General features: G+C 33.9%; 1 long non-coding RNA gene across 1 annotated transcript; it reads left to right on the forward strand.

Moving 5' to 3' along the window:
* The first annotated feature begins 25560 nt into the window (after window positions 1-25560).
* LOC138338101 (uncharacterized) lies at window positions 25561-47931 on the forward strand. Its single transcript, XR_011211416.1, has 3 exons — window positions 25561-25698; window positions 43545-43603; window positions 47739-47931. It is a non-coding gene; the product is annotated as an uncharacterized lncRNA (long non-coding RNA).
* Window positions 47932-72089: the final 24158 nt, after the last annotated feature.

A 72089-nucleotide genomic window follows, 5' to 3' on the forward strand; every position in this document is an offset into this window, starting at 1 on the left:
CCAAGACAAGAGTGGTCAAGTTCAAGCAAGTGGTTCAAGTGATGATCCAAAAAAGAACTGCTTATGTTCTCTCCGCTTAATGGGTGAGAAAGAGACTTCTCCCAACGTGGTAAACAGTATGTTGAAAGTCTTCTCTATTGATGTATATGCCTAACTTAATCCCAGAGCTACTTTATCATTTGTTGCACCTCTAGTAGCCAAATAGTTTGACATTTTGCCCAATATTTCGCATGAAACTTTTATTGTGTCTACTCTGGTGGGTGAGTCGATTGTTGCAAAAATGGTGTATAGAAAGTTTCCACTAATATTGCCTAATTGATTTTCTAATGTTGATCTTGTAGAACTAGATATGCTTGATTTCAATATCCTTTTGGGTATTGACTGGTTACATTCTTGTTTTGCCACTATCGATTGTAGAACAAGGGTGGTGAGATTTGATTTTCCAAATGAACCCGTGGTTGAGTGGAAGGGGGGAAGATCTATTCGTAGGGTTCATATCTTTTCTTTTCTAAATGCATTTAAAACAATCTCAAAAGGTTTTCTTTATCACATAGTTAGAGTCAAAGAATTAGACTCCGAAATTCCTCCCATTGTGTAAGGTCCCCATAGTGAGTGAATTTTTTTCAGAGGTCTTTCCTAATGATATTCCCGGTAGTCCTCCCGAACGAGTAATAGATTTTGGTACGGATTTTCTACCACATACAAATCCAATTTCAGTTCCTCCTTATCGGATGGCTCCTTCCGAATTAAAGAGTGTAAGGCTCAACTAAAAAATTTACTAGACAAAGCATTCATAAGACGTAATATTTCTCCATGGGGTGCTGAAGTCTTCTTTGTGAAGTAGAAAGATTGGTCTTCCAGAATGTTTATCGATTATCATGAACTCAATAAGGTCACTATTAAGAATAAGTATCCTCTCCCTTGGATTGAGGACTTGATCGATCAAATCTAAGGGGCAAACTACTATTGTTAGATTGATTTGAGGTCGGGATATCACTAACTTAGGGTGAGAGGTAAAGACATACCAAAGATGGCATTTCGGACTAGATATTGTCATTATGAGAGCCTAGTAGTGTCCTTTGGTCTTAATAATGCTCCGATGATATTTATGGACTTAATGAATTGGGTGTTTCGAAGTTACATAGATTAAATTGTCATTGTCTTCATTGACGACATCGTGGTATATTCAAAAAATGAGAGTGGTCACATGGGTCATTTGAGGGTGGTATTGCAAACATTTAAAGAACATTAATTATTTACCAAGTATTTCAAATGTGAGTTTATGTTGAGGTCGTTAATATTTTTTAATCACATCATCTATAGTGAAAGAGTTGAGGTAGACCCATGGAAAAAGGAAACGGTGAAAAGTTGGCCTAGACCATTGACTCCAAATGACATTAAGATTTTCTTTGGTCTAAAATATTACTATTAGAGTTTTGTTGATGGTTTTGCATTCATTGCATCTCCCTTGACTATTTGACACAAAAGAGTAAGAAGCATTGATTGGTCGGAGGCATGTGAAGAGAGCTTCCTAACCTTGAAAGATAGGTTTACCTCCACTCTGGTGGCGACCTTACAGGAGGGTTCAAAAGGTTTTGTTTTGTATAGTTATGTATCCGTAGTGGGTTTGGGGTGTGTGCTTATGCAACATCAAAAGGTGACAGCGTACACTTCTAGGAAACTTCAGGTGCATGAGAGAAACTATCCAACTCATGACCTTGAGTTAGCGTCCGTGGTGTTTGCCTTGAAAATATGGAGGTATTTCTTATATGGTGTCCATGTCGATGTCTTCACCGACCATAAGAGACTCCAATATGTGTTTACCCAAAGAAAGTTAAATCTCTGACAATGAAAGTGGTTGGAATTGTTGAAAGATTACAACATGAGTGTCCTCTATCACTCAGGAAAGGCCAATGTGGTTGCGGATGCTCTAAGTCGTAAAACTATAGGTACTGTGTCTCACATAGATAAAGTGCAGAAAGACCTAGTGAAAGATGTTCATAGGTTCGATTCGTTGGTTGTGAGGTTGGAAGATTCTCTACATGGTGGGTTCATAGTCCATCATAACTCCAAGTCATCTTTGGTGGTTGAGGTGAAGTCCAAACAATACCTTTATCAACCATTAATGGAGTTCAAATAGTCGGTCCTTGGTAAGCTAAATTAATCATTATACTTGGGGTATGGTGTTTTGTGGTACAAAGGGAGATTGTGTGTTTCCAAGGCAGATGGTTTTTGGATCGGATCCTTGAGAAAGCCAGTGGGTCCTGCTACTCCATTCATCTGGCAGCCACTAAGATGTACCATGACATTAGAGAAACTTATTGGTGGGAAGGTTTAAAGAAGGACATAGCTCAGCTCGTTGCTAAGTTTAAAATTTCAAAAACATTAAGGTAGAGCATCTAAGGCCTGGTGGCTTACTACAAGAAATCCAAATTCATACTTGGAAGTGGGAGACATCATTATGGATTTTGTGGTAGGTTTGCCTAAGACATCATTATTTCCGTAAAGTCTACTTTTTTGACGGAAGATTATGCAAAGATCTTCTTAGATGAAATTGTGTGTCTCATGTTAAATAGTTATCCATCATATCGAATAGATGTGCACAGTTCATATCTAGGTTTTGGAGGTCATTTCAATAAGGGTTAGGTACTAAGAAAAGTTTACTACCGCTTTTCATCCCCAAACGGATTTCCAAGCGGAGCGTACGATTTAACCCCTTGAAGATATGCTTAGAACTTGTGTCATTTATTTCAAGGGAAGTTGGGATAAGCACTTGGCTTTTGTAGAGTTTGCTTATAATAATAGTTTTCACTCATCCATTTCCATGGCTCCATATGTAGCCTTGTATGGTACGAGGTGTAGTCTCCTATTGCGTGGTTTAAACTTGGTAAGTCTTCAATTCCTAGTCTCCATTTGATTTATAAGAATTTGGAGAAACTTCATATTATAAAAAATCGGTTCCAGATGGCATATACTAGGCAGAAGTCTTGTATCGATCATAGGAGAAGAGATTTTGAGTTTCAAGAAGGCGATAAAGTGTATTTAAAAAATTTCACGTATGAAAGGGGTTGTTAGGTTAGACAAGAGAGGGACTCTAAGTTTTCGTTATGTGGGTCCCTATAGAATCTTCCAAAGAGTCCGTAAGGTTACCTATAGTTGAGGTTACCTAGTTAATTGGCTTTGGTTCATCCAGTTTTCTATGTTTGTATGCTAAAAAAGTGTGTTGGTGATCCCGAGTCCATTCTTCATATTTAGTGCCTTGGTGTCAAGGATAATCTCTCTTTTGAGGAAGTCCTGGTTAAAATTATTGATAAGCAAGTTATGAAATTGAGGAATAAAGAGGTGGTTTCCGTAAAAGTGTTATGAAAAAATTATTTAGTTGACGGTGCAACATGGGAGGCTGAGGCCGACATGAAGTCCCGCTACCCTCATATTTTTGATAATTAGGGTTAGTTATTCATTTTAATAATATAAATATGACTAGAAATTGATGTTTCATGATTTTTAGTTAAGCCTTGCAAAAATATGCATTTTTGAGTTGAATTACAGTGATTTACAATGAGTTGGTGCTTAAAACTTGAAATTTTCGCCTTTTGGTTTTTTTGAGTTATGTTATGCATTTTGACATGGTGAGTCTTAGTTAAAATTTAGGAGACGTATTGATAATTTGAACTTTATGCTAATTGACTCTTATAATGTATGTTGAGCTCCTGTGTGTTGTGAGAAGGAAAATACCTCACGATGCAATGTTTGAGCCTTATGGTGGTAAATAATGTTTTGAAATTTTCTGATTGAAATGATATGACTTATGTTGCTTTGATATTGTTTATTGGTTGGGCTGCTAGTCTTGAGTCTATCCTCCCTTCAAAACAGTTTTACTGTCATTCGGGGATGAATGTTCCTAAGGTAGGGATAATGTAACATATCGAAAAAACCAAGATGTGCCGTAAAGATTAAAATAGGTGACATGATGTCTAGAAACTAATTTTAGGTCCATGTTAATTAATATAAGTCATTTAGTAAGTTTAGAAACCAAAACATCCATGATGTCTGGAAGTTGATCCAAAGAAGTACAAGCATGCCTTAGCCTATTTGACTAGCTTTTAGGAGTCGTAAAAGTATGAAATTTTGTAGAAGGGTGTATAACATATGTTAAAGTCGATTCATGGTCAAAATTTCCGGGTAAGACTCCCCAATGATCAACCAAGGTGGTTAAGGAGGACGTTAGCACGTAGGAGGAAACACTGCTTGGGCAGTATGAAACCACGGAAGGCAAATGATTGCTCGTGTGTGGATGGGGCATCGACGCCAAACTTCGTCCAACATTCAGACAAAATGGGGAAGATCTCACATGCACAAGTCTCTAGACTAAATGACTAGTGTCCAAGACGGAGGGGTGGGAAGTCGTAGACTCATAGATGGCCCATCGATAGGATTCTCATCTCTGAGGGTCAATTTCCCTTCACTTTTTGTAGTAAGTTCATTCAATTAGTTAAATGGATAGGTCGATAATTAGAGATTTAAGGGATTCTAATTAGGTTAATTAACCCTCATATAAAGACCCCCACCCTCATTAGTCTAAACAAAACTCACAAAATAAAGTATCTTCCTTATCTCTTCTTTCTCTCTCTATTAGAGGACACCATTGAACACGAACTAGGGGAGGTTTTAGGGGATGGAAAGGGACGAGTTCACCATCAAATATTAAGTTATGAGTTCTACTAACCTTTGAGACCTCTTTCCTTAAAGGGTTCATTCATAATATTTCCAAAAGTTGAGTTTTCAAGTGGGTTTCATCTAATCTCAAAATTGAAGTTATGAATTGAGTTTTTTTCATTAGGTTATATTGAATATATTAACAAGTATATAAATTTTATTATGATAATTCTTTATGATTTGGTCTAAATTAAAGAACATGATCCTCAACCCCTAAGCCTAGCTTCTGATCTTTACATATATTGTGTAATTTTCATTGAATTGACTTGGTTATGGGTTGAATTACTACTATTATGCTGGTGTTATGCTATTTATGAACGAATTAGAATTATGTGTAGTATTTTATGCTAATCCTTGTGAAGTGGTCTAGGATATGATGATTGACTCAATCTTAAGTTTTGATCTTGAATTGAATTGTGATGTAGTGATTCGTTCTAAGCCTTGTGATCATGCTGGTTATTGATTAATGATGAATTGATGATCTAATTGAGTTGAACTAAGGGTTAATGGTAAGACCTTGATGATGAGTTATGAAGGAAACTTGGTAAGTCTTATGAACCCTATTCGTTACATCAATTATGGTTATTTGTGATTAAGTCATGATGTTATGCTGAAGTATTCCTTGCTTAGGTTTTATAGGGTTGTATTATGTTTAATTGAAATGTCTTGATTATGGTTGTGAGATTGATTAAGATGTAAAGTTATAAGGGTGATGGTGATTACCAATGTGCCTTGTTATGAAACAATATATTGTCTGTTAACCTCACTTATGTGAAGTGTAATTAAAGCACTACACTCATACAATTCTTATTTAATTTTGCTGATGATATTTATACAAGGGCTAGACCCTATGACCTAAACAAATCTATGATTGTCATAAAGACATAAGGACATTTAAATAAGGGACTCTAGCTTAGCACCGAGTGATGTTGTAGGAGAAGGGGTTACACTTTCCCACATAGGGATGGAAGGGTTTACTACGGTCCTCACGGGGTGGATAGAGTCATGACCCAAATAGGGTGTAGAGTGATGTTTCCAAGATAGATGCAAGTTCCTTAACTATGTTGCCACCATAGGAATACTAGCTAGTGGATCTACCTAGATGCTATGTTGTACGTAAGGTTCTATCTTTGCTGGTAGACCACCTTCCATCGGTGTAAGGTTTTACAACATCGGATTTCACACTTAGTTCATGTGGTCTATCTCGGTTTCAGCAAGTGTTCCCTAGATTAAAATGAAGTAATAAAATATAAACTAACTACGGTGACTTAAGAGGTTTGACTTAGCCTAGGTAGGGGTACGGGACTCTATCTATGCCTTGCTCTAATTTGCCTTGAGGCGAGGATTTAGGAATTTGATATTATGTATGTATATACTAATTATGTAAATGATTATAGTATGTTGAGTTTACAAGTAAATGATATCATGTGGTGAAGGTTCCGCTTACAAACATGTATTTGGTCTATACAGTTAAGGTATGATGTTATGTATTATTTATGGTCATATTATGTAAAGTTGGGAATTGTTTATGGATTGTTGTTGGGTTACTTGAATAAGTGAGGTTATGGGGCTTTGCTTAGTTATTCCACTTGTTGACTTGATAGGGACTCTTAAGTACTTGTCTTGTTTATTATGCCATGATAGACTCTTATTCATGATTGTGATGTCATTCCATTATGATAGGGTTTTACTAGATGATTGGTTATGGTATGACGGTATGCATATTACTGACTTTGAAAAAATGAATATGTCATTGTTGCTTGGTATGGCTTGTTTTATTATGCATAAGACATTCAATGTATAAAATGGCATGATTTAACTAAATGTCCTTTTTGTATGATTTGACATTATATGTGCATATGGTCTCATACTTATTACAATTGCTTACTAAACCCATTTTCTTCCTTTTACCAAACATTTAAGGTTGCTATCATTGCGATCATTTTCTTCCTTTTACCAAACCTGGTTTACTTCTAAAGACTTATATGTTCTTTCTATTCTCAGTTGAGCACGATTTGTATAATCCTATACGTGGCTATTTACATTGATGTAGGGCTATACACAATTTGTTATGATCATGTTAGATTGTTATGAGATGAGACTTTCTTTAAGACAATGTTGTATCATGTATATATATATATATTATATATATATATATGTGTGTGTGTGTGTGTGTGTGTGCGAGCGCGTGTATGTGTGTGTAATAAAAGTAGATTTCAATATAACCTTCCTATATGAAGAGTCTATGTATACTCAATATGGATATATATATTATGTGTGTGTATCTTTTTAAACCTCCAATTTGATATAATCAAAAAGTTTTAATTTCTTTTGTATTTTTGACTTATGAATGCAATGATGTAAACTGTTAGGCTAGTCTTAGTCCTCAGAGAGGATGATGACACCTATTACATCTCAGTGGTAAACCCGGATGTGACAAGTGAAGTTGGTATATAAGCATAACGATTAAAGTTCAACGTAATTCCTTAATAGTCTTGACTTAAATGTATCTATGATGTATTATACTTCTATAATGGATGTTATGATTATGTAGGATGTTGTATGATTCCTTGTGGCCTTAAGGTGATGCATTGCACCAACTATCACTAAAGGGTTACTTGGGAGGTTATGATATTAAGAAATGAATCTTACTATAAATAGAAACGAGTTCACTATAAAGAAATAAAAGTGCTTATTGTAATTTGATTAACATTGAATATGCCGATATGAAGTATATGAATTGTATAAATGTTATTGTATCAAAGTTTTATGAATATTTTAGAAAAAAGGGCATGAAGCATGGTTTTTCAAGTAAAATGTCCCTTTTAAATGCATGGTTTTGCATTGTTACCATAATTAGTGCATTCTTGTTTTAACTTCATTCTTCTCTACCTTTATACACAAAGTGTAGGTTATGGATGCTTAAAGGATGTCATTAAAAGATGGGGAGCTTGATATTTGATTCCCAATCTCAATGAAAGAAATCGTTAAGTCCAAGGATTTCCTAACTTATTGTTTACTGTAAAGTCTCTTCATATTGTATTTATGATTTATGTTGTAAGGGGCGTGTCCCTAAAGTATTCTAATGATGTTGATTCTTGAATGACAAAAGAAACGAGTCTTTACTATGTATTATGATATTTCTTGTATAATTGAATTGATGGTTCTAGCATATGATGTGATATGAAAAGTTTTAAATTTTCCGCCAAATTTACCTATGACAATGTGATGAATGATAACTATGCGCTTGTATAAGACCTCTGAGAGGTAATGTACGCCATGTTACTTCTAGGGGTTCTCCTCGTATGTGACAAAAATGGTATGAGAGCATGAGGTTTATAATATTTGTTTTACGCTCCAAGAGTCTCATATTGTCGCGTCTTGTAGAGTCTCATTCATTGGTGGTGAGTCATAACACATCTATAGGTGAGAGGCTGTAGGACGACAAAGTTTTCCTTCTTCATCATTCTAATGTTCTGCCATCAAAATTAAATGTATAAGATCTCTCTCTTATGTTTTCTCATCCGGTATTCATTTAAATGTGATTTCTTTGATGAGATAGTATCTCTATACTTTTGGGAGAAAAGGTGAGTTTTGATGTTTATCTTTGTTTTATGGTTTCATGAGTATGTGTGAAGATGAATTTTAGAATGTTATTTTGATATTATGCCCTTTATGGATATTTATGAGATCTATGTGAAGTGGCATGCTATGTTTAAAAATGTATGTCATGATATGGTTAAAGCATGTTAGAAGTTCTTGTACCTTAATTGAGTTTGTTTTTGGAATAAGTGGCCTTATGATTATGCATAATGTAGTCTTATAATATGCTTTATACTTGAATTGCTTTAGGAATTCGTTAAATGGTAAAGATGCATATTGCCTATATATGTATATTTAAATGTTCACTGTTGCTTGATATGTGTGTAATGGTTCATATATTGCCCTTTTGTACATGTGTGGTTCTTCATAGTTGCCTTTTATGAATTGGAATCCTTATATAGACTTGATCCAGGAAGTGAGGGTAGCATGATTACCTTTGTATAGTGATGATGTGGTTGTCACATCCCGAAACCACACACTAGAAGTTAGGGTGCAATCTTGGATTGCGACCGACAGATTCGACTTCTCAGAGGTATCATACAAGAGTCTCATATCATTCATTGCATATACATAATGCAAACTAGTGCGGAATTAAAACTTTTCATAAAAACTGTATAATAGTCTTAAACTCTTTCATATATGTAGAAATAGGAAAACACTAAGTCCTGATTCATAATCTTATGACACGAAGATACTTGGGACACGACCCATCTAGATAAAAAAATATACTAACATACAGTCTATTACAAAACTTCATTAAGGAAACATAAAATGATTTATATGTCCTCGAGTCAAGTGAAGACATACTTCAACTCTTATTGAATGATCTCATTGTCCAAGTCTTCTTCCAAAAGCTCTTCACCTACCTATAACTATAGATACAAAATAAAGCATGGAATTAATACAACCAGATTTACTAAGTATAACATTATGCATAAAAATCGTGAAAACAGACATTATTAGAAATATGAATCTTTTTATTTAAAACATCATAAATCCATTATAATAATAACATTTAGAAAATTAGAATCTCATAAGAAACCATTAAACAAATTATCACAATTTAAGACTCGCATTATAGTGACTTCACTTCACTATACAATGAAGTGTAAGTCCTCTCTTTTGAACACCATCTACCATGTAGTCTTAATACAAATGGCATCCTAACATTCACATAACTCAAACAAAGAGAGACTGCTCATACACCCTCTCTTGATGTGCCTAAACGATCCTCAAGATTTCTCATAATGAGACACATACACACAAAATATGCAAACATATATGACATATAAAATATGACTATCTCCCCTACCAAGGCTATCAAAAGACATACTCAAGTACTCCTAGAAGAGAACCCCCATACATTCACTTCAAGGCTATCTAAATAATACCTAAGACTTCCTAGGTTTAGATTATATGAAATATCTCAAGCAACATACCTAACTAGAGTCATTCTCAAGACTTCCAATGATAAGACATGAAGAGATCATTCTTTATGCCCTCTCACACTTTAACTAAGCGATCCTTAAGTCACTTTAGAATAGGTACTTATTCATTTACATGATAATTATCATTAATTCATTAGTTAATTAGTTTATTTAGAATACATATATCACATGAAGGACATTAAAATAATGGTCTTCGACAAGACCTAGGGACTTTAATTAACATGTACAAAGCCTATTGTGCAATGTATAAGTTGCATCCCATACCACAACCTAAACTTCATATAACTTCTCTAATGCTAATAGGTATCTCATATGATGAGAATAGGAGATAACCGACATAGACCATTGTAGGAAAGCATGGAATCCGAAGTTCTATCTTACCTTAATGAGGTGTTCTTCTTGCCAATGGTAGAACATAAAGATCCCATATAGGCACATGGTTAAGGAATATGAAGGGCTTTTTTTGTATTCTAGTCTCATACTTAAATAGAATTACTTACCTTAACAATACTCACTCGATGCTAGGCTTAGTTCTCATAGATCAATTTACATTAAGGTTCATACAAATGGGTCCTATATCAAGTTCATGACCCAATTAAATTTAACCTACCAAATCAAGGTCCATTATGGCTATCTCACTATGGTGACAAGAAGCTCACCGCGATAATCCTAAGGTATGATATGATGTCGTTCCAGCAAATCAACCTTAAGTCCATCACTCATTATATGAATGATACCATTACAGTTAACTACTTCATGATTCATGACCTTACCACTTTGTTCAAGGTTCCATATAATTGAAAATTTTATCATTATTCAAGGTCTCACCTATATTCATTTATTCATGATTAATACCCTTTAGGATCCTTAGTCAATAAATCACATATACATAAGCATCAAGTAAAGGAAACAAGTCTACCTAAACAAGACACAACATACTTCCATTTAGCTCATATAGAGTATCTTTCTTTGTACAATTAGGATGGACCTTTAACCATATTAAGTCAACCTATTCATTACGTAAAAATTATAAATTTATCCATTTTAGACTTATCTAACAAATTTAGGAACAACCATGTATCAACTCTAAGAGTACACACTCAATACATAGCCATAACATAACATGATTACCTAGGTAGTATCAATAGTCTAACACATACTTCCACATATAGGTAGATATTATCATATATCATCAAATAAACTACAAAAATAGTCATATGAGTTCATGTAGTGCTGACAAGGCCATGATCATCAATGTACTAAAAATAACGCCGACAAGGCTACATTAATTCACATAGCACCGCCACCAAAGGTGGAACAAACCAATCATAACATAATTGAAGTATAATTAGCGTTGTATAAGAAAAAATAGGGCAGCGTACCACCACTTCATCTTAGATACTTCAAGCCAATACCAAATCAGCTTATTAAACATCATAAGGCCCTTAACCATGGCCATGAACACAAATTCATTACACAATTATAGAAATCAATGAAATCTAACCAATTCAATATAGATTCAACAATCTAAGATCAATTCTACAACAATGGAAACAATTCTTATATCAATAGAAAGCCCATAAGAAACTACACATGAATTCTTTAACATTGAGCCAATATCAAGTAACCCATAATTTAGTAAAAAACATAGGTATATAAACTTCATAGGTTCGTAGGTAATTTAGGTAAATATAATCAATACAACATAAATCTAATCCATAATATTCGTATGAAAACCATTGATGCAAGAACCATGGTAGAATAATGAAAGGTCAATTTATCTTTTGAAAACTTTGAAAACATCATTGAAAGTTGAGCTCCTTGATGCGATTTTCAAGGATAAAAATCCACACCTTAATGATGCTAATTCTTATCTTTGATGAATAATCTCCACTCAAAACGTCACACCAAACTCTTCCTTCATTTTGGACGTCAATGGAGTCTTAGGGAATTTCTAAAGTATTTTGGAGTTTTCATTTTGAAGAATGAAATCTTGTAAGTGTTAAAGCCTTATAAACACTTGTAAAATACCCAAATAACCGTTAGGGAACCTTCAAACCATCAATTTAGAAGTGAATTAACTGTGACTGCACGCAGAGACAATTGGCACCATCGACAGGACAGTCGAAGGGCCGTAGGTCCACCGACGTACCATCATGTCCCTCTGTCGTTTGGCTCAAAGGCTGGAGGTGGTTCCTCAACCTTTCCTAGACTAAGTACCAAACTACGGAAACACCTATGGACTGTCCCTTGACCTACGGACCATCCTTTGGTCTGTAGTCTTGGGATAGGTCTCACATCAATGGACAATCCATCGATGGAATGTACATCCACTTAGAGGAGGTGCTTTCCTCCATTGATGGGTTTAGTGGCTTGGTACAGGTAAATTAGCCACCTAGGCTAAGTAAATAACCAATTCCCCTCACGCACGGACCATCTTCCAGCCTACAGGTCGTCGATTGGCTTCCATAGGTACGGCTGCATTGGGCAGTCTTGGACTCCAACATAGGTCCTTCCTCAAGGACCTTTGGTTTGTCCTTGGGGATGTTTGCCCGTACGTTTCTAATCCAAACATGCCCTTTTAAGAGATTAGGACATCTCAAATGAATTTTACTTAAAATGAACACTTAAAACTCGATGAAACAGAGCTAGACACACAAGGTCATTTCTAGGCACAACCTTTGAACGTCATGGACGTTCTTAAGCGTATGAACTCCCAACATCACAAAACATTAAAAATTGACTATTAAAAAAATATAAAAACATTTAATAACAACATAAACCTATGCATTACCCAAAATTACATAGAACCACATACAAGGCATTTAGGTGACTTAGTCGCCGAACGTCTTTGTTGACCCTTGACTTCCAATACACCTAATACTTTAGCTACTGCCTCAACATAGCATTATATACACTTTATGGACCTTATAAAACCATTAAAAACATGATAGTCTCTAGATAACCTAAGTTATTTTCGAGGGATTACATTTTCCCCAACTTGGACAACATTCGTCCTCGAATGACACTTGCCACTCTCCGAGCACTTCCAAGAGTAGAGAACCAACTTAATAGAACATAACCAAAACATATAACTCACAATCAATGAGAAAAACATCAGAACACAACAATAACCAGAATACAATTATATAACTCATTATGCTACAAAACTCACATGCTTCATTCCAAATAAAAAAAAGGCATTTTATATTCATTAATAAACTTATACACATCAGCTATAACCACATAAATATAATTTTAGAACAACGAATCAATTAGTCACTTTTTAAGAAAAATAATAGTGAATCAGTGAACAATGATTTTTGGCAAATTTATCAAAAATAAAATCCTAGGCAATTCATGATATAGACATGCTAATATGAAATATAACATCATATAAACACCTTTTTTAACATTCTCATAACTCAATAAAAACACTATGCAAAGAAGTTAATGAAATTCAATTTCAACCAAACTCCTAAACATCATGCACATGAAACAATTCTAGCTCAAATTCAAACCATACTCCCTTACATAGAAGGAAATCATACTATAATAAGAGAAACAAGTACTTACAAATATCATTATCACTCTCATCCGGCTTCTCACCTCTAGCACGGAGTGCATAGAAACACCTCTTAGTAGGAGCATCTTCCTTTGGAACACTAGGCTCAACCTTCTACCCTCCTTCCTAGAAGCAATGTTTGAACAATATCTCACCTTGTGCCTATATTTTCAACATCCATAGCAACTTGAGGTACCCAATAGACACTCCCCAAAATGCTTCTTACCACATGTGGCACATGTACGCTTGCCATTGTGATAACCACCTCCGCCTTCTCCCTAGATATAAACCCCATAGCACTAAAAACTTTGTACACTCCATTAATGAATTCTTGGGGATCTTCATTCACCTTAGATCCAAGAAAGATTGCAGGATTCAACCTCAGAGAGTCTCTCAACCGATATGACATAATGCTCTACATAGCATTAACCCTAGACACCATGTTCAAGTTAGCTTGAGACGTTATGGCTCTGGCTAAAGCAAGCAAACCCTCTCCAATCACCCTATTAGAAAACTCCGGCAACTCATCACCTCCTCCCACATTAGGGGAATGTTAACCTTTAGGAGACACTTGAGCACCTTGGACCCCTTGCCCATGTTAAAAAACATGCTTTACTTGAGGAGGAGCTTCCTCATTAACCCTTCCCTATTCCATCCTTCTAGCAGCCATACTTCTAGTATTAATCTCCTAGAAGCACAAGGAAACACATTAAGAAGTATACTCATAACATAAGTCTACCGCACGAAATAGGAGAAGAAATGAAAGGAAACACTATTATCCTATAACCTCTCCCTCATAGATGTGTCAGGACTCATATCGCAAGTCAATAATCTACTAGATGTGACCTTTTGAGTCTTCTTAATACCCATGACTACATTCATTAACCTATTCTACAATAACAATATTTTCAAATCCCAAATCGACACCGTAGAAGTAAGGGTGAAATTTTTTAAGGAGACCGACATATTCGACCTCTTGGGGGGCTCATACAATCCTCTCATATCATTCATGTAATATACATAATCAAAAGTAGTACATAACTAAAACTATTCATAAAAATAATATATAAATCTTAAACTCTTTCATATATGTCGAAGTAGGAAAACACTAAGTCTCTATTAATCATCATAAGACATGGCAATACTTGAGATACGACCCATATGAATTCAAAACATACTACTATATAGTCTATCACAAAACATCATTAAGGAAATATAAAATTACATATATTCCCTCGAGTCAAGTGAGGACATACTTCAACTCTTCCTGAATGATATCTTTGTCCAAGTATTCTACCCAAAGCACTTAACCTACCAAGAACTATAGATAGAAAATAAAGCATGGAATTAGTACAACCACATGTACTAAGTATGACATTATGCATAAAAATCATGAAAATGGAATTTATTGGAAATATGCATCTTTTTCTTGAAAACATCATAAATTCATCATAAGAATAACATTTATATACTTCGCATCACATAATAAAACGTCAAAAGAACCATCACAATTTAAGACTCACAGTACAGTGATTTCACTTCACTATACAGTGAAGTCCCTTCACTGTTACAGTGATGTCCCTTCTTTGTTACAGTGAAGTCTAAGTCCTCTCTTTTAAACACCTTCAAGCATGTAGTCTTCTTATAAAAGTCATCCTAAGATTCACTTAAGTCAAACAAAGAGAGACTGCTCATACACCCTCTCTTGATGTGCCTAAACGATCCTGAAGATTACTCATAATGAGACACATATACATAGAATACGCCAACATATATAACATATAAAATATGACTTTCTCCCCTACCAATGCTATCAAAAGACTTACTCAAGTAATCCTAGAAGAGAACCCCCCCATACATTTACTTCAAGGCTACCTAAATAATCCTCAAGACTTCTTAGGAACTTTAACTACACTCATTCTCAAGACTTCAAAAGATAAGACATGAAGAAATCATCTTTTATGTTCTCTCACACTTTAACTAAGGAATCCATAAGTCAGTTTAGATTAGGTACTTATTTGTTTACATGTTCATTAACATTAATTCTTTAGTTCATTAGCTCATTAAGATTACATACATCACATAAAGGATATTCAAATAATGTTCTTTGACAAGACCTAGGGACTCTTATTTACATCTTTAAAGCCTATTGGGAAATATCTAAGTAGCATACCATACCATCACCTAAATTGCATATAACTTCTCTAATGCTAATTGGCCATAACCGACATAGACGATGTTATCAAAGCATAGAATCCAAAATTCTTTCCTACTTCAATGAGGTATTCTACTTGCCAATGGTTATCCATAAAGATCTCATGTAGGCACACCGTTACGGAATATAAAGGGCGTGCTTTGTATTCTACTCTCATAAATAACTAGAACTACTTACCTTAAGCATACTCACTCGGTGCTAGCCTTAGTACTCATAGATCAATTTACATTAAGGTTCATACAAATGGGTCCCACATCATGTTCATGACCCAATTACATTTACCCTACCAAAGCAAGGTCAATTCGGTCTATCTCACTATGGAGAAAAAAAGATCATCTCGACAATATTAAGGTATGATATGATGTCGTTCCAGCAAATCAACCTTAAGTCTATCACTCATTATATGAATGATACCATTACGGTTAACTACTTCATGATTCATAACCTTACCACTTTTTTCAAGGTTCCATATAACTGACCCTTTTATTATTATTCAAGGTTTCACCTATATTCATTTATTCATGACTAATACCCTTTAGGATCCTAAGTCAAGATATCACATATACATAAGAATCAAGTAAGGGAAACAAGTCTACCCAATCAAGACACAACATACTTCTACTTAGCACATATAGAGTATATTTATTTGGACAATTAGGATGGACCTTTAACCTTATTAACTCAACCTATTCATTACCATAACATTATAAATTTAACCATTTTAGACTGATCTAAAATATTTAGGAACAACCATGTATCAACTGTAAGACTACACACTCAATACATAACCATAACATAACATGATTACCTAGGTAGTATCAATAGTCTAACACATACTTCCACATATAGGTAGATATGATCATATATCATCAAATCAACTACACAAATATCTTTATAAGTTCAAGTAGTGCTGACAAGGCCATGATCATCAATGTACTAAAAATAACGCCGACAAGGCCGCATCAATTCATATAGCACCGCCACCAAAGGTGGAACAAACCAATCATAACATAATTGAAGTATAATTAACATTGAATAAGAATAAATAGGGAAGTGAACCATCACTTAATCATCAACACACCATCAACACTTCGAGCCAATACCAAATCAGCCTATTCAACATCATAAGGCCCTTAACCATGGCCATGAACACCAATTCATTACACAATTATAGAAATCAATGAAATCTAAACCAATTCAATATAGATTAAACAATATAAGATCAACTCTACAACAATGGAATACAATTCTTATATCAAATAGAAAGCCCATACGAAACTACACATGGATTCTTCAACATTAAGCCAATATCAAGTAACCCATAATTTAGTCAAAATCATAGATACATCAATTTCATAGGTTAGTAGGTAATTTAGGTTAATATAATCAATACAACATAATTCAAATCCATAATAGACGTTTGAAAACCATTGATGCAAGAACCATGGTAGAATAATGAAAGGACAATTTATCTTTTGAAAACATCATTGAACGTAGGGCTCCTTGATGAAATGATTTTCAAGGATAAAAAGCTATACCTTAATGAAGCTAATTCTTAACTTTGATGAAGAATCCCCTCTCAAAACATCACATCAAGCTCTTCCTTGATTTTTGACTTCAATAGAGTCTTGGGGAATTTCTAAGGTATTTTGAGGTTTTGATTTGGAAGAATAAAATCTTCTATGTTTAAAGCGTTATAAACACCTGTAAGTACCCGAATAACCGTAAAGTAACCTCCAAACCTTCCATTTAGATGTGGGGTGAAATTACAGTTTCACCCTTAGACTTAACTTTGACTACACGCAGTGAAACTTTGCACCCTCGATGGGAAAGTCAACGGGCCGTAGGTCAACCAACAGACAATTCTTTCTGTCCGTCGATCGAGTCAGATGATGGAGGCAGTTAATCAACTTTACCAGACTAAGTACACATTTACGGAACCACCGACAGACCTTCCCTTGACCGATGGACCGTCCTTTGGTCCGTGGTCTTGGGACAAGGTCTTATATCGACGGATAGCCCATTGACGAGATGTAGGTCCACTTACGGGGTGTGCTGTCCTCCAACGATGGGTTCAGAGGATTTGGACAGGTACCCATTGACCGTCGACCAGCCTACAGGCTGTCGATTGGCTTTCTTAGGTGAGGATGCTTGAGCAATCTTGGCATATAACATAGGTCCTTCCTCAAGGACCCTTGGTTAGTCCTTGGGGATGTTTACCCAGACGTTTCAAATTCAAACATGTTCTTATACATTTTTTGGAAACCTCACATAAATTTCACTATAAAATAACACGTAAAACTCGACGAAACATACCTAGACATATAATGTCATTTCTAGGCACGACCTTTGAACGTCATGGATTTTCTTGAGCGTTTGACCTCCAAACTTCACGAAACTTGATATACTGACTACAAAATAATATATGAACACATTTAATAACAAAAAAACTCATTCATTACAAAAAATCACATAGAACCACATACGAGGAATTTAGGTGACATAGTCGTCATATGTCTAGGTAGACCCTTGACGTTTGACTTCCAATACACCTAATACTTTAGCTATTGTCTCAAAACAACATTATAGAATTTTTGAAGATCTTAGAACACCATTAAAAACATTTTAGGCTCTAGATAACCTAAGTTATTTTTGGGGTCTTACAGTGGTTTTGATTGATGTAGAAGTTACGTTACAATAAAATAGAAAGAAAAGAAAAATTCCTTCTGGATAAGTCTCCTTTATTGTTTTCCCTAATATTATTTCACCTTTAAGTTTATAGTATTTTTGAAAACCTTATGTTGTTGAGTAGTATGACCTAACCTGATTATTGGAGATAATTTTCCATGAATATGAGGTTTTGAATGCCTTTTCATGTTCCTATGTGTGTTACGTAAGTTCTTCTAAAATTGTTATTAATTTTAAGTGATGGAAATGGAGGTTGATAAGTTAAGATCCCCTTGAGTTTGGGTTAAGTTGCCCTTAAATATGGTTATCCTAAGTGAGGGGTGGTGATGTCAGTATTAAGGTTGTAAAGATTTCAACCTTATCATTCTATTCTTATTTGACCTTGAAGCTAATGAATTCTTAATAAGCTTATTTATGATAGGAGTTTTATATAAAGTATGAATTGTATGTTCTCCATATGTTATGTATGTTTTCATTTACCTTATGTTCAGCATGTTTTGAAGATTCTAAAGTACTTGAAAATTGTTTTTTTCATGTTGATTGTGCATGTTGATATGCTAGTTGTATATTTAACTTTATTAGATAAAGAGAAATTTATCCTCTTTAAAATGAAAAATGTTGAGTATCTTGAAAAGTATGTGACTTTTATTGTTTGGGAAGCATGGTTGTAGGTTCACTTTTGCAAAATGAAGTCATGTTTAACAATTGTTATTGTGTGTGCCTATAAATTGTGAGACTTTTCCTAAATAGATGCATGTTTATGAAAGCTAGTGCTAGGATAGAAATTGAAACTTTGTGAAATGACTTCCTATTGTTGTGATGTGTGTGCTCTGAATCACCATTATGACTTTGCTAGGAAGAAAGTTTGAGCATTCTACGGTTAAAAGTTGAGAAATTTTCATTTTATAGTAAAGTTGAGTTTTTGTGCCTTTTATGGGAAAGTACTCATGAGATATGTAAGTGTGTTAAGGAGAAGGATATTCTTCCATGTACACGACGAAGCATGGTATGTTTGAGTATGGAATCATGGCACTAGGTCTAATTAAATAAATATCCTTGTTGGTTAAATTTTCTCAAGTCTATGTGCAGTAAAGTATGAGTGCTTATTTGCTTGTGAGTGTTGTTGTTACACTATAAGAATAATCTACGTTGATTAGTTACTAACATGTTAGTCATGAGTTTATTAGGTCCTTAAATGACTAATTATAGAGCTAAAAGGCAGTGTGTTAAGCATGGAGAAATTTGGAGGTCAAACGTCAACGAATTTCCAAGATATTGAAAGTTTGGCATTGAAACGTTCTTGTGCATCTTAATGTGTTTTGGCATGTTTTTTTTATTTCAAACTGATATGAGAGGTTCCTAAAATGTATAAGAGAGAATTGTAGGTATAAACGTCCAGTAAAAACTCCTCAATGACAAACCAAAGTGTAATATTCCACAAAATATACTTGTCTAGTGAAGAGTCTAATAGAGTTAAAGAATATGTATTAGGGTTCAGAGGCATACCAATTCTGAGTATTAGAAATATTAGGCATTTTAGAGAATATAGGCTTAAGGGTGTTGGCTAAATTTTATGTGTTAACAATAATTCAAACTGCAATAAGATCTTGTTTAGGAATAGTACCTGCAATGAAGACCCTAAGCTAAAATAACTATATTCTTCAAATACAAACATTAGGTAGTAGGCATCCAAGTGTCAAGCATAGGTACCATAGCACATGATAATTAAAAAGGATCATGTAGATTAAGTAGTGCCCAAGGACATTGTAAGGATCCTTGGACAAGAAGTGAAATTTCCATAATACAAGGTTAGGAAAGTGCACGGCAACACATGTGCAAGCACATGTATTATCGGACAAGGGACCAAGCGACCACGCCCAACCTAATTCGGTTAGGGCGGTTAGGAGGCAGGCGCGCGTCGGGTGCATACATGTGGGGCCAAGCTTCTTAAAAAGTCCTAGGATATAACAATGTTAACTAACTATCTCATAAACCAAGGAATAACTAAAAAAAAAAACTAGTGTGCCCGACATCCTAAGACCTAGCCAGGTGACGCTAGCAAAATATCTAACTAAAGACACATCCTTGTACCTAACCTAGGATTGTCCAAAAGAATTGGTTCTGGTCCTAGTGACTTAGGGGTACTTTTGTAATTACCTTATTTCACTTAATTAAATAAATTAGAAATTTAATTAATTAATTTAAATCAAAGTTCAAATCCGAGACCCTTAGAAATATTCAGATTTTGACTAATTCAAATGTTCTCGTATTTTTAATCAATTTAGGAGGCGCGTTTTGTGTAGTTAGCTAATTAATTTATTTAATTAGTTAATTATTCTAATTTGAATTAGTTTATATTCAGTTCCTAATACTTGGACTCACGTTTAAACTAACGACTAACAAAACTAAACAAGCGAAAGAAAAACGGAAAATACTCTTTGTTCTTCTTAGGGGATTTCAAAGAAAATTCTTCAAGGTTTTCGTGCAAAGAACAAGGTGATCTTTATAGATTCAATTATAAAGTAAGGTATGTGTTTTATCTCTTTGATTCATTTCCCGAAGAGGCATTTCAAATGTTTTGAAGTCAAGAAATCTGAAAGTAGGGTTGTTCCCAATGAATCGCATGTTCATCACCCTAGTTCTCCCTATTTCTGATTCTAGTAGTATGTTCATGCAAATCTCGAGCATGTTGTTGGTATGTGGTTCTAACTGATCATTATGTTTAGGTATATATGATTTATAATGCAGTATGAGACATAATGGATAGATCCGTATGATTAGGGTTTTATTTACATGAGATAATAAATGTTGTAAGGCCTACGTGTGTTCGAAAAAATGAAATTGTTATAAATTGTTCATTGAATTGTTCTTATAGGATAATAAAATGTTCAAAGTTGGCTTTTTAACATGATGAGATTACTATAGTATATACAAGAAGTTAGGTAGTAATATTATCATGACAAGTGTTTAGTGATAATATCAAAGTTTGATTTATGGCAATAAATTAGCTAGGAAAACTATGTCCAAAATATTATTTCAAAAAATATGAACTCATAACATAGGGTATGAAAACTATTGGGACAAGTACAACCATACCCTATCTAAATGAACATTGTGAATATAATAGCATTGAATAATGTCCTTATAACTTTCATAAAGAATGGTACAAGACTACCAAATAAAATTGAACAAGATAATGTGATAAATGAAATAATGAAAAGCTTATTGACCAAATATAGAGTGTTAAAGTAAGTCTGGAATGTCTCACTTAAATTTAAAGGATTACGTCAAAGATCCTCATATAATAGGGTGTTAGTAACCTTAGGACAAGTCTCACTCACCCCATTATGATAATGTAACATTTAAATTCACATTCATCAAGTAAAGAAAGGGATGACTAGTCATCCATTGAGCTAAGTATACCTCATACTAGAAGCGAGGTTCACTAATGTTTGAGTCAGCTCTAAAAGTTGTAAAGTAAAATAAATCTGAATAAAACACAAATAGACTAGCAATGAGATTTTTCCAGCATATGTAAGCCTCATAAGACGAGATCACCACCAAAATGGTTCAGGGTCGCCGAAGTCTCCTAGTCTTTTAATTATGTTAGCTCACATCATTTATATCAGTTAATGCGAAAGATTTTTGTAAGAAAGTAAGAAAGAATGAAAGTAGCATTTTCAAAGTGAACAATACATCAAAGAAGAAGAAATGTAAGTTCAAAGTGAACTAAGTAAGAAAAGCATAAGAATATCAATCATCAGTTTTTGATAAGAATGAAGTTCTAACAATTATTGTCTTATGCCAATCTTCGAGTATGAATATATGCTCCAAGATCTATATGATATGCAAATAATAAAAGAATGAGCATAGTGAATAAAGATTGACTTATAAATACATTCATGCCCAATCTAACAAGAATGACAACTATAACTTCTGAGCAGGGTAGACGAATCAATTCCTTATTCCCTTGGATTACTTACTCGATTAAGAAGAGTAAAAGGATATCATTTCAATTGTAAGTGAAAAATAGGATTAAAGGATATCATTGAACTACACAGTAGAAAGAAGAAAAAAGTGAAAAATAAACAGAGACTGAAAAGGTGAGCAGCCTTCCTAAGGGAGAAAAATTATTAAGTTTTGTTTGAGTTGTTAAAAATTATGTTCATGATTCCAAGGTCTTATGTTCATATATAAAATGAGTTGTTTTCCTTAAATGCATGAAAACATGTCATATTCATAGCATGTTGCACAAATATTGAATTAGGAAAGTATAGTGACTTTGGTTTTCAGAAACGACATGTTATAGGAAGAGCTTTCCTTTATCATGCATAGTCCTTATGTGTTTATGTGTATACACCGATACTTGGTATAAGTGTGTACTAACCCATATACTATTACTATTTTTATAGGCACAGGTCCAAGAAAAGATTTAAGATTAATCGAAGCGGTTTTGATTAGTGATCTCTAGACTTTGGTAGGTCCTCTAAATTTTTATGATTCCTACGTTCGTTACTCTAGATTTAGTACATTAGACATAGCTAGTGGATAATGTACCTGGCTTTTCATTTCAATAATTTGTTCAAGCGTTTGTTTTAAGGCCGGTTTGACAAACTATTATTACTATTATGATTCTATATTTCAAAATTTTAATCTAGTGGGAGATGGTTTTTAGTTTTAGTTTACTAGTATATCACACTTATGCAGTAATTATATGATGTCTAAGTACACTTCAATAAGTATTAAAAGATTTTAAATTTTTCAAAAATTTAAATGTATGATTGTGATGAAAGGTAAGAAGCGGTATGTCTGCGACCTCTGAGAGGTTAACGATGCCGGTCTCATATGGGGGGTAGGATCGGGTGGGACACAAAGGGTCCTTGAGGAGGACTCAACCTCGGGCCAACAAGCTGCCCAAGATAAGTGCTTTTCTTCCTTGGTGAAATAGGTTTGCATTGCGCAATTCTTCAACCATAGGTAAAAATTTTAGTACGCATCACGGACACAATGCAAACTCAACTTTCCCGGAAGTTATTTTTGAAAAAATAATGCTGGAAAAGCGGCATGTCGCAGACTAGTTTCCAAACAATGATTCAAAAAATTGAACTTGACTTTGACATGTAAAAAAGTCCAAATAACTATGGGGGTGTTTTAGTAACTTTGTATGACGTTAATAAGCTGATTTTAAGACCTAAATAACCCCTTTAAACTTCAGCGCTGACTAAAAAAAATCAAAACCCCAAAACTCTCAACTCTTGCAAATTCTCACAAAACCTCCATGGGAGACCGAAACTCAAGATCAAGCTAGGGGCTGGATTTCTAGGGTTTCTTCTCCAATGATTCAAGGGTCATACATAAATAAGGTATGTTCATCCTTCATATTTAGTTATTCATTCATCTAAGAAGTTCAATCAATGATTTTCAAAAGTGATTCAAAGATAAAAATTCCAAATATTCAATCTAGCCATGGGTCCATTGTCAAATTGATTTCTAAGTCATTGTTATGATGTATTTAAACTTAATTACGATTTTAATTAAAAATTTCAATTTAATTTCTTGAAGAAACCATGATCCTCACAATTTCACAAATTGGCATATATTGTGGGCCTTGTGATCTTGAATTCATATTTATAGAATTGTGATTAGATTGTATTGAATTGTTTATGGCTATTACTATCTCTATCAATTTAATATGAATTATGGAGGAATTACCAAAGATGATCATTAGCTTGGAGATTCGGTAAGTTGACCTAGTCCTTCTAATTAGCTTAGAATGTACATTGAATTGTGATGATTGGTATGGTCCACTTATGATGATGGTGTTTACATTCTAGTACATTTTTGTGCACAATGATCATGGACATGAAGGAATTTGATGTAGGATTAATTTATTTGATTATATCCATGTTTAGGATATTGAAGGATTTAGACTTAATTCGAATATCATGTTCTATGTGAATTGCTGTTATGTGAAGTATATGAATAGCCCTCCAAATAGTTACATGAACTTGATATGTACATGATGTTATATGCATATGTGTCATGATCATATTAGGGTTAGGTGTGGTCAATATGTCTATTGATGATGAATATTCTTATAGAATAACCCTAACATATGAAATCCAAATATGAACGTGTGATCAAATTATGCTAGGAATCTTTTATTCTAATATTGTATATGCTTTTGTCTCCTATGGTTTAATGTGAGTGTGTGTAGTCTATAGTCCTTAATGTTATACATGTTGTATGACATCGGACCTGAGCAATGTTGTATAGGTGTTGTGATCTTTAGCGGGTGGCTTCCTAAATGCCATGTGAAAGGATAGAGTAATGATGACTAAGGAAAGGATAGTTCTCTTATGCATCATTACCTATTTATATTCATGTATAGTATATGAATAATGAATTTATGAACGTGTTGTCCTAAAGGTGTTTATGTGAAGGTAGATCTCACATATATGTACACACATGCACGTATAAAGGAAATATGTAACTGTGGTCTAATGAATTAGTGAATCTCTTTAAATTTATTGCTCAATTATACTCTAAACTAGACTATAATATGAATGTGATATGATTATGTGAAAGGACATTCTTACACAATGTAGGTTCTATGATAAAAGGACATTCTCATCTAATATACCTTTGAGATATATGATATATGAGGGAGTATGTCATTAAGGTGATCGTTAGGAAATAATTTTATCTAAAGGCTTAATGATATTTAAAAAGGTAGTTTATTGATTAGCACCGAAATGGCACAAAATTAAGATGGAGGTCTCACGTTATAAGTCTGTCCTCCTACATGGGTTTCTTTATGTTAGTAAGTCTGATTCCAAATATATGTGTTGTCTCATGAGATGGAAACCTTCATTTAGAAAGTCAAGGTCTCTAACAACAATCTCGTAGACCCTTAACTATGTGCCCACCTAAGAGTCTTGCTTAATTGATCAACCTAGATAGCTATTTACAAATTGTTAAACCTTATACAGATGTTAACCCTCACTTTTCTATGTGGGAGTATAACACTACATTCCATGTAACTCACATGGTCTATGTCGGTTCTGGCTATGTCAACTAAAGGTTATTAAGTTAACTAAGATAAGAATATTAATTCTAATCTAAATTAATAAGGAAGTGTACTTATCATAGGTTGGAATATGGACCCTATATATGCATTGTACTTTGTAAAAATATGCATTGTACTATATGTCTAAAAGTAAAAATAAGTTTTGGGTTATTTTGTTAACTTTGGGTGAGGCTTGTAAACTTCTTTTAAGGCATATATAACCTATTTCCCAAGTGAAAAACTCCAACACCCAATAAAAAGATCAAAATCTCAAAACTCTTATCTCTTCCAGATTCTCCCTAAGCCTCCATGGGAGACAAAAACTCAAGACAAAGCTACCGGCTGGATTACTATGGTTTCTTATCATATTTTTCATGGTTCTTCTTTCAATAAGGTATGGTGATCCTTAATCCTTAGTTACGCATTCATCTAAGGAGCTCAATCAATAATTTTCAAAAGTGATTCAAAGACCAAAATTCCTAATTTTAAATCTATCCTTGGTTTCCTTGTCAAATTGATTTCAATGTGATTCTTATGATGGATTTACGTTTTATCATTGTTTTAATTAAGAATTTCAATCAAACTTTATGAAGATCCCATGATCCTTCTAGTTTCTCATATTAGCCTTTAATGTGTGTTTTGTGATCTAGATTTGATATTTATTGAATTGTGAATACATTGTATTGATTAGCTTATTGATATTACTATCTGTATCAATTAAATATGAATTGTGGAGGAATCATCAAAGATGATCATTAGATTAGGTATTTGGTCATTTGACCTATTTTCCTTCTAATTAGCCTAGAATGTACATTGAATAGTGATGATTGATATGATCCACTTATGGTGGCGGTGTTTACATTTTTGTACATCTTTGTGCATTATGATCATGGCGTTGAAGGAATTATATGAAATATGAATTTATATGATGATTTCCATGGTTTGGAAGTTGAAGTATTTAGCCATGATTTTAATAGCATGTCCTTAGTGGATTAATGTTATGTGAAGTACATGAATAGCCCTCAAATTTAGTTGCATGACCTAGATGTGGAGATGATGTTATATTAATGTGTCATGATCATATTAGGGTTAGGTGTGGTATATATGCCTAATTATGATGAATATTCTTGTAGAATGACCCTAACATATGAAATCCCAATCTGAACGTGTGATCAAATTATGCTGGGAGTCTTCTATTCTAATGTTGTATATGCATTTGTCACATATGGTTTAATGTGAGTGTGTGTAGTCTGTAGTCCTTAATGTTATTCATGTGTGTATGACACCTGACTTGAGCAATGTTGTACAAGTGTTGTGATCTTTAGAGGGTGGCTTCCTCAATTCAATGTTACATCCATTATGTGATTATATTTTGCAGTTAACACAAAAAATTCATGCAAATCTATGAGTAGGATAAAGTAATGATGGCTACAGAAAGTATTGTTTGTTTATGCATCATAACCTATTTATATTCATGTAAAATATATGAATAATTAATATATGAACAAGTTTTCCTAAAAGTGTTTATGTGAAGGTAGATCTCACATACATGTACACACACATGCACGTATGAATGAAATATGTAATTGTGGTCTAATGAATAAGTGAGTCTCTTTAACGGTATTACTCAATTGTACTCTAAACTAGACTATAGTATGAATTAGATATGATTATATGCATGTACATTCTCACATGATGTAGGGTCTATGATGAAAGGACATTCCCATCTTAGATACCTTTGAGATATATGATATTTGAGGGAGTAAGTCCCTAAGGCCTTGTAAGACCCTAGAACGAACTAAGGTGAACTAGAGCTTTGTGAATGTTTCTTGAGTTAATTTTGTGTTATGTCCTTCGTCAGTGTGTGAGGTTCGGTTATGTTTGGAGGTCACATGTCCTAGAACGTCCATGACGTTCGGAAGGTCTGCATTAGAATGTGCTTGTGTATCCTTATTTGTTTTAGCGAGTTTTACTTGTTTGTTTTTATTTAAATTGGTGTTGGATGTTCCTAAAGAACTAGACGAATTAATTTATGGGTTTAACGTACAGGTATGACCCCACCTAGGACAAATGAAGGGTCCTATATAAGGGCCCAAGACTTAGACCCAAAACTACTTAGATAGTGTCCATCAACAAACCAATCGACAACTAGCAGACCAATCGAAGGATCGTCGAGTTAGTCCATCGATTGGACTTGAAAGTATGAAGATTTAGAGGGTTTCATACCTAATCAATGAACTCCATCAATGAGGATTCTTTTGACAAATGGTCCGTCATTAGGTAGTCATGGGTATTGCTGTAAAAACCAGTAAAAAATCAGCCTTGGATTGGGGTGTTTAGTAAATCCAGTACAGGTATTTTTTTTACCTTTGAAAATTTGTAGGGTCTTTTAGGTATATTAAGATGTTTCTGTCACGATCCTCAAGTACACCCTAGAATTTAGAGTATCCTTGAGTCATCACATTGTAAATGACACTTCAAGATCTTATATAAGCTACTAGTATTATTTATTGCATAATAAACATTCTAAAATGAGCAAGAATTTAAAACTTTATTCACACACGAAGTACTTTTTTCATAGTCATTACACAAGAAGAAGACTTTAATTTAAAATATTAAACCTTTACAACATCTCTTTGAATAATCTAAACTGTGGAGTATCCAATACTTGGAACTAATCCCATACAAAACAATAAAATAAAGACTTTAGACATAAAGGAACATGTGGTTATTGTTTTCGAATCGATGAGTACTCACTAAAACAAACACGTAAAACTCAAAAAGGGAAAAGAAGGGGTTAGCACATTAGATGTACTAAGTACGAAAATCATGCAAAAACCATGAAAAAAGAGACAATCAGTAAACAGCATGTATTACATGAATTTCGGTTCAAACATCATACTATAATCATAAGAACAACATTTAACACTTTAGAAATTAAGAAATCATCCAACAAATTTTTCACATTTTTGTGCCCACTTTCTAGTGAACTATTTCACTGTACAGTGATGGTACAGTGAAGTGGTTAGCCTTCACATTTGACATCTTTTAGCAAGTACTCAACCCACTAAATGTTATCCTAAGACTCATTTATGTAAAACCAAAATAGACCTCCCATACACCCTCTCAAACAAATTTTTAAACCTTAAGACTACTTATAATGAGTTACATACACTTACACTACATCACGCACATCAACATGAGATTCTTCTACCAAAGGTGATCTCCAAGATTCACTTTACTGAGTGTGGAGTGACCGCCCACACAATTCCTTTCACACACACACACACACAAGGGATCATATATACTACCTAAGATAGAATCATTCTCACTTAATGTCATGACATACATCAAACATGACATTCTCCCTTTCAAAGGTTCTTAAGAGACCTACTCATAGAAGATAAGATCCATGATTGACATCTTCAAGATTACCTATGTAACCCTTAGGATTACCTATGTTTTGATCATGTCCACATAAACAACCATCTTCCCTAACTGAAGTCATTCTTAAGACTTATCTTGGTAAGACAACAAGTGACCATTCCTATGCTTCTTTCACACCTTAACTTGATAACCCGTAACTACTCTAGATAATTACTTATTCATTAAACATATTTTGTCAAGTTAAGTCATTACATTCATTAGTTCATTAAAGTACAATCATCACATAAGGGACGTTCAAGTAATTGTCTTGGAGAAGACCTAGGGACTCTAAATAACACCTTCAAAGCCTATTGTGCAATATCTACATAATGTTCCATACCACCACCTAAACTTCATAGAACATCTCTTATGTAAGTAAGTATCCCATATGATGAGAATAGAGAGTAAATGACATAGATCACGGTAGCAAAGCATGGAATACGAAGATTTAAACTACTCTGATTGTGGGTGTTCTACTTACCAATGGTAGAACGTGGACACATCCCATGTACGCACATGGTTAAGGAATATGAAGGGCTTACATTGTATTCTAGTCTCAGACTTTAATTAGAACTACTTCCCTTACCATACATACTCACTTGGTTCTACACTTTGTTCTCATAGATTACTTCACATTAAGGTTCATACAAAGGGTTTCCATATCAAGTTTATAACCCAATGACATTTTACCCTACCAAATAAAGGCAAATAGGGCTACCTCACAATGGCGAGAAGAATTTCTTCATGAATTTCCTAAGGTTAGATATGATGTCGTTCCTGAAAATCAACCTTAAATTCATCATTCATTACATAAAGGATACAATTACAACTTTGGACTTCAAGTTTGAATGTCGCACCTAACATTCATACAAACAACACTAAGATGATTTAGCTTCAAAAGTCACTACATCACATATTTATATTCATACATGCATCAAGTAAGAGACACAAGTCTACCTAAAAAAGACACAACATACTTTACATTTGAACAAATAACATGTTATTCAAGAAGCACAACGGAACAACCATTCTGATAATAAATTCATCCTATACACTACTATATACTCACAAATATAGTCATCATAGACTCATATTTCCAATTAGGAACAATCACACATTCAACTCTATCACTACACTCAATACAAACTCATTAGTCTAACATGATTACGTAAATAGCAAAAATAAAATAACACATACTTTCACAATACTTTGCATATAGGTAGATATGGTCATACTTCATATAATAAACTATACAAATCATCATATTACTTTAATTAGTGCCGACAAGGTCGTGATCATGATAATATTTAAAATAATGCCTACAAGGTTACATTAATTCACATACTATCTCCACCATAAAGGGACCATATCAATCACACATAATTAAAGAGCTAAACTACAATATCTATGCATAATATTCATAAAGTTCGGGCAGCATACCACCCACATGATATCACCACTTCAATCCAAAGTTAAATCATCCAATTCAATTCCATAAGGCCCTTACCCATGACCATTAATATCAATTAAATACATAAACCATAATTATGAATGAAATATTAGTCAATACAATATAGTTTTATCAATCTTAAACCAATTAGATATATAATTAAATATAATTCTTACATCAGTCAATAGACCATAGAAAACTACAGTAGAATCTATAAGCATTTTGTCAATATAAATTCAATAATTGTAGCATAAAATAGATATAAGAGTATTGATTACACAATTATTAAAATTGAAAGAAACTACACACCATACATACATAATGTTTACATGAATCAAAAGCCTATAAAAATCTATACATGAATTTATGAATATCTAAGCATAATAAATTCACCCATATTTTAGTGAAATTTAGATATTTGAGAAGATCAAGGGTTCATGGAGAATTTAATTGGAAAACATAAATTAAAGATCAATTACATCATATCTTAACGTTTTAAAACCTTTCGTGCAAGAACCGACGACTTAGAGGAGAAGAAGAAACTCCACTGAAGAACCCAATGATAATTGAAGAAGAAACTCCATTGAAGATCCATCTTCAAGATTTATCTTCAATTTGAACTCTCATGGATGTTTTTGGAGAAACTTTAGGAGGGAAACAGTTTTGATTTAGATGCTAGGATTTAAATGAGATTTTAATCATTTATATACTATTATTATACCCGTAAACAACTAAAACAACCATCCCCAAGTTCTATAATACTTGGGGTGAATTTCCCAAAACCCACAAGTCATAACAAAATAAAATGGCAGCAACTCACAACAACATCGATGCCCAACCATCGACGGTCCGTGGTTGAGACCACGCCCCGTCGATAGGGTCTCGTGGTTCACTCCTTCTCTTCCTCAACCTTCAAACACTCAGGCTCCATCGATAAGACCAATTGACGGGCCTTCTCCTTGGTGACTGACCATTGTTTGGCACTGCCTGACAATGTTGAGCTCCTAGTTGGGGTCCTCCTCTAGGTACCTTTGTGGATCCTACATAGAGTCGTATCCAATCGTTTCCAACCCAAACATGTACATATACTAATATAGGATGTCCCACATGATTTTCATCTAAAACAAACACGTAACACTTGAATAAAGATACATAGACACACCAGGATATTTTAAAGATCATCTTTCGAATATCATGGACGTTCTTGAGATTTTGATCTCCAAACTTCACGAAACTTTACACATTGTCTATATACACATAAAACCACATATGAGGTACATAGGTGACTTAGTCGTCGAACGTCTTGGTTGTCCCTTGACGTTTGACTTCTAATGAACCTTAACTCTTATCTACAGCCTCTATACCATATTATAGACAATATTAGAACCTTATACTATCATGACAAACATCTTTGTCTCTAGCTTCACCTAAGATTTCGAGGTATTACATTTTTCTCCACTTGGACAACATTCGTCCTCGAATGATACTTGCCACTCTCGAGCACTTCTTTGTATAGAGATTCAATTAGAAATTCATGACCATACCATATAATATCTCATAAAATACAAACATCAAAGGAAAACATCAATTTCACATAATTAAGAGAATCACAACATGAAGAAACTAGAAAATATTTTATAACTCATCATGCTACAAATCTCACATTCTTTATTACAAGTTGCAAAAAATCATTTTATATTCAATATCATGCTCATATAATAAATTTTAACCATATTATTAAAATTTTAGACCAAAGAGTCCATTAATAAATTTTTGAAAAAATTCAAAGTGAACTGGTAGTGAGTGCATTACAATGAATTGTGCAACTTTTGCAAAAATAAAAACATTTAGTCAATTTATGATATTAACACACTAATATGAACAATAACTTCATATAAAACTTTTTACATCATATCACGGCTTCATAAAATACACAATGAAAAAAGTTAATGAAATTCAATTTCAACCAACCATTCATATCATAAGGAGAATGTTTGGAACTCATTTATCTCAAAAGACTCCTTCATAAATCAAGTTACTCAAAACTCTTTGTTTTAGGCTTGAATAAACACATAACGAAAGGTTAAGTGTACCTCAGTCACAAATCACCATACTCTTTAGCATACTCCCCCTCTTAGGAGAAACCCATTTTAAGATTAACATAACAATCTACCACAACAAACTCCCTCAAGGAACCTTAAATATTACATATACTTTCTCACCCGAAGTATAGATCATGAACAAAGTCAAACCATCTAACCACTACATCCCCCTTACTAGGAGAAACTCACCATTACTCTTTCGTGTCTCTTCATTGTTCTTTCTACTTCTAACTCAATACATTCTCATTCTTTCCAACTACACTATCTTACAAAGGCAACCAAACCAACCTAGGGTATTTAACACCATCTTTCACACCTCATCTAACAAGTCACACTTAATCTTTTATCTCCCTCAACTCATACTTCATAGATTCATGCTCTAATGACCAAACACAAAAGGAAAACAAGGAAAATACACCATATACAAACACGATTATATTAATGAAAATGTAAAACTTTTCCAAGCACCCAATAGCCTCCAATTCATAATGTGGCGCACTACACATTATAAAAAAAACTCTATTAGATGTGGTTCATGACACCACTAAGAGACTCCCTAAATCTTATGCTCTGATAGAAAGCTTGTAACGACCCTCAAGTACACACCCTAAAAGTTAGAGTATCCTTGAGTCATCACACAAAAAATAAGACTTCAAGATGTGTCATCTATGCCACTCGTATCATTTATTGCATAAAAAACATTCTAATATGAGTAAGAATTTCAAACTTTCATCACACACAAAGAACTCTTTTCATAATCATTAGATAATTGAAAGACTTTCATTTAAAATATTAATCCATTACAACATCTCTTTGAACAATCTAAACTTTGGAGTATACAATACTTGGTACTAAGTCCATACAAGACAATAAAATAAAAACTAATTACATAAACGAACATGTGGATATTGTCTTCAAATCGATGAGGAACACAATTACTTCATATTGAACCCTTAGAAACCTATCCATCCTCCATGACATATCAAGACTTCCGATTCCCTACACTTTAGTCAAAAAGGGAAAGAAGCGGTTAGCACATTAGATGTACTATGTATGGAAGCCATGCAAAAACCATGAAAAATAGAAAATTTACTAAATAACACGTTTTCATGAATTTCTATTAAAACATAATCCTATAATCATAAAAACAACATTTAACACTTTTAGAAATACAAAAAGAAAAATAATCCAAACAATTATTCAAATTTTTGTGCCATCTTTCAAGTGAACCACTTCATTGTGTAGTGATGTTCTTACACTATTACAATGATGTGCTTAGCCTTCATATTTGACATCTTCTAGCATCTAGTAAACGCACTAACAGCTATCCTAAGACTCAGTCAAGTCATACATAGAGAGACCGCTCATACACCCTCTCAAATCATGCCTAAATCCATAAGACTAATTAGAATGAGACACATACACACTTGCACTACATAAACCACATCAACATGAGATTCTTCTACCAAAGGTGATTTCCAAGGTTCACTTGACTGAGTGTGAAGCGACAGGCAATAAAATCCCTTTCACACACACAAGGTATCTTATAGACTACCTAATATAGAATACTTCTCACTTAATAACATGACATACATAAAACATGACATCCTCCCTTTCAAAGGTTATCAAAAGACCTACTCAAGTAACTCAAGAAGATAACGTCCATGATTGACCTCTTCAAGATGACCTAAGTAATCCTTAATATAACCTATGTTTGGATCATGTCCATATAAACCACCATCTTCCCTAACTAGAATCCTTCTTAAGACTTTTCTAGGTAAGATAAGAAGTGACCATTCCGGCCCCCTTCACACTTTAACTAGAAAACCCTTAACTATTCTAGATATGTATTAATTCATTCAACATATTTTCTTAACTTATGTCATTACATTCATTTGTTAATTAAGAAATATACATAACATTAAGAACATTGAACTAATGGTCTTGGAGAAGACCTAGGGACTACAACTAACACCTTTAAAGCCTATTGTGCAATGTCTAGGTAGTATTCCATACCACCACCTAAACTTCATAGAACATCTCTAATGTACGTATGTATCCCATATGATGAGAATAGGAAATAATAGACATAAACCATGGTAGCAAAGCATGGAATTCGGAGTTGTAACCTACTCCGATGGAGGGTGTTCTAATTGCCAATTGTATAACGTGGACACATCCCCTATAGGCACATGGTTAAGGATTATGAAGTTCTTAATTTGTATTCTAGCCTCCTAGTTTAACTAGAACTACTTCACTTAACATACTGACTTGGTGCTAGGTTTCGTTCTGATAGTTTAATTCATGTTAAGGTTCATACAAAGGGGGTCCATATCAAGTTCATAACCCAATTACATTTACCCTTCCAAAAAAGGGTCCACTAGGGCTATCTCACAATGGAGACAAGAATCTCATCATATCATTCCTATGGTTAGATATGATGTCGTTCCAGACAATCAACCTTAAGTCCATTATTCATTCCACAAAGGATACCATTACAACTTTCGACTTAAAGTTTCATAATTTTACCACTAGGATCAAGGTTTCACATAAAGGACCCTCTTATCATCATTGAAGGTCTCACCTAACATTCATACATACATGAATAAGACACTTTAGCTTCCTTTGTCCTGACGTCACATATTCATATTCATACATGCATCAAGTAAGGGACACAAGTCTACTTAAATAAGAGAAAACATACTTCACTTTAGCACAAATTGCATGTTATTCAAGAAGTTAATAGGAACATTTATTATCATCTAAAAGTCATGCTATACACTACTATATCCTCACCAATGTAGTAATAATAGACTCATATAGCCAATTAGGAACATAAATGCATTTAACTCTAAGACAACCACAACACATACTCATTAGTCTAACATGATTACCTAAATAGCATAAATAGAATAACACATACTTTCACATTTCTTCGTATTTAGGTAGATATGATCATACTTCTAATAATCAACTACAGAAATCATCATATTACTTTAAGTAGTGCTGACAAGGTCATGATCATCATAATACTTAAAATAATACCGACAAGGCCACATCAATTCAAATAACACCGCCACCAAAGGGGAACATACAAATAACATCTAATTCAACAGTTAATTACATTAGATATAATTAATATGAGGAGATTTAAGGCAGCATACCACCGACTTGACCTCACCACTTCAATCATAAGCTAAATATTCCAATTCAATACCATATGGCTCTTACTTTGACCATGAATATCAATTCAATACATCAATGATAATACTCAATGAAATTTAAGTCAATTCAATATAGATTTATCAATCTAAAACAAATTAGATATACAATTGAATACAATTACATCATTCAATAGCCCATAGAAAAGTACACTAAAATCTATAAGCATTAATTCATTATCATGTCAATAAGCATAGAGTGAAATAGATCTAATAGTATTCATCGCTCAATTAATAAAATTGAAACAGTCTATACACCATACATACATAATCTATACATGAATCTAAATCCAATAACAATCTACACATGAATTCATTAATATCAAAGCACAATTAATTCACCAATACTTTAGTGAAATTTAGAGATGTGAAATGATGAAGGGTTCATGGAGAATTTCAATGTAAGAAATCAATTCAACATCAATAACATCATATCTTAACGTTTGGAAACATTTCATGCAAGAAACCAAGACTTAAAATAGAAATTGGACTTTTCATCTTTTGGAAATATTTTAAAATCATCTTTGAAATTGGATCTATGTTGCTAGAGAGACATATATGAAGAACTCCCATACATTATTAGGATAACCCAATGATAATTGAAAAAGAAACCTCACTGAAGATCCATCTTCAAGCCTCATCTTCACTTTGAACTCTCATGGAGGTTGTTGGAAAAACATTAGGAGGGAAAGAGTTTTTATTTAGATTATAGGGTTTGAATGAGAGTATAATCACTTATGTATTCTTGAAATACCTTTAAACACCTAACACAACAGTCCCCACATTATATAAGACATGGGGTGAATTACCCATAACCCCCAAGTCATAACAGAAAAATTAGAAGCAACTCATAGCACAATTGACGTTCTGTGGGTGAGACCATGACACGTCTATAACTACCTAGATTGTTGAATCCGGACAGCCAGGTGCATCGTTGACCTCTAAGAGGTCGCAGACAAGCCTCTTCTTGCATTCATCACATTTATATGGTTAATTTTAGCGGAAAACTTAAAACATTTTATAAATATGAAGTTTAATCAAACTTCATATAGTTAATACTTCATTTTATCATATACTAAGCTCAGTATAAAGAACAACCATCTATCATAAAGAATCAATTCAAAACTGAATATGAAAATATCATAAAAAATTTGCCAAACACGACCTTATTACAAAGCTTCGAAATGAAAGTATGAAAGAAACTCTAGGGATAATATTTACTAGCTATGTGTGAAACTAAGTCTAGAATAAAATTGTAGCATCGTCGAAATAAAGAGGACCTACAAAACGGTTTAGAGAAATATTGAAGTCCAAACCACTCCATGTGTCGTCAGTATGCCCTTTGACCTGCACCTATAAAATAGTAAAATTTTAGGGAGTTAGTACACCACTTGTAATAACTATGGTTGTATGCACGCATACACATAAAGCTATGGATGATCACTAAAAGTTCTTCCTAAGTAACATGCCATATCTGGAAAGTGCCATAACTAGACTTTCCTAACTCGTTATTTGTGAATTGTGGTATGAATATGATATATTTTAATGCATTGAAAGCACACAACTAATTTAAATATTATTTCAATCCATTACTGTCATCAAAATAATTTTAGAACCACTCGGGCGAGGATTTGAAAATTTGCTAACCCCCAACCCGAGAGCTCATTTTCTCACACTTAGATTATTTTCCAATTTTCTTCTTCTTGTTGTTGTGTAGTTAAATAATTCCTTTGTTAATATGTTTTACTCACATGTGCAATGTACGTTGTATTCCCATACCCATAAGATTCAATGTAAGTATTTCAAGGACTAAGGAACGATTTTATTATCTTACAATGAGTCATTCCTTATATTATATATTCATTAACATCTCATAAGACAGTGTGTATTGGCTATGCCATCTATTTCATTCATTTTATACTAGGGAAGCTATGGGGTATTTGGTAAACTTTATGTTTCTACTTCCCTTTATTGACATCATATAAGAAGTCATTATAAGCCAACCTTATTTTGCTTTGCCCATTATTTGCTAAAACTTCATGAATGTGATATTGGCAATTGACATTCTTAAGCTTTTCTTCATTTCTCACTTTGAACATATGTTCCATTATTATCATTCATTCTCACTTTCGTAGAGACATCATAGGAATTAAGATCGTGCGAGATAACATGAAATCCAGTGTCTCCCCACACTGAAAAGAGGTGATTCACCGGTTAAAATGAATATAGATAACGTGAGATACTCATGAAATCCACTGTCTATGTGCCACACCGAAAAAGGGTGATCCCCGACTAAGGTAAATCCATCTCAAGTGTTCACTCCACACTAAAAAGGAGTAGCTCACGGCTAAAGTTAACCAAGACCATATCGTGAGCATTAACAGATATATCATGTGATATAGAAATGAAAACCAGTGTCTTCCCCACACCAAAAAGAGGTGCAATCGCCGGACAATGTAAAACCGAACATACCTAGCTCACTTTGGTTGAAACCACTGACTAGTTCGTATGTTGTCTAGACATAGTTCTAAGACTAGAGACTTAATGATACTACTTATCAACCTTAGTGGTGTACTCGTTATCATAAGACTTACACGTGCAAGCACATGCTCATAACTAGTCTATTGGTGTTGTGCTCACTTTCATTATCTTCTTTATCTTTTAGAGTTGACTCAAGTATTATGGAAGTTCACTTCTAGATTGAGATTAATTTACTCTTTTTATGATTTGTCATCCTTACTTTACATTAATGAAATGTGAATTGTTCTCACATATCATCCTTACTTTACATTAATGAAATGTGAATTTTTCTTACATATCAACCTTACATTACATTGACAAAATGTTAATTATACTTATATATCATCGTTTGGTGTTATGTAGACTAGTCTCACACATTCTAACACCTTCATTATTGAGTATTCTTTTAACATACTAGCTTAGGTGTAAGTAAGTCTTGTCTCACTTTGATTAATACCCCATTCTTGAAACTTACTTAATTTAGACCCCTTCAATTATGTTACAACTCACGTTAATTATTTACTTTAGTGTAGTAGCTTCATTTCATTGTTGATGGATGATGAGAACTTCTTTCAATGAGTTACATGTGTTCATAGTTCATTCTTTTAGAACATGTTGGGAGTTGTCCCAATGAATGACATGCCCTTGGTTATGTATTCATTAAATTACTTTAGAAGTGATAATAATATATTTCATACTCTTACTACCCAAGATTGGCATATGATTAGTATTGGCCTCAACATTTGGGATGGTAAACTAGAAAACCATTTTGTTGGCATAAGCCAATTTTTATGTATGTTCATATTTAAATTGAGTATGTATGAAACTTCAGCCAATCATTCAACAATTTACATAATCTCCTAGCCATTAGAATGCATTCGTTTTGACAAAGTAGTGTTGTCAAATTTTATTGGCATCAGATAGACAATTCACTCAAGATGTGATTTCATGGTTGTCCTTTAAGCCAATCTTAGATCATGACTTTACGGTAACGTTTTTAAGACATATTTTACATCATCATATGAAAATTTTATGAATATAACCCATTCATAAAGTCACCTTAATAGTAAGTATGCATTAAGGATCACACATCACACTTAACATTTTCGAACATATCTTAGTAATACATCGTTCTTTAATTCACGTAAGGAACCCTTATCATCGAACGAGTTCACTTCATAGTTCATTCGACATTCATAAATCAAGAACTTAATACATAATATCAGCCAGCACCACATACCAAGAACATGATCTCTAACCTATTCAACATGGAATCGAAAAGGATACTAGGGATAAAGAGTTCGACGAGAACAACCCTAGTTTTTAAGATCTTTCAATCATTGGAAAAAATGTTCTCTTGGGGAAAAAAGTCAGGGGGAGAAACACATACCTTATGTATATTTCAATCTATGACGATCACCCTAACCAAATCCTTGAAAATACTTGAAATTTTCAAAGGAAAGCCTATAGCATTCTAACGTTGTGGGATTTGCGTTGTACTGGCTTAGAATCGTGAGTTCTCAGGATTTGATCATTAATTCTAGCTTTAGGAGCTGACTTTATGTTAAACAAATAAATTCATAACCCACTTAAATAAATAACCAATTAGTTAATTACTAAAATTCCCCTCCGAAATTGACAAAACATAGGAGAATGTTGACTTATCCGAAATTCTAGAAATTGGTGTTAACTATTTTTTCAGTTAACATTTTAACTTTTAATTTATTAATTAAAATCCTTAAGTTAATTAATTTAGAGACTAAGTGAAATTACTAAAATACCCCTAACTCTTTGGGACCATAGCTAACCCTTTTTGACAATCCTAGGTTAGGTACTAGGTTGTCCCCTTAACTAGTACTAGGTTCCACCCGATTTCACCTTGGTTGTCGGGTGCATTAGGGGGTCCAATTCCGTTATTCCTAGGTTAGTTTTCTAGTATGGATAGTTTTTTAGGAACTAGAGTTAGTTTTTTTGGATGGTCCCACATGAACGGAACCCCCCGTGAGTGTCATACCGAACCGCCCTAACTGAATTTGGTTAGGTTTCGGTTAGAGCGGTATAATGGTCCCCTTGGACGGTTCCTTCATGTGTAATGACCATGTGCTTGCACATAGGTTTTTTGCACTTACCTAACTAATTTATCTTTATGTATCAATTGGGAGTGTGTACTTATTGTCCCAAGGACCCTCACCATGTACTAGGGTACTACATAATTTACATGATCATTTTTTATGGTTATGTGGTATGGTATCGACGCTTCACACTTAGATGTCTGATACGTTTTGTGTGTGACGAAATATATTTTATTAGCTTAGGGTTTTCATTGCAGGTACATTTATTGAACATAAATCTTGGATTAGGGTATGACAACACAAAAAGTATATCTCATATTTGTATATAGAAAATTGGCTAATATCTCTAAACCAATTTTCGTATACCCAAAACGTATATCTCATATTTGTATTAGAAAACTGGCTAATATCTCTTAACCAATTTTCGTATAAATACCCAATATATCTATATATTGGACATTGGGGTGCCTATGTATCCCTAATAGGCTATCATAAGGGCATACTAGGCTCTTCATTAGACATATTATTGTATGGAATGTTACACCGTCTATGGGGTTTCTTGATTTGCTCATGCTAATCCCCAACCTTCACAATTTTAGACTCCATCAATGAGACCCATCGATTGGACATCGCCTGGTTGACTGGCCATCGTTAGGGTTGTCGTGGCAGTGTTGAGATCTAAGTTAATGTCCTCCTCTAGGTCCCCTTGTGGGTCTTACACAGAGTCATGCTCAGACATTTTCAATCCGAATATGTACGTATACAAGTTTAGGACTTGCCACATGAGTTTCATCCAAAACGAACAAGTAAAACTCGATTAAATATTCACACAAGGTTGTTTCAAGGCGCATCATTCAAACATCATATACGTTTTTGAGCGTGTCACCTCAAAACTTTACAAAACTTGAAACACTTCCTATATATGCTCATGAATCACACATGAAAACATAAAACCAGTTATAGGGCACATAGGTGACTTAGTCGTCGAAAGTCTTGGCCGTCCCTTGACGTTTGACTTCCAATGCACCAAAACTCTTAGCTAATGCCTCTATACCATATTATAGACTATTTTAGGACATTACACAATCATGAAAAGCATGTTTGTCTCTAGCTTCACCTAAGTCATTTTAGGGGTCTTACAGTTTCAACCCCTAATAACAAATTTTAGACTGCATTTCCTATAACCGAAAACCCTCCCCTGAAAAAAAACTCTACCAACACTCCATAGAATCTAAAATTCAAAAAGGAGCTAGGAGGGAGGTAGGTGCTTGTTTCTTGATTAAAAAAATCAGTGGGTTTTATCTTATGTAGGTATGGTAGTCATCCTTGAACACTCTTCTATTCAAGGAGTCATTTCTAAAACATTTCAAAAAGGGGTTTCAAACTCTATCTTCTTCTATCTTTGATTCTAAATATGGGTCTTAAATGAAAACATTTTAAAATGATTCAAATCAGTTGTTTCTAGTGTTAGTTTGTGATTCTAATGCTAAAACTCCAATAAAAATAGTTAAAGCTTTTTACAAAATTCTTAGCCTAAGAAATGGGTTAAATGAACATGATTTTGTAGTCTTTGATCTTTGGTTTATTTGGTTTATGTTGTTGTTTACCTACTTCCCTAAAAGATATATTATGATGAATTGTAGAAGAAATTATTATAGATTTTTGAAACATGAATAAAGGGTAAGTTGGTTATGTTGTTTAGCTTTATTTATGATGCTCTTGAGTGATATGGTTAATCGTTTGTTGCGGCGTTTACTTGAAATATATGAATGTGAATCTACTTGTGTATTGTTAATGAGTCCATGAAGTCATACTATGTGAGGTATGATGATAATGATTTTATTCTTGTCAATGTAACTTATGATTCTAGTTATGTGAAGTATTCTAGAGATTATGCCTAAAGAAATTATAAGATTTTGTGAAGAATGTTAAATGTTATGTAATATAATGAATGAAGGTCTAAACATTAATAGGATTTTATGTAAATTTAATGATGCTTATGTGAAATGTGTGTTCACATACATTCACTCACACTTGAATTATTGAATGAAGTTATGTTTTCTAAAAAATAAAATGGGGAGTTTTGGGGTGAGCGCGCTTCGTGTGTTGAGTTGAAGTGTTTAATAGCAATCCCATTACCTTCCAAGATCTTTCTATGATAAGTCGACGGATGGATTCCCTTCGTGATTTGAGATTTGGTGTTCACTAGTTTTTCTTAACCGATTATATTTATAAAGAGTTTCCGTGGGGGAATTGTGCTTAGCACCGGATATGAAGAATGGGTTGTTACACTTCACGAGTTTAGATGCGGTATTCAAATGTACCTAATGATATGAGTACTCCTCGTTAGTAGAGAATAAGTTACTTAGTAGAATCTCCTTATCCCTTAACTATGCGACCGCATAGGTGTAGCCATTGTAAAAGCCATGTAAAATGTAAAAGAATGACCCTACTCTAGCCAAGTGGGGATCCCTCATCCGATAAGGGCTAATATCAAGATTACATGTCTAGATCTCATGGTCTGTGTCGGTTAAGCTAGGTACAACAAAATAATGAATGAACATAGTCTTCAAAAAGGGAAGTCTTGTTATGTCTTATTAGAAGTGTTTGAGTGTTCTTCTATTATGTTTCTTTTAAGTGGGAAGATGTTCTCCTATGTGGAGTAAGCCTATAATTGTAGTCTTAAGGGTCACTTAGGTCTGTATTGAAGAAGGTGTATGGATGTTCCCTTCATTTGTTACCTTGTAGAGTCTTAGGATAATCATTGTTAGGGAAACTCCTACGGAAATGAGTTCACATTCTTTTTCCTTGATCTTGGAGATTCACACTTAGGATAATCCCGTGGTGTGCTTGATCCAAGGGGACCGTTAAGGGGAACTAAGTTTGAGTAGTAGTACGGGATGTTACTCTCACATCGCATTAAGTATAACTTATAAGTCCCATTGGAGTATGGAACTAAGGTATAGTTCTTAATGTATGAATTCTCCTCTATTGTCTCATTATTAGTATCTGCACTTGTCTCCCACGCGATGTAAGCCTATGATTGGTGGTCTTAAGGATCAGGTCCATGTGTATTTAATGAGGTATATGGGTGTTTGCTTCATGTCTTACCTTAGTGAGTATTACAATAACTTTTTTAGGGATACCTCTAAGGAGATTGGTTCACTATTTTGGGAATAAAAATGTTCATTGTAATGCTAAAGGGGTTCACTCTTACTTCTGGGTAGCTTACTTTAAAATGGTTCCCTTTGTTAAAAATTATGAAAATCCTTTCATAAGTATAAATTGAGGATCTATATGTTTTTTTTCCGCTATATTAAAGAAGGTTTACTTATTCGGCATGAAAGTGTATTTACAGTAAATTTTCCCTTTTTGCATCTTTTTGCATATGCCATACTTAGTAAATTGTTTGTACTAACCACATATGTTTCTATACTCGTTATGTATAGGTTTGAAACAACGAGAAATCTAGAAGGGAAAGCTTTGGAATCTTCTTTCTCAAAACCCAGTATGTCCTCATATATTCGACGACATATTCTATGTTTTATAGTTTTGGTTTTAAGACTTATTATGTATTTCTTTTAATTTGAAGGGTCATGTCGCGAAGATATTTATGTTGTGTCTTTAAGTTTGGCTTATGATGATGAGACTTCATTAGTATTTTATGAAAGATATTTCCCTTAATAAATTATTCGTGAAATTTTTTCAGTTTTAAGTACTTTTCATGTTTATAGTATTGAACAATAGTTAGATGTCCTATATAAAACCCCAAGGGTCATGTACGCCTTGTTTATATCCAAGAGTGCCCCTTCTTCTAGGGTGTACTTGGGGGTCGTTAGAAACATGGTATCATGCTTAAGTCTATGGGAGATAGTTTAGGTTCTAAAATCTTACATGCCGCATCTATTATAGTCTTACTCAATTGTATGAGTTGCGATATATCCATGGAGAAAAGACTATACGATGATAGAAGTTTCACTTTCTTTATTATTTTAATATTGTGTTTTAGAGTTAAGTTCTATAAGATATATTTTCTCAACCTCTTGTCTTTGTGTTTTTAGGATATGAATACAACGAGGACAACCCCTTATAGGGGATGGGAGGTGCAGATAATGAGAGAATCCCTCCCCATGTTGATCAAGCCCCTATAGTCGGCCTAGAGGGAGAGGATCACGACGTTCCCTTTCAAGAACCTCAAGAGCCTCAAGTTCCCAAAATATTTCCTATTCCCCAAGGTCATCAAGTTCCCTAAGTTGAATGCGATATGACTAAGGCAGAGTTGAGGGCTTCCCTCATGAATTTGAGACAACTCATGACGGCTCAACCTCATGTCGTCAATAATCACTTTGTTTCCCAAGTTAACCAAGGAGGTCGACATTAACCTAATGCTAATACTATCACTTCTTGAATTTGGGATTTTATAAGGATGAACGCTCCTACTTTTCATGACACTAAGGTTGATGAATATCCAAAAAGTTTCATAGATGAGGTGTTCAAATTGGTGGATCAGATAATTTTAGTCTAATTTCTCTTGCACTACCCTTCTTAATGGGTTTCGAAGTTAAAAATCCATTATTGATTATCCCATAAATTGATCCAGATGCCATTGGTATGACTCTTAGGCAGAGATCAGAGCTATCCGCTTACCAACTCAATGATGTGTCTCAAGTTTTGTTTGGGTAATGGAGGGATGAGACACTCTTGAGGGATGGTCTGGTATATTGTGAAGTGTTTATAGAGGCTTTTTTAGGTAGGTTTTTCCCTTATAGTGGAGGGATAAGAAGATTGTTGAATTCATAAACTTTCGTCAAAGGAGAATGAGTGTGCAAGAGTACTCTCTAAAATTAATGCAACTCTCTAAGTATGCTACAACCTTGGTGACCAAACCTGGGACTAGGAATAACAAATTTTTTATGGCATTGCCTATCTTGGTGAAAAAAAAGTTTCATACGTCAATGCGTTTCAATGAAATGGATATCTCTAACCTCGTGGTTTATGCTCATTAAATTGAGGCGTCCAAAATTAGGGAGGTAAGGCAAGAGGGTAAGAGGCCTAGGTCGGATGATTCTAGTCTCTAGATGAGAGTATTTCACCAAGATTCTTCCATGGGAAACAAGTATAGGGATCTAAAACAAAATTCCCAAGGAGGTTTCCATACTTCTAAGAGGACTATGTGTGCTTCTTGTGGAAAGCAACATTTGGGTAACTGTCTTGCCAAAACGTATGGTTGTTGTGGGTGTGGTTGTAATGGACACAAGATAAGGGACATCCCTAGTATCAAGGCAAGGGGGAAAGAGTTTAATGAAGCTCCTTAAGGTGGTCTTGATCCCAATTCTCCATAGAAGAATCATCCCTATGGGATGAGCGCTTGGAAAGATAAAATTTGTAAGTTTGAATGTCTTAACACTTAATGGTTGTTGTTTTGATGTTACAAGATGAATTCATATGGTTTTATAGTTCATATGAGCATTCTTTCTTGATGAATTTCTTTAAGGATAAATTTTTGTTTTTTTCAAGCATGCTTCATTCTGTGAGTGTTGACCCTTACCGTAAAGATTTCACTTTTTTAAGAAAATTGTTTTGTTATAAATTGTGGATTCAATGTTTGTAAATGTTTTGTATATGAGAGTGCTTAATGTTTGAAAAGGTAGTTCCTCCATAAATGAAAGAGAAGGATGAAATTTTAAATGTGAAAGTTCTTGCAAGTACTAGTGTTGTAATGTTTTTGAAAATTTTATGTCGTTCTCCTTATTAGTTGGTCATTGACTATGAATATTTGATAATGATTTTAATGTGTTATTTTATTGAAATTGATCTTCTGATGGTCTTAAAGTGTTTAGTGTCATTCGAGGACGGATGTTATTCCATGTGGGGAAGAATATAACTCCCTACAACAGCTAAAGTGATCTAGAGCTTCGTGAATGCTTCATGAAATAAGTTTTTGTTAAAATGAGTTACATTAATGTACTTAGTTAGTGTGTAAAGTTTGGTTATGTTTGGAGGTAAAACGTCCGAGAATATCCATGATGTTCGAAAGGTGTGCGATAGATAATACATGTGTGTCCTTATATGTTTTAGCGTGTTTTACGTGTTTTTTTCATTAAAATTGTGTGGGATTTTCCTAAGACCTATAAGACTTAGCTTATGGGTTTAATGTCCGGGTACGACCCCACTAAGGAACTACGAGGGGCCCTACAGAAGGGTCCAAGACTTAGACTCAATATTGCCTACACAATGTTCATCAACGAACCAGACGACAGCCAATTGACCAATAGAAGGATCGTCGACTCAGTCCGTCGATTGGACCTGAAAGTCTTCAGGTATTGAGAGTTTTAAACATAACCAATGATCCACCATCAATGGGGAATCTTTTAAAAAATGGTCCGTCATTACGGAGTCGTAGGTGCTGGTGTGAAAAGCTGTCAAAATTCTGCCTTGGCTTTGGGTGTTTGGTTAATTCACCCCAAGTCTTGTATGAACCTTGGAAAATATTTTTAGGGTATTTTAGGTATATTAATATATTTCAAACCCTAAGACCTAATTTAAGAATTCATTTCCTAAAACCCAAAACCCTTCCCTCAAGAAAAACTCTCTTAAGACTCCGAAGTTAAAACTCAAGAATGAGCTAGGACATTGGGATTCCATCATTATCTCTCATGGTATATGTCGGTAAAGCTAGTCCCCACAAAAAAATGAATGAAACAAGTTTTCTAAAAGAGTATTCTACGTAGTGTAGGTGGTGGAATGGGATTCCATTTATCCATTTAACTAAATATGCATTTCAAAAGGGAAGTCTTAGTATGTCTTATTTAAGGTGTTTCAGTGTTCTTCTAATGTCTTGTCACTGAGTGGGGACTTGTTCTCACGAGTGGAGTTATCATAATATAGGTAATCTTAAGGATCAATTACGTGTGTTTTGGAGGAGTTGTATGGAAATTTCCTTCATGTCTTACCTTTGAGAGTCTTTAGATAATTTTTCTTAGGGAAACTCCTATGGAAATGAGTTCACTTTCTCTAGGCTTGACCTTGGGGGTTCACGATGTCTTGATAAGAATGTGACTTGCATGATCCAAGTTAACCCTTATGGGTCACTAAGTGTGAGTGGTAGTATTGGATGCTACTCTCACAATGCATTTAGTGTAACTTATAAGTTCCATTGGAGTAAGGCAGTTAGGTGATGTTCTTAATATATGACTTCTCCTCTATTGTCTAATTATAAGTCTGTCAACTTTTCTCCCACGTGAGGTAAGCCTATGGTTTGTGGTCTTAAGAATCACTTAAATGTGTATTGAAGGAGGTTTATGGGCGCTTCCTTCATTTCTTTCCTTAGTGAGTCTTGGGATAACTTTGTAAGGAAACCTCTAAGGAGATTGTTTCACTGTTTTAGGAATAATTGTGTTCACTGTAAATTTCGGGTAGCTTATTGTCAAATGGTTCCTTTTTGTTAAAAAATATAGAAATCCTTTCCAAAGTTTAAGTTAATGATCTATATGTTGTTTTACCTCTTTAATCACGAAGGTTTTACTCATTTTGCATGAAAGTGTATTTATACTAACATGTCCCGTTTTGCATATTGTTTCATAAATCATACTTAGTAAATTGTTTGTACTAACATCATACTTTTCTATACACTATAAGTATAGGTTGAAGCAAGGAGAAGTCTATAAGCCAATGCTAGGGAATGTACTCACACAAGACTTGGTATATTCTTATATATTTGAGGACATATTCTATGTTTGTTAATTTTCCTTTTCAATACACATTATGTATTTCTTTTAACGTAAAGGGTCGTGTCCGTAAGATATTTATGTCGTGTATTTATGTTGGGCTTGTGATGATGAGACTTCCTTAGTATTTTATGAAAGATGTTTCCTTTATTAAACAATTCGTGAAAAGTTTTAATTCTGCACTACATTTTATGTCGTATGAAATGAATGATAATTAAAAGTCTTGTATACGACCCAAATTTGTGAAGTACTCCTTGTTCCGATCGAAGAGTGCCCCCTTCTTCTATGGTCTTCTTGTGGGTCATTACACGCAAAATCTTTATGAAAAAATGTTAAATAAAGGCTTAATGATTTTTAAAAGAGAGTTTATTGCTTTGCATCGAAACAGAATGCAAATAAGATGGAGGTCTAACGTTAGTAAGTCCGGCCTCCAACATGGGTTTCTTCACATCAGTAAGTCCGGATTCCCAAAATATGTGTTGTTTCATGAGATAGAAACCTTCACGTTCAACAAGTCAACGTCTCTAGCAACAATCTCCTTTACACTTAACTATGTGACCACATAGGACTCTAGCTTAGTAAATCCACCTACATAGCTATGTAAAAATGGTTTAACCCTAGGCAAGTGTTGCATTGCACTAGGTGACTGAAAAAATGATATGATTGGAGACTCATAAGAAGGAAAGACTTATGTTATTTATAAATTGTATGAATGCATGGTAAGTGACTTTCCTATGTCAAGATATGAATTATGAGTATGCATGTGAACTGCTTTTATGACTTCTAAGTGAGTTTACGTAGTATATGTAGAGGTATGAGACTCTATATGTACATTGAACAAGTTATCTGGTAAAGGAATTATGAGGGTTGTTTACCTATGATATTAACTAAATGAGTTATTACTAAGGTTGTAGTAAAAAAACGGGTCCTTATATTATATTATGAAGTAAATGACCTTATGTTTAGTTATAAATGAAAGTGTCATGACTTGTTAAGTATGTTATGCCTAGTTAGGGTTACCTCTTTGGTACACCTTTTTGAAGTATCACTGTATGATGCTACCTACACATTGCACTATTTTTACTTAGGATTGTTCTTAGGTGATGGTGTTTTACTGGAGTTGATGTCTATGATGTACTTATGAAAGATAAATATATGTGGTTGTGTTTATTAAGCATATCTATGGAAGTCTACTGTAAGGTGAATCAAGGTGATAGGTTGTACTAAGTACACTTGAGGGTTACTTAAGGAAAAAAGAGAAGTAATGTATTGGATGTAATAAATATACCTCAAAGTATTATAAACGGCATATTGTGGTATTATGAGTATTATCCATCTCTATATGATGTATGTGAACTATATTGAGATTATATGTACCTATGTTCATAAAGTTTATTTAAAATACATGTTGCATCATTTCAAATGAGATGTCCTCTTTAAATGCATATTTTTGTGTGGTTGCCATACTTAGAGCATTGTTGTACTAATACCATTCTTCTTCATCTTTTTACACAATGTGTAGGCATTGATTTCTAGTGGATGTCTCTTAAATTAAGAGCTTGGATAGACGTTCCAATTAAAGAAAATGTGCCCTTACGACACAAGGGTTTCCTACGTCAAAATGTTTCTCTAGGTTGATGTAATAGCATATATATTATTTTGTGTTGTTAAGGGTCGTCTCCTTATTCTATTCTATTGGTGTTGAGCCTAAGATTGCAACGAGGCTTAGAGTCTAATTATGTATATATATACATATTGATATCACATCATACGTTAGAACATCAGTTCATATATATATATATATATATATGAAGTGATGTTCTAGCGTATGATGTGATACAAAAACATTAAAATTTTCACTATTTTTATGATGATTGTGCGATTAAAGATGTTTAAGGGCTTATCTTAGACCTTCCAGAGGTCGACGACACCGTATGACGATCTAGGAGTACTCTAACATTTAGAGGGTATCCTCGGGTCATAACAATTTTTAAATCTACCTATATGTGATCGTATATGATTAAATCTATATAACTCAAAGATAATGACCATGCTATGATTAGTAGGAGCATGTTCCTCCAATGAAAATAAGAAGTGCCTAAGTTCTTGATGCACTACGCATGAGTAAGTGAAAGTGTGGCTTGCTTGTGTTCCATTGAGTGCTAAGTGATGTGAAGTTTCCGTTTCTTGTATATTTTTTGCATTGAATTATATGTGATGATGCTATTAATATAATGAATTCCTATATGATTAATTTAAGTCCTTGTTATGATTAAAGTGTTCCAAGTGTCATACGAGGACGAATGTTCCAAAGTGGGGAATATTGTAAGACCCCAAAATGATCTAGGGAATATAGGTCCTAACATGTTTTTCATGAGGGTATAAGGTCCTACAATAGTTTATAATGTGGTATTGTGTTAGTTGCTAAATATTTAGGTGATTCAGAAGTCAAACATCAAGGGACGACCAAGACGTTCGACGACTTGTCAAGAAAAAGAGGCCTCATGTGTCTATATGTGCTTATATGTATATGTAATAAGCTTATGAGGTCCTTATATTAGTTATAATGAAATATATAAGCAGTATTGTATGTTTTATAATGTTTGAATGTCAAACGTCCAAGAACGTCCAAGACATTAAAAAGATAGCCCTTGAGACGTTCATCTGTCTTGAGTGTGCCTAGCATATTTGCAGGTGTTGAGAGTGTTTATTTCGGGTGATACTGATGTGAAGGTCGTTGACATATTATAATATATATTTACGTTTGAAATTCCGTATACGACTCGCCAAAAGCCCCGCAAGAGGCCCTTATGGATGAGCCAAAGGCTGACAAGACACTGCCAAGGAAGTGTAAATGGACGAGCTCAAATGACGCCTCATCAGTCTATAGAAGCTCCTTCTATGAGGTTCGTAGTTTGAAACTTAGACGCAAGATCTGAAGACACCAATATGTAGCCTCAGTGACCTCGATGGAGCACCAAGATGAGTCGTTTACCCATCGACGGCCCGTTGACTGGTTTTCGTGGGCGCTGTCTACAAATTCGAACTTGCATGTTGAATGCAAGGGGTGAACGTTGAAGTTCGTAAAAGTATGAAAGATAATGAAATGAACAATATCGAAGGTGTTTGTGCAATACAATGAGGAGGTGAAATAAAATTCATGTAATCACGTTAGGTCATTCTTGGTCATTGCACATAATCATATGGATGAGAGTCTTAAAATTCATCCTAGGTATTGTTGTTGTTTACATAAGCCTAGGAATTAATGCTATGAATAATCTCAAGTACGAATTAAAGAATAAAGAAGACTATGTGTTTGCTAAAGAAGTTCCTCGGATTGAGGTCACATATTTTGGGCCCGCACTTGAGATATCTTAGACTACATCGACGATTTTAAAGTCTCGCGTGTATGAACTGTATTATATATAAAACATGAGAGTAATGAATCAATGGCATGATCAATAGAGAATTTCTTGAGAAAGGTAATGAATATATAGTGTAAAGAATGACTCACTATAATATAGGGAAATCATTCCTTAGTCCTTGGATTACTTACATCGATTCATTGTGGGTATTGGAATTTGAAGAATCATTGCACTTTTAAGTAAAACATAGGACCAAATGAATTATTGAACTACACAACAACAATATGATAAAGACTGAAAAATAATCTAAATATACAAAGAGTAGCTGTCGGCCTAGGAGGATCAAAAATCTCAAATCTTCGTCAGAGTTGTTCTAAAATTATATTGATGATACTTATATTTTGTAATCATATCGAAAATGAGTTGTGTGCTTTGAATGCATTAAAATACATCATATTCATCCCACAATTCACAACTAACTAATTAGGAATGTCTAATGACTAGACTTTCAAAAAACAGCATGTATCTTAGGAAGAGATTTCATTAATCATTCATAGCTTTATGTGTATGTGTTCATAAACCCATATTTAATACAAGTGGTGTACTAACCCCTACTATTAACTATTTTTGAGTGCAGGTCAGAGGACAGATTAGTGACTCTCGAAGAGGTTCGAATAGCAACATTTTCTCCAGACCATTTGGCAGGTCCTCTTTATTTCGAGGATGCTACACACATTTGTTATGCTTTAGATAAATAAATATCTAGTGGATGTTGTCCCTAGCTTTTCTTTCGCACCTTCATTTCGAAGATTTGTAATTAGGCCGTGTTTGGCAAACTATTTATGATATATTCATCTTCAGTTTTGAATTGATTCTTTACGTTAGATGGTTGTTCTCTTATGTTGAGATTAGTTTATTATGTATCAAGTTAATAGTTATATGAATTATATGTATACCTCATAAATATAAAAAGTATTAAATTTTCCGCAAATTTAGATGAATGTGATGAATGCAAGATGAGGCTTGTTTGTGACCTCTAAGAGGTCAACGACGCAAGTTGCGATCGTGACAAACTTGGTATTAGATTATGAGGTTCAATTACCCAGGAACTAAAGCTCAAATCAACTTGTTTTGTACATTCTAGTTTATGGTTGTGAAGCGAGCCACAATCATTACTTAGAGACTACGCGATGATAAGAAGTTTTCCCTTCTTATACGCTTTATTGTGTTATCTAGAGCTTTTATATTTTGTGTCATTCTAAGTATATAACTTCCTTCTTGTGTGAGCACGTATAGGGATAGACACATGAATTAGATTGCCAAGTGGTCTAAGGCTCCAAAATCAAGATCTAGCCTTTCTTAGAAAGGGCCATAATGGAAATGCTCAACGTGGACGAAAGACTTGTGGTGAGTGTAGTTGTTTACATGGAGGTGAATGCATGGTAATGTCTAAAATCCTTTTATGAGTATTAATGAGGAAGTGAATGATACGTTTGCTGCATACAAACTTAAGAATATGTCTTAGACATGCATTTGGTTCTTAAGTGTTATGCTATCATAGACTATAAAAATAGGTTAGAAAGGCTTAAGTTCCCAAATATGTTGAGTTAAAATGAGAAGGGCGTGGTTCATATCCAACAGTTCAAGGTGAATGCTCAACCTTGGTCGAATGTTGTGGTGGAACCCCCCCCCCTCCCCAAAAAAAACAAACGGTTTTATGCGTTCAAAGGAAGAGAGGAACAAGATAATTCTGCGGATGTGGATAATGGTAACTTGTTTGTCTTACTTATCCTTTCATGTTTGTGCGTTAATAGATCCAGGACCTACATTATATATGGTTACTCCTTTGTTGGCTAATAAATTTGACTTACTTCCTGAGATCTTACATGAACCATTTCTAATTAGTATTTCCATATGAGATAGTGTTATGGCTGAAGGGGTATGTGTAGAAGTTGATGGAATAGTATCAAGTCCCTTTAAAATTAAGGTTGTTGTCATTAGGTTCAAATCATAAGGCCAACCCGATGTTATTTAAGAGGTTAGATATACTCTTCCTAATTCTGATTTATTTGTAAGAAACTCTATTTTTAAGTCCTTTGGAGGATTTTTTGTGGTTGTCCCTAATTGTATGTGTTATAATACAACCATGTGAGTTAAAACGAAGTTATGTTGAATTTTATAATGTTGTTTTACTGTAGCATAGGCATGTTTTATGTGTTCCATGATTTGTGATGTGCACTAACTTAAGTGTCATTGACAAGGAACTTTCTCTATCTTAAATAACAAGTTTCAAATAAGCTTGAATGTTATGCATCATTCGTATCAGTGTGATTCATATATTAAAAAAAAAGTTTCAACCATGTTAAAGTGTTTTCGAAAATCACCCTCTTTAGTTTAAAAATGATGTGTAGTGTCATTCGGGAAAGAATGTTCCTACGGTGGGGTAATGTGACTTTCCGGAAAATTTTATGTCTAGTACTGATCCCAATTGGTCTTTAAGAATGCTTATTGGGAATACATAGTCCTTCCTATGCCAATATTGAAAATATTGGGCATAGTATAGAAAAATGGCTATGGTGTGTTTGCCAATTTCAGTATAATACTGAAATAAGAAAAATATTGGGCATATTAGAAAATATTTGCTTCAAGGGTGTTAGCCATATATCTAAGTATTAATGAGATCGATTAGGAATTGTACCTGCAATGAAGACCCTAAACTAAAATGCTTTTTCGTTTAACTCACAAAAAGGTATGAGACATCCAAGTGTCAAGCCTATATAACATGTCACATAATCAATTAAAATGATTATGTAGAGTAAGCAGTGCCCAAGGACATAGTGAGGATCCTTGGGAAGATAAGTAAACATTCCCAAAGTAACCATGAATAATAGTTAGTTAGGAAATTACAATCAACCCATGTGCAACACACGTGAAGAAGAACCAAAGAAGGCGACCATCCAAACAGAATTTTGTTAGGGTAGATAAGGGGAAAAAAACTTGCCTAAGGGACCACTACATGTGGGGCCTAACTTCCTAATACCTACAGACCCAAATAGCTAAATAACCTAGGACTAACAGAAATGGACCCACTAGTGCACCCGACAACCTAGGACCAAAACCAGTTTGACACTAACCTAGTACTAGTTAAAGAGACAACCTAGTACCTAACCTTGGATGGTATAAAAGGTTAGTTATGGTCTGATTAACTAAGGGGTACTTAATTAATTCCACTAGGGTACCTAATTAATTTATTTAGAAAGTTAATTAATTCATTTAAAAACGGAAAAAACTAAAACTATAAAGAAAATTTTCAAATTTTGGTTAAGAAAAGAAAGGGACAACCTAGTACCTAACCCAGGATGGTCCAAAGAGTTAGTTAAGGTACAAACAACATGGGGATACTTAATTAAGTACCCATGGATACTTAATTAATTAATTTAGCATCTTAATTAATTAATTTAAAGGGTCAAAACCTAAATCACAAAGAAGTTTCAATATTTCGAAGGAGACAAGAAAAAGACAACCTAGTATTTAATCTAGGATGGTCCAAAAGATTAGCTATGGTTATAACGACTTAAGGGTACTTTATTAATTACCCCAGGTTACTTAATTAATTAAATTATCAATTTAATTAATTAAATTAAAGGGTTCAAAAAGAAATTCTCATTCTTACCTAGTATAATGCAAGAAATATCCTAGTACTTAACCTACGAGGGTCCGAAAGGGTTGATCATGATTCAGAAGACTTAGGGGTACTTAAGTACTTAACCTAGGGCAAAAAATTAATTGAATTAAAGATTTATTTAATTAATATAAATTCAAAATTTTGACCTAAACGATAGTTAACACCATAATTTCAGATTTTAGGTCAAGTCAACATTCTCCTATGTTTAGTCAACTTAGGAGGAGTGTTTGAGTAATTAGTTAATTAATTAATTTTTAAAAATTATTAAACCCTAAGTTGAATATGTCAAGGTCAGTTATTAAACCTAAAGACCACGTTGAAACTGAAATAAATACACGAATAAAACCAGAAAACAAGCGTGAGAAAAACAGTGAAAAAAGCAAGAAAAAATTTGAAAATTTCTTAAAAGATTTGAAAGGTTAATTCAAGGTCTTCAGTAGATTAAGTTATACTTAAGGTATGGATTTATGTCCTGGAATTCATTCTGCAAGATTATTTTCCTTCGAACGATTCACAAAATCTTGAAAACTAGGATTGTTCTGGTTATTCTCGTAGAACTTCCCTTCTCTAGTATCCTTTTCGTTTTCAATGTTGAATAGGTTAGAGATCTTGTTGTTGGTATGTGGCTCTGTTTGTTATTAACACATATTTATACTTAATGATGATTATCCAATTAAATTATGAACTAGTCATTAAGTAAAGTTAATCTCACCATGATAATTAAGGATCGAAAGTTTTCTAAGTTAAGTCTGTCATGTGTTCAGTAAATATTTGTCTTTGGTTGAATGTTGACTTGCTGTTTTTGTGATTTTATGAAGATTTTAAAGCCATAAAATTTTAATATAATTCTGTTTAATTTGTTCTTAAAACGTTACACAAAAAATCCATAAACTAAGAATAGTGTCAAAGACATCTATGAAATCATATCTTGAATAAATTTGCTATCTGGTTCCCATAATGTTGGCTAACTCTATGTGGTAAAAATGAATATATGATAATTGATAGTAACTTATGTGAGTGATTAAAAGATTTTCTAAGGGTTCATACATATGCAAATTTAAATATGAACATACGTAAAAATTGTCTTATGCCAAAAAGAATGAATTTGCTAGTCTAACATCCCTAATCATGAGCCAATATTAATCATATGCAAATTCTTGTTTAGTAAGTGTATCAAATATATATTAAGAACATCTAAAGTAATATCAATGAATCCATAACAAAGGGCATAAAATTTATTGGGTCAACTTTCAACATAGTCCACAAGAATGAACTATGAACACATGAAACTCATTGAATGAAGTGCTCATCGTCCATAAATGGTGATATGAAGCTACTACACTAAAGTAAGTAAGTAACGTGAGTTATAGCATAATTAAAGAGGTATAAATTAAGTGACAAGAATGGCGTGTTAAAGGAAGTGAGATAAGTCTATCTTACACCAAAGCTAATTTGTTAAAAGAATACTCACGGATGAAGGTGTTAGAATATGTGAAACTAGTCTCATTAACACCTAAGGAATATATCTAAGGACAATTCACATTCATCTATTTAAATTAAGAATGATATGAAAGAATAATTCACATTATATCAATGTAAAGTAAGGATCACCAGTCATCAATAGAGTAAGTAAATCTTAATCTAGATCAAGCCTCCATAATTCTTGAGTCAACTTTAAAAGTTGATGAAATAAAGATTCACGTTAAAAGGAAGGAGTAAATAAGATGTATGTAATGAAATGATGAAACCCTACAAAGGTTAAGTAAGATTGTGAAACACACTATATGGCCAAGTGCATTGGCATATGCTTAAATGAACATCCACGTAAAAGGGATGAGTAATTATGAAAAGCAAATATGCTAATTCTAATAAATATGGTGAAAATGTGATAAGAATCTAACGTGAAAGACGAGACCGATATCAAATGAGCCTAAGTAAATATTACCAAAATGTACTCACCTATGAGAGTGTAAAGATAATGAAGATACCATTTTCTCTGTACACTCTAATGAAAGTATTGAGACTAATGTATACCTAATACTAATGATGAGATGAGAAATCGTCTATTGAGGTATGATGTCCTCATACTAGAAGCAAACTTCCATTATGTATGAGTTGAATGAAATGGAAGGGTGGAGATTCACGTAACTCTCATGAGATGAGAATGTATGGCATGTTGGGTATGGGTCTTCTTATATATCCTAGTCTTCGAACCATTACTGCCAATATGGGGATCTAGCGGGGCTCATTCCCTTGTACGCTACCATGTTTTGGGTCACTTTTGCTGTGATTCCACCTCTTTTCGGTTTGGGGTAGACACTTGATTTTATTACGTTCAAATGATCTATGTTGGTTAAGGTTTGAGTTCCTCAAAGTATGGAAGATAATTAAATGAACAATACCGAAGGTGTTTGTACAAGAAAATCAAGAGGTGAAATCATATTTAAATAATGACATTAGGTACTTCTTGGTCATTGCAATTCATAATCCCGATGAGAGTCTTAAACTTCATCCTAGGTAAAGCTGGTGTTTACATCAGCCTAGGAATGAATGAAATAAATAATGTGAAGTTCGAATGAGCGAATGAAGCAGACACTTATTTCCTATATAAGGCCATCGGGTTGAGGCCCATATGATGGGTCCTCACTTTAGATGTCTTATGTTACAACAATGATTCCAAAGTATTGTGTATGCTAAATGTATTATATATAAAACACGAAAGTAATGAAATCTATCACATGATCAATAGAGAATTTATTATGAAAGGTAAGGAATGTATAGTGTAAAGAATAACTCACTATGAGGTAGGGAAATCATCCCTTAGTTCTTGGATTACATGCATCGATTCATTGTGGGTATAGGACCAATGAATCATTTCACTTGTATGTAAAATATAGGAATAGAAGAATTATTGAACTACATAACAACAAGAAGAAAAAGAGTAAAAATAATTTAAGTGTACAAAGAGTAGCTCTCGGCCTAAGAGGATCAAAAATCTCAAATCTGCGCCCGAGTTGTTCTAAAATTATGTGGATTATACCACTGTTTTTTGTAATCATATAGAAAATGAGTTGTGTTTTTTGAATGCATTAAAATAATCATATTCATACCACAATGCACAACTAATGAATTAGTCTAATGACTAGAATTTCCATAAATAACATGTTGCTTAGGAAGAGCTTTCATTGATCATGCATAGACTGTTTGTGTATATGCTCATACACCTATACTTAGTACAAGTGGTGTACTAACCCCTGACTATTTACTATTTTTATAGGTGCAGGTCAGAGGATACGTTGGCGACACATGCAACGGTTTGTACTTCGGCGTTTCTCAAAAATTTTTGGTAGGTCCTCAATATTCTGAGGATTCTAAAGATTCAGTCTAGCCTTAGTTTTAGACATAGCTAGTGTATGTTTCCCTAGCGTTTCTTTCGCAACTTCATTTCGAATCTTTCTGATAAGGCCATGTTTGGCGAACTAGTTATTATATATTCATCTTCAGTTACGAATTGATTATTTATGTTAGATGGTTGTTCTCTTATGTTGAGCTTAGTATATGATGTATCAAGTAATAATAATATGAAGTATATGTATACCTCATTCATATAAAAAATAATTTAATTTTATGTAAATTTAACTAGATGAATATGATGAATGCAAGATGAGGTTTGTCTGCGACCTCTGAGAGGTCAACGAAGCCGGTTGCGATTCGAATTCCCGAATCCGGGTCGCGACTAACGGCACCAATTAAAATCTAAAAGGAAGTAGGAAATGAAACACTAGTTGAACATGCTCAATTAGCTAAGGCCTACATCTAAGCTATTTAATAATTGTAAACAACCTCGAAAGCATGAGGTCCTACCAAGTCTGAATTAATGCTCCACGTCTGGATAGCTGTAAAATTTTATGGCACGATCTAACATCCACCTGTTCCTGCACCTAAAAATAGATAATTGTATGGAATTAGTACACACTTGTACTAGGTATGGGTATATGCAAGCACACACCAAGGACATGCATGAGAATGAATAGCTCTTTCCTAAGTACATGATTAATGAAAAGTCAAGTTAGTAGACTTGCTAAATTTTGATTAGGAAAGTCAATAGACCTGCTAAATATGGTTTTGGAAAGTCATGCCATACGTGTAACATGCATCATCAAACTTATAATTTTGCAAACAGCACAGAACATATTTCACATATCATATCACATAGTTCATATCATTCTTTCATATGCCATAAGAGCTTGGGATAATGTACATGATGTTAGCATTTACTAAAAGTAGGGATCAACATATGGGACCTCAACTTGTGATCCTTCTTTAGCAAACACAGAGTCTACTGCATTCATTCATACGTACATCATTTTTCATTCGTTGATATACTAGTGCAATCACCAATCATAGCTAGGATGTAGTTTAAGACTCTCATCAGGTTTGTTGTGCAATGACCAAGAATAACTTTGCGTCTATACTTAAGTCTAGCTCCCCTATTTATTATCCTATCCTTACGCCTTTGGTATCGTTCATTTAATTATGTGCATCATTTAAGATTGGCCTCATTTATTCATTGGAAACATTAACTTTAGCCGACATAGATCATGTGAGAATCATGAAATCCAGTATGTCCCCCGCATCGAAATTTGATGCGCTCAAACTTACTTCTCAAATAAGAAGTAAAGGGTCATGTCAAGTAAATAACCCAACTAGTGAAGTTGGGATCGTTCCCATGAGGAAAATAGTCTAGACTTAACTTCAACATGTCATTACTATTATTTGGTCAATGACATCCTTGGAAAGTAAAAATAATAAAGGGGGGTTTCTATTTCTAAATGAGTGAAAATACATAACGAACTTGAAAGAGACTCTTAACAGCTTTGACAGATGGATTTTAGTAAATTAATCAAAGTAACTAGGGATTACGCGTTCCCCAAAGGTTCATAACTTGCCTATGGTTCCCACAACCCTAGTTATGGAGGTTAGTTACTCGTAGCCATAAACACAATTTTCAAAGATAGTACATAATAATTCATGTACTTACTTCAATGAAAAAGATTAAAATCCAAAAGTTTTCTTGATTAATATCCAAAAATCACTTGCAAGAATTTCAAAATCCAAAACTAATACAGAAAATCTCATATAGTCTAACAATACGGAGTCTAACAATAGGGACTCTAACTCTCTAGTGTCTAATCTTAAAGAGTCTAACCTTATGGAGTCTAACCGTACGGAAACTAACCTCAAAAACGAGGTTTTTCGAACTGTCTAAAAAAACAAAAACCTAATTAAATAAGAATTCTAATTGCTGGAAATCTGCCAAAACGCGGCTGAGTCGACAGACCTCACGACGGACCGTCGTGGTCACGACAGACCGTCATGAACTCCGTCGTTCCATACTTGTGCAATTTCTTCTACTTCTCTCTTCATTCCCCTTGACGGCAAGTATGATGGACCGTCATAGGCACAACGGTCCGTCGAGGGTCTTCATTCCAAAATACTTCAACTCTTTGTATCTGGGTACTGGGATAACTTCTCTAAACTTCATGACGATCCTGCAAGACGGACTGTCATAACCACGACGGACCGTCACAAGCTTCGTAATCCCGCACTTGGTCAGACTTCCCCAACTTCCTTCAGCAGCTGCACTACGCTTCCACCTACTGACCGTCACAAGCACGACGAACCATCATAAGCTCCGTAGGTGGTCTCTTCTGCAATTATTCGCTCAAAATCTCCACATTCAGCATTGGACAGATTTCCTGCAAAACAAAGAGAAACTTATATAAAAATTAGCACAAAAAGGCTTTTGGACACACTAAACTTAAGGAAAAAGTATTGATAATACCGTGAAACCACGGTATATCAGCCTCATTTATTATTTGGGAACTTTAACTTTAGCCGACATAGATCATGTGAGAATCATGAAATCCAAGGTGTCCCGCACATCGAAATGAGGTGGAAGCATCGTCCAAAGTGACCCAAAACATGCTAGCGTACATGGAAATTAAACCCCGCTATATCCCTATAATGGTAGTATAGGTTTTAAAACTAGGAGATATACGGAGACCCATACCCGTCTTGCTGGACAGTCTCATCTCATGCGAGCTACGTGAACCTCCACCCTTCTCGGATTGCTAGCCTATTGTTGCTAAGTATAAGGTTCCATTACATTCAACTCATACATCATGGAAGCTAGATTCTAGCATGAGGACATCGTATCTCATTAGATGATTTCACATCTTGTCCTTAGTATTAAGTATGCATTAACTTCAATACTTTCATTAGAGTGTTCATAGAGACTGGGGTCTTACTTAACTTTAATCTCTCATAGGTGAGTACGTTTTGGTAACATTTACTTAGTCTCATTTGAGATTTCTCTCATCTTTCACATTATCCTCTTATATTTTTGTCACCACATTCATTAACTTTAGCACATTTGCTCTTCATAATTACTCACCCCTTTACTTGAACGTTCATTTAATCATATGCCAATGCACTTGGCAATTTAGTGTGTTTCACACTCTTACTTAACCTTTTCTCAGTTTTAAATAATTTTTTCACATACATCATAGGTTAACTTACTTTTAAACTTATGCTAGACTTATGAGTCAACACATACAAGCCATGAGGCTTCATTCATAGTTTGTCTAAGTGATTCATGTTTACCAAGTTTATGTGGTACAAGACTTACTCATCTTGTAGATATACCAAGATATTGATTTTTATCTTTAGATGCATCATTCATTAAGTATTTACTCACGTATTACTTATATATAAATATGGGAATTGGTCAAGGGAACCCGACTTCGAACCCCTTGGACACCACTTGGATAATTTTCTTTCACCTAATTTTGGATTTACATTTTGGCTTGGGGAACCAGATTTTGAATCCCCTCACTAACATTATTTTTCCTTTCCTTTTCCCTCCCCTCACTTTACCTTAGGCATTTTAAGCATTGGGGGGTCTGGGATCGAACCCCCATAGAAACATTCATTTACTTCTCTTTTTCCTATGTTTTTCCCATGTTTGCAGAGAGGAGGTGGGTTCGATTCCCACTCTTCTCATTATTATTAGTAGTATTTTTCTCTCCTTGTCTCCTCCTTCAGCAAAGAGGTGGTGGGTTTGAATCCCACTCCTCCCATTATTTTTATTAATTTAAAATTTCCCTTTTACTATCTTGTTTGGCCGAGAGGTTGTGGGTTCGAATCCCAAACCTCTTTTTTTATTGCTTTCATGTAGTGAGGTCTTGGGTTCAATACCCACTGACCTCACATGTTTTAAATTTATTTTTAAACTTCTCAAAGTTCAAGTGTTCTGGCCGATAACTGCATCACCAAGTGCTGGAAATTTTTTTAAATTTTCTAGCGTTTATTAAAAACCATTAATACGTTCGTTTTGTGGTATTTTCATAATTTTTTTAAAGCATTTCTATGTGTATATTCATTGTTGTTTTAGCTTAGATTTTTCCACTTACGATCAGCCACCGTACACTTCATTTAAACATCACAAGTTACACACCTTATGCACTATAATTCCAATCATCAAAAAAGACATTTTAATACTTCAAAATGGAGAACAACAACAAACATTTTACACTTGCACCACATAATTTTCGGTTGACATCATTGAACATACTTGCTTTTTCCAAACACAAAATAGCAAAGAACATAATATTTCACAGTTATCTACAATTAACCATACAAACAACATGATTCTAAAATAATTTAGATTGAAATCGGAAGGAGTCTAGGGACAAGGAATTTGACAATAAAGGGGACAGTCCTAGTTTCATACATTGAATTTTGTAGAAAGAATTTTTTTTTGGAGAAACGATTCCAAGAGAGAAAACCATATCCTGTTGTAGCTTTCCACACCTTCAAAGTGCTTCTCCAATCCTCCACTAAACCTTCAGAATGATTCTATCGAGAAGATGATGTAAAATTTTCATTTCTTAAGTTAGCTTGCTTGTTTGTATATTTTTTTTAAAGTTCTTTTAGTGTAGAGAACTTTTGATTGTTTTCTAATGTTCTGTTTTCTGTTTTTGCAGCCAAGAAAGAACAATGGATGAGAGAGAAAGATATTTAGGCGTGTGAGAGAGTTTGTGTGAGATAGTGCCCCTTAAAACTAGAATAGTTTGCAAGACTTAGTCAATTTAAGTTAATGATTAATAATTAAGAACTAAAAATATGACTGCCCTTTTTTCTACTCAGCCATTAATTAAATGATATTAATTTATTACATTTATTTACTCACTTAAATAAAGACAATTTAATTCATTGCTTCCACCTATGTTTGAACTCGGGTGGAGCAAGACTTTACTCATAGAGCCCATTTTTGGCACTCTCTCCCCAAAATACCCCTCCAACCTATTAATTAATTAATTAAATAAATATATTTATGGTAATCATTATATTACTTAAATTAAAGATTTTCCCCTTTTTATGTTTGGTAAATACTCATCTGGGTAAATCTTCATATTTGAGATCGTATAAGGCTGGATCCAACCTTTCCTAGCTCAACTAACTACCCAAGTTTGTTCGTTTAGTTGTTACAAGGGTTCAGAAGCCTTGTACTATGCGCATTAATCCGTGTGAATCTGGTCTAATCGTAAGCATTCTATACGCTTTAAGCATTACATGTCTTATACATTTTTAGGGTTGTTAAATATATTTCTATAAGTGAATAACTATAATACCCCATTTTACAAAAAGAGGGTTTTCCTCTGTACCTCCAAGATCCATAATCTAAAATTTCCACATAAGATCTAGCAAGTGATCTCATTTAGTATGATAGCCGCTGATAATGTTCTACCTTTGCTCAGTAGAGAACTTTTATTTTGTTTAACTCTCTACAAAACTAGATTCCATGGTTAGCGCACCCATGATCATACGGTTAAGACTATAGTTTCTGTAAACTAAAATGACAATGGAAGTAAATTACTAGGTTTGACACCTCTAAAATGACTTAGGATAAGTAGAGCCTTACATGATTTTCATGAAGGTATAAGGTCCTAATTTTTTTATAATGTTGTAATGAGGCAATGTCTAAATTATTGGGTTAATGGGAAGTCAAACGTCAAGGGACAACTAAGTCACCAATGTCCCTCATATGTGTTTTTATGTGTTTATGTGTGTTTCATGAGATTATGAGGTACTTATATAAGTTATTATAGTGTAAATAGGCAGTGCATTGAGTATCATGAAGTTTTGAGGTCAATCGTCGAAGAAAGTCCATGACGTTCAAAAGGTTTTCCGTGAAATGACCTTGTGTGTGTTAGATTGTTTCGACAATTTTTATGTATTTGTTTTGAGTACAATTGATATGGGAGGTCCTAACCTGGTATACAAACAAATCTTTGTAGGAAACATTTTGAAAAAGTCCCCAAGCACCATCGAAGGGTCCTTGAGGAAGTACCCTTCGTATAGCCAAATATTTCTATGCCAGTCCTATACGATTAAGGCAAACAACAGCTCGTTGGATAGACGATGCCTCTTCACTTGGAGTCGTAGTCAAGAAATAGCCTAGGAAGATCAAGATCCTAATGTACAGTCTATGAACAAAACGACGGCCAACCAGGATGGTCCATTTTTGGGCAAACAGTTCTTCGATGGACAATCGTTGGTGAAACTTGCAACTTCAAAATTCACTGTTAAATTGCAAGGGTGAATTAGTAAAGTAACCCCACATCCAAAAAAGAGTTTGGGTGGGTACATATAGGTATTTACGGATTTTAAGTGGGTTTATAAGTCCTACATATCTAGATGAATTCATTCTTCAAAATAAAACCCCCAATATCCCTATGAAATTCTGTAGAACTCTATGGAATCCAAAACTCATGAAAGAGATTGGATTGGATATTTGAGTGGTGAATATTCATAAATTTCTTTCATGAACATCATTGATGTATGGTTTTTATCTTTGAAACCCTATTAATCTAAGACCTTAAAATTCTAAAAAAAAATTCTAAACTTTTCCAAAGATGAACTTGTCCAATTTTATGATCTATTCATGGGTTCTTGCATTCAAGGTTTTAACTCATTATATATTGATAGAATTGTTGTTAATTATTTGATTTTAACATAATTAAAATATTAACCCATGAAATCCATGAACCCTAGTTTTTGACTACTTTATGGGTTAATAGATATTGTCTTAATGCTTATGAATTCTAGTGCAGTTTTCTATGAGCTATTTAATGACGTAACAATTATATTTAATTGATGTATAGGTTATATTATATTTATAAATCTATATTGAATTTCACTTGTTTCATTGATTAATATAGTTTTTGTATTGAATTATGATCATTGTCATAGGTAAGGGCCTATTGGTATTGTGTTGGATGATTTTTATATGGATTGAAGTGGTGAGAATGGATTCGTGGTACTAGTGGTACTCTTTCATAATTCTCTCTGTTTTATGGAATGTATATCTTGAATTTTGTTGTGATAAGTATAGTCAACTCATGGTGGCAGTGCTATGTGAATTAATTGTGAATGATGTGGCCTTGTCGACGTTACATTACGTATTGTGATGATCATGACCTTGTCGGAAATTACTTGATGTATTATGATGACTTGTGTTGTTTATTATGTTAACTGTATTATGATGAATTGTGTAGTTGATTATGTTAACTATGATCATATTTACCTACATGTTATTAATGTGAACCTCTGTGGTTCTTCTATTGAAGTTGTTAGGTGATCATGTTAGACTGTGACTTTGTCTTTTTGTGTCTAGTCTTAGAGAGGATGCATGATTCTTCCTAATTGGTTATTGAGTCTTATGATGACTATGTTTATGGTTCTATAGTTGTGTATACGGTGACCTAAAGTGAAATGGTTGTTATTGTGTGCTACATGGAAGATGTGTTATATGTGATAAGGTAAAGTGAAGAGTTGATGTATCTTGTTTGAGTAGACTTAAGTGTATGTTCTTGATGCATGAATGATATATGAATATGAGATGTCTTGACTTAGGATGCTTAATGCCTTTGGTCTTGTATGAACGAATGATACGTGGAGTTGAACATAGTGAGAAGGTTAACTTATGTGGAACCTTTGAGAAGAAGGTTAAGATAAACTTGAAGTCGTAAGCCATAGAGGTATCCTTCTTGTGTGAGGGATGTACTTAGGAATAGTTGGTTGAAATGCAATGAAAACATTCTTAGGTTTAGCTATCGTCTTGTCCTTTCTAAGGGCGACCTTGGGGACCTTTTTGGTAGGGTGAACATGATTGGGTTATAAAATAGATATGGAACCTCTTCATGTTATCCTTAATGTGAATTGATCTATGAGAACAAACACTAGCATTGAGTGAGTATGGTAAGGGAAGTATCTCTAGTTAGAATGAGGCTAGAGTGCAAAGAAAAATCTTCATATTCCTTAACCATGTGCCTACATGGGATGTGTCAAACTTCTACCATTGGAGAGTAGAACACCCTCTACCCGATAAGGGTAAAACTATGAATTTCATGCAATGCTACCATGGTTTATGTCGATTATTTCCTATTCTCATCATATGAGATACCTACTAGTATTGGAGAAGTTTTATGAAGTTTAGGTGGTGGTATGGGACTCGATATAGATTTTTCTCAATGGGCATTAAAGATGTTATAAAGAATCCCCAGGTATTTTCCATGACCATTACTTTAATTAATAAATGCAATTAATTGAGTCATAAAATCATGTTAAATGAATAAGTAATTATCAATAGTAGTTAAGGGCTGTCTAGTTAAGGTTGTAACACTTCGAAAGTCTAGGATATGTTATAGAGCCTATCATGGTTGTAAAAAGGTTTAGACATTGTTTTATGGTAAACTTTAATGAATATGAGTCATTAAGAATTTTTATAAACCAAAAATCAAAGAACATTCATAATGTCTTGAAAATAATTCAATGAGGTACTAGGTTGTCTTTTTCTATTTGACTAGCTTTTTCGAATGTAAATAGATGAATTTCGATCGAAGGGTGTCTAACATGTAATAAGGTTGATCCATTGTTGAAACATCTGCTTACGACTCCCCAAGGACCAATTAAGGGCACTTGAGGAGAACCCTTGCATGTAGGTCGAAAACTTCCCAATGTAGTATGCATCCACGACTTGTCAACAACGAATTGTGTTCCATTCGAAGGGGCGTCAATTTCCTCAGTCGATGGACACTTCAAATATTTTTCAAAGGCAGTTTTTTTAGAAGTATTTGAAATCATCGATGGATGTGAAACACGGAGGTGAGCAGTTGCCGTCAATTGACACATAATCCATCGATTGTAGTTTCGTCTGCAAGGGACAGGTTTTGCCGTACATTTATAATTAATTGATTTAATTATTTAGTTTTGTTTGGAGATTAATTAGGAATTATTATAGTTTAATTATTTTAATTAAAAACATATATAAATATCCTAACTTTATTATACTAACTTAAGCTCTCATAAGTAACAAACCCAAAACTCTCTTCCTTCTCTCCTATTTCTCTCTCAAGTTAAAAACCTTCCAATCTCTAAATTTGTTTTTCGAAGTGATATATTTATAGATTCTTTTGATGTTATTTAGTAGACTATGATGAATTATGTCTATATTACACGACTTATTGATGGGTTAGTCTAGTTTGTAGAAGATGACCTTTTTCCCCTTAACCCTCGGTTGTGATCTTAATGTAAATTGTGTAGTGTTGGTTCAATTTACTTTGGTAATTGTTGGATTACTATTCCATGATGTCATTTTATTAATTATGAATATATTAAGATCAATTATAGTCCTATAATTCTAGTTCTTGAGTAATTGATCTAGGTTATGAGACATGTTATGAATTTTACCTAAGTCTCTTATCTTAAGCGATGAACTAGTGAGGAATTGTGATGTAATGATTCGATTGGCCTCGTTATCATGTTTGTTATTGTTGAATAATAATACTACACCCTTATTGTGTTTATTTTTGGGTTGATGTTAAGAAATTGAGTATGCATTACGATGGAGACTTGGTAAGTCCTGTTATATCAACTCTTTATTCAAATTATGGTTACTTGAGATTGAGTGATGATGTTACATTAGAGTAAATCTTGTATTAGGATTGATAGGGTTGGTATGATGTTGAATTGAAATGTCGTGACTATTGTTTCTAAGGTGTTTGCTAAGATGTAAATGTTATAAGGATGGTGATAACTTATCAATGTACCTTATGATGATGTGAATATGGAAATGTGCTACCTCACCTATATGAATAGTAATGAAAGGATTGAACTCATGCAATTCTTATTGAGCTATACAAGGGATAGACCCTATGACCTACATTAATCAATGATGATTAATAAAGATATTAAATACATTTCAAAAGGGACTTAGCTTAGAACCGGGTGATATTGATAATGGGAGGTGTTGGCTTTCCATATAGGAAGATTCACCCTATAGTTCCATATGAGGTGTCTACTCCCCTATGAGAGATACTCACCTTATGGATTACTATAAGATGATTCTCCAATTTCCAAACGGCATGTAGAGAGTTTATACATATCTCTTAGTTCTTGAACCATGTTGTCCCAATAGGAAGACTAGTTTGTGGATCTACCTATAAAGCTACATTTATGTTTGGTTTTACTTTGGCCTGTAAAACACATTCTATCAGTGTAAGGTTGTACAACACCGGATCCAAACTTTAGCTCTTATGGTCTATGTTTGTTAAGGCAAGTGTTCACTAGAATAAAAATGAAGTAACAAAGTACAAACCAACTAGGGTGACTTAAAGAGCTTGACCTATCCTAGGCAGGGGTATGGGACCTTTACCTATGCATTACACTAGTTTGCCTCAAGGGAAGACTTAGGAGGTTCTTCTTATGAATTATATGCTTATAAATGTATATGATGATCTTACATGTAGATGACACATTATTGTGTTGAATTCACTTGTCTATACATGTTTAGTCTACATTTCTAAAGTATAAAGTTATATATTATTAATGATATGACATTTGAAGTTGGACATTGGTTGTGTTTCTAGTTAAGTTTACTTGATTAAGTAAGGTAATGGGGTTTTGCTTAGTTATTCCGCTGGTGGAGTTACTGAGGATCATGAGTAATGGTATTTCCTTGTTATAATGTGATGAACTCTTATTTGTTCTTATAATACTTGGTGATAGAGTTGTATTAGGTTAGGGGTTCAAGTATGTTGATATGCATGTTACTATCTTTAACTTAAGGTCGTTTTGTCTTGTACAATACATGGTATTGACTTGATGAATATGCATTAATGAATTGTATTGGTTCTTGAGTGTGCATAAGTCTTTCGAAATGTAAAATACCTGTTTTAATGAAATGTTGCTTTTTAACATGATTTGATATTATCTGTGCATAGGGTCTCATACTTAGTACATGTAATTTGCTAACCTGATATTCTCCCTTTTCCCCAACATTTTAGGTTCTGGTCGTTGATGTCTTTTGAGACGACTTTGAAAAAGACTTGGAATTCATTAATCATCCAGGTTTGTTAGGTCTTAAAATTCGGAAGACAATGAAAATATCAAGCTTATGAATTTATTAGTTTTAAGACTCCTTTGTTATTTCCTTTCATTTGAGTATGAATTGTATAGCCTATATATCTCTTTATTACAGTGATGTATGGGATATGCCCAATTGATACATTCTTGTTTTCAATGTTTATGATTTGAGAAACTCTTTTAAGACTATGTTATATCTTATATATACATATATATGTGTGTGTGTGTATATATATATATATATACGTGTAGTAAAAGTAGAAGACAAAGTATTCTTCCTATACGAAGGGTCTATGTATACTCGATATGCATATACTATGTGTATGTGAGAGGTCTATGTAAACATCAAGATAGATATAGAATAGTTTTAATTTTTCCACATTTTTAACCTATGAATATAATGATGTATGCTTTGATTCTAGTCTTATTCCTCAAAGAGGACGATGACCTCGGTAACGTTAGGGGGTTCTCCCTAATTGTAAAAAAAAGTTTGAAGGGGCATAGGAATGGTCACTTTGTAACATACCTTGATAAGTTTTAAGAATTACTCTACTTATGGAAGTTGGTTGATTAAGTAGGCATAATCCAAACTTAGGTTGTCTTAAGAATTACTTATGTAATTTTGAAGACGTCAATTCTACACATTCCCTTCTTGATTTACATGAGTAAGTCTTTTGATAATATTTGGAAGGAGAATTGTAATATTATATGTATGTTATTGTATTAAGTGAGAGTGATCTTATCCTAGGTAATCTAAAGGATCTCTTAAGTGTGTGAAAATCGATTTTATGGTTGGTCGTGCTAAAACTTACTAAAGTTAACCTTAGAATCACCTATGGTAGGAGGATCTCATGTTCATTTGTTTGGTGTATTGTAAGTGTTTGCATCTCATTACGGGTTGTCATAAGTATCATTTAGGTGTGTGTAAGAGGGTGTATGGACTCATATCACCTTTGTTTTACTTAAGTGAGTTTTAGGATAGCTTTTAGTGATAAAATTACATGCTAGAGAGTGTTCAATGTAAATTTTAATAACTTCACTAAAATGATACAATAGTTCACCATAAAGCTAAGGTAGTTGACAATAAATTTTCTAAGCTTACCGTAACATTTCCTAAAATGTGAGAAATTGCTTATGTGATATTTTTTGTGTTTTTGAGGTGTTAAATATTTTTACTATGGTTATATAATGATATTCAAATCAAAAGATGCATATTTCTAATAAATGTGCGTTTGCATGATTTTTATGCGTTATTTCATTCTAAGTACATGTGTTTGTACTGATCCAATGGTTTTATATATCTCTAAAGTGATTTATTGGTGAATGTGCTTTTGGGAACAAAGGCTTGAATCATAGGATCTTTCAAGAAAGTTTGAAGTATGTCCTCATTTGACTTGAGGTCATAGATGTCTTTTGTTTCCTTTTGTGAAGTATTATAATAGACATAGTAGTACTATATTTATATTGTATGTTATATGTCCCAAGTATTGTTGTGTACAAGATTTGATGAAATGAGACTTAGTATTTCCTATGAATTTTGTAAAATATATTTTGAAAGAGTATTTGAATGTTTTGTGATATGTTATAATTCTTCACTACTTTTCATATATGTATATGAGATGAATGACGCAAAAGGGCTTGTCCAAGATCTCCGAGAGGTAAAGTACGCCCGTTGCACTCTAGGAGTGACATATATTCGAGTGTATGCTCTCGAGATTTTACAAGTTTGGTACAAAATCATAGGTTATAAAAGTGGTCTTAAGAATCCAAGAGTCTCACATAAAGTCATGTCTAGTAAAGTCTTAACCATCTGTGCTAGTCGCTACATAGCTATGGGCGAGAGGCGATATGACGATAGAGTTTCCTTCTTTTCTACTACTATGCCGTGATGTAAAGGAAAAGTTATGAGTAATCTTATTTTATGGTTTTCCTTGTGTTTATAAAAAGATGAAAACTAGAAGGATGGCCGCTAGAAGGTTTAAAGAGGGAAGAGAGAATGAGGATTTTACTCCTCATGTTGAGAAAATTCGTAAAGGTTCTAAGGTTGCTCAAGGTGATCAAGTCCCTATTGTGGGTTGAGGTAATGATGTTCCAGTGGTTTCCCCGAAAATGACTAATGGCGAAATTACAGAGGATTTACTTACATTAGCTCGAACATTAACTACTCATGTTAATAGGGTTATTGAGCCTAGAGTGAATATTTTTTATAAAAATGTTACATCTATATTGAGAGACTTTGTGAGGATGAATCCTCCTTTCGTTCTTTGCTCTAAGGTGGGAGAGGATCCCCAACAGTTCCTAGATGTTGTGTACAAGGTGTTGAGCGACATGGGGGTGACTTCTAGGGGGAAGTCGGAGTTAGATTATTACCAATAGAGCGAGGTTGCTCAAGTATGGTTCACTTAACGGAAACTAATAGGCCGGTAGAGTTAGATAATTACTAATAGAGCGAGGTTGCTAAAGTATAGTTCACTTAACTAAAAAATAATTGGCCGGTAGAGTCTGGGCTTATAGAGTGGGAAGAATTTAAAGAAGCTATTATAGGAAAGTACTTTCCCCGTGAGAAGAGGGAGGTTAAGGTAAAGGAGTTTATCAATCTCAAACTAGGAAATATGAGTGTTGAGAAATGTTGTTTGAAGTTCTCTATGTTGTCTAGATATGATCCATCCCTTGTATCTAATCTTAGAGATGAGATGAGTAGGTTTGTGACCAGGGTCTCGACGTAGT

Source organism: Solanum lycopersicum, chromosome 9 (genome assembly GCF_036512215.1).
Source record: "Solanum lycopersicum chromosome 9, SLM_r2.1".
Lineage (NCBI taxonomy): Eukaryota > Viridiplantae > Streptophyta > Magnoliopsida > Solanales > Solanaceae > Solanum > Solanum lycopersicum.